Here is a 58222-nt window from a genome sequence, read left to right on the forward strand (position 1 = left end):
AGCACATTCTCTATGTAAATTGACTTTATACCGACTAAAATAATTGTTAAACCTTAAGCTCTCTCCGAACGTTATTTCATCCTGCCTCCAAATCATTTTTTAAGGTATGTTTCTATTTTTGGTACAGTGATTGTCATTTAAAGGGCTACTCACTCATTTTAAGGTAAATACAGCACGGTATTTAATTGGTAACCATGCTGAGTTATTTGATCTTATAGATTTACAATGTTTTCTAAATTATACAGTCCTTGCTTTCATTATAAAAGATGGATCCTATTTAAAATATCCATCAGTCTCCATTATGCAGTTTTGCCTACATCCTTCTACAAGCGCTGCAATGAAGATTGAGGCTCTGAAGCAGGCTCTCCGTGTGGCCAGACCTAGCAAGCAAGCTTGCAGAACCTATTAAGGACTTGTGGTTGTGGGCTGCTATAGGCAGAGCACCGGCAAGCCTACGGTCTGCAAGTATGAAATCTGCTTCACATCCTGAAACGATTCCCTGCTTGCCCTTTTCCTGGAAAGACTTTGGGGTTAGAGACATTTTCTATGAAGATTCAGAGTTCATGGAGACGCTGGCTAAAGTATACAGCTTTTTTCATGTGGGAGTAGGGATGCCCTTTTCCCCCAGCTGCCCAGCGTCCAGGATCCCCAGCTGCCCAGCACTCCACTGCCTGGCATCCAGAGAGATCCACCTTCAGGCCCAGATATTGTGATGTCACGATTTCACTGTTTATTTCATTGGTACGTTTGACTGTCAAGGTTTCAGCCTCCAGGAAGAAACCCTAAATACAAAGGGAAGACATCATTGCACATAACAACTATAGTAGCACATGCTCAGATGCCCTCTAGGCCGCACACAGAAGCCTGTGAACATAGACATTCCGTGCATAGATGTGCCACGGAATGGTAGGCCTCAGATATATATATATATATATATCTTTTTTTTAAAGAGTAAAGAGAGCCTACTGTCAGCTGTCCAGCAGTCCAAATATTATTAAATTAAATTTCAGAATGGTAGACCTGAGGCCTACCATACCATATCAGGCCTGAGGCCTACCATTGTCATGTACACTGCCAGTATGTCCGCATATCTTCATATTCGTGCACAAACGCCACTATGTGGACATAAAGATGTGTTTATCACTTTTGCACCTCGTGCTTAACCTAGTAGAGTGTAGAGGCTGTATCGGCTGGTTTTATTTATGTAGACAACTTGATATTTTCATGATATCTTAGACATGCTTCTTCGATGTTTGAAAATGTTCTCCCTATATGTATGTTACATACATACAATACCCCCCCCCCCCCCCCCCTATAACCCATAATGTATTTCATGACATACAGTGGGTGAATAGTCAATGTATCTTTCATATTATTTTGATATTAAAGGATTGTTAATGAATGTTAAGCCCCGCCCCTACTTCTGCCTGATGTCTGGCGTTGCGAAAGCTTATGTAATGCCATGAATTGGCACAGGGGATGGCATAGAACTGTGTATAAAACTTAGCAACTGGACCAAGAATTTGGGATGGGGATTGGGCACAGAGAAGTGCAGTCATGAGGGCTTCTTTACACATACACCTGCTTTCATACCAGTACTTTATATTGTTCTCTTCTTTCTCTGCTTTGTCTTCCTCACCTTCCTCTTCTTGTGAGTTGCAGGCAAAGTTTAATCTCAACAGAATCTACAAGGCTGGGGACTTTATTCTGGGCGGTTTGTTTAATATGCACCTACACTGTGTCGACCCTGATCTGTCTTTCACCTCCAAGCCACAGGACCCCACTTGCGACACGTGAGTATCACAAATAAAAAAAGCAATCAAGAAAACAGGGAACATTTTTATGTATATTTCTACAAAAATATTTATTCAAGTTCACGGTGGCATTTTGTCTGTTAGTTTTAACATTCCAGGGTTCAAACGGGCCCAGACCATGGCCTTTGCTATTGCGGAGATAAACAGAAACCCCAGCCTACTACCCAATGTGACTCTTGGATATGGTCTCTATGATTCCTGTCATTCACTTGGAGTTGCATTTCGTGCAGCATTGTCAATGGTCAGTGGGAGAGAGGATCAGTTTCACCTGGGTGAGAGCTGTGTTGGGTCTCCTCCAGTGCTCGGTATTGTGGGTGATGATTCCTCAACCAATTCTATTGCCATATCTAGTATACTAGGCTTATACAGAGTGCCCATGGTAAGTGTCCTCTACTTGAACCAATATATGCTTAATTTTGGTTATTCTTTCAATTACAAATCTAAAAAGCAACTCGAAAGACATATAGAACATATTGCAGACAGAGCATGTGAGCAGAGTATAGATTTTGAAAGGAGCGTGAAGGAGACACCTGCTTTTCATAATGTAATGTAAAAATCCATGTCACCTATGAGCACAGTTAATTACATAACACATGTTTTGTGCCTTTTGCAGGTTAGTTACCATGCCATGTGCTCCTGTTTGAGTGACTGGAATCACTTCCCATCGTTCTTTAGAACAATCCCAAATTCTGCATCCCAGGTGAACTTCTGCAGACAAAGATTTGCTGGTATCAAGTAGTATGTCCTACACACTTGACATAAACATCGCTCTAGTGTAATCGATATTGCATATCACCTGTCATTTTCTTGTGTGAATTACTGCTGGAGCTGACAGTGTATCTTTTACCTGCATTCTTCATCCAATCAGATACGAGCTATGCTCCAGATTATGAGACGATTTGGGTGGACCTGGGTAGGACTGCTGTTTAATGATGATGCCTATGGCCACGATGCTGCCCGAATCTTCCAATCTGACCTGGTCCAGTCTGGTTTGGGGTGTCTGGCGTATGTGGAGGTTGTGCCCTGGGACGGTGACCCAGCTGAACTCCAGAGGATTGTCACTGTGATGAAGGCATCCACAGCTCGTGTTGTCTTTGAAATTGTATATGGGATCCATATGGTTAAACTCATGGAGGAGGTTAGGGTTATATGATACATGTTAATTTAAGGATTCATAATTATGAGGAATCAGAAATGAGTTATAGTGAAGTGAATTAAGATATCCATTTACATGGTCAGCAGCTGTCTATTTTTGTTATACTTTTATAAAAAAGAAAATAATAATAATATTGAGGTGATTTCTTCAAGTGACATTGATCTCAATACTTCGCACAATAAGCAAACAAATAATCATGGTTTGATTGTCACTCATAAGTTATATTGTCACGATGATATATTGCATTTGTCTTATTGATATGTTATAGGCTAGCAGTGCTCATTTGTCTTTAAAATGTGTATATTATGTAAGGGATAATATCAGCTTCGCCTCGGTGGTTAATCTCCCTGTCGGTGAATTATCTCCCGACAATGGCCACCTAGCTAGATATTATCCTGCTTATTACTTGGCTACCTAACATAATTAAATTAATAAATTGATCCAAAACGCAACAAAAAAAGTATTCCATAAGCTCCCGCTGGCTGTGTCTGACCAGCTGCAGGGCTGAAGGAAGTGAGTTGATAAAATAGAATCCATATTCGGTTACTGCTTTGTCTATTTCTCGTTCAAATGTTTTCAAAAACATTTTTGAGAGCAATGTTTAGCTGTAAATTACATTGTAATAAATTAATATATTTTGTTCACCAAAAATAAACAGGTGGCAAAGCAGAATGTTACAGGTCTGCAATGGATATCCGATGTGGGTTGGATGACAGCTAAAACACTCCAGACTCCTCACTTCATGCCTTATCTGAGAGTCCTTGGTCTTGCCGTCCATCGTGGAGAGATACCAGGTCTCAAGGATTTCTTCTTAAAAATTCATCTTGATAATGACCTTGACAACAGCCATGCAAATACCTTAGTGAGTAATTTGTCTCATGGTGTGGTTCAAATCATCAACTCCCAAAGGGTTAGGGAACACCAAAAGTGACAAAAATGTGCCAGAAACAACAAGCCAGGGACCTTCTCATTGACTTAACAAAAGCAAGCCAGTGACTTCTGTTGACTGGACAAAGTTATGTGGAGAACTTTCACTCAATGTTCTTGCATACTGGCGCACGGTGGCACGGTCGGTAGTGCTGTCGCCTCACAGCTAGAATGTCCTGGGTTCGATTCCCGCTGGGAACGCTGTGGGCTCCTCCGCGTCATCAGTGCCCATACCCTGGATGGAGCTGGCAAAAAGGGCTTTTCTTTGTGGAGTTTGCATGTTCTCCCCGTGTCGCCTATAGACCGATTCACAGAGGGTTTCCTGGGTGCGGCCATTACTGAGGGTGTACCATTGAGTACTGCAGCACTGATTAGCTACACCTGGCCTACGGAGCACCTGCTCCATGGATTACCCCTCAGTAATGGCCGCGCCCAGGGCACCCCTCTGTGAATCGGTCTATAGACCGATTCACAGAGGGTTTCCTGGGTGCGGCCATTACTGAGGTGTACCATTAAGCACAGCAGCACTGATTAGCTACACCTGGCCTACGGAGCACCTGCTCCATGGATTACCCCTCAGTAATGGCCGCGCCCAGGGCACCCCTCTGTGAATCGGTCTATAGGGTACGTACCCTCACAAAAAACATGCAGTAATCCTGGTCTCTATACTGCCTCCCCCTGGCCACCCGGGGCGCCTGCGGCCTGATGGAGGGGAAGGGAACTGGTTGGAATAACGTGTTCCTTCCACGCGCTACGTCCAACTGGAGAAACTCTAGTTGAAAAGAAGCGGCTTGGACTCCTCATGCATAGAAGGAGGCATGAGGTCAGTCCGTTGCTCTCCCCAGGTTGGCAGAGGGAGTGTAGCGCCCCAGATTACATTAGATAATTGACACTGGCTGGAAAAAGAAGTTACAAAATCGTGGGATTTTCTAGAAAACTTCATCAACCAAACAATCAACCAAACAAAAAGTGATGTCTTGTATTTTTCCAGGTGAGGCAGTTTTGGGAGCACACATTTCAGTGTAAATTTGAACCCCTTCCATCAGAGTGGGTGGATGCTGGTGGAGGGGTGTGTACTGGTCAAGAGGACCTAGCAACAGCAGAAACAACCCTTTTGGATGTGTCTGACCTCAGGACAGAGTATAATGTGTACAAGGCTGTGTATGCTCTGGCCCATGCCCTCCATGACATGTTGCAGTGTGTACCAGGAAGAGGGACTTTCAGTGGGCACAGCTGTGCCACTTTGCAGTCAATACAGCCATGGCAGGTAATATCAATCTTTTTTATTATTGTCTTAATAATCTTAACTAATCATTCCAGAGCCTCCTCAAAATGAGAGGCGATGATTGACAGGCAACCCCCCTCAACAGTGACATCTGCTGGCAAATTGTACATTTTTCATTGCAGCTCAAAAGGCTTCAAAACACACAGAGAAAACCCCAGACCACAGAAAATCCACTGAATGTTAAAGGTTCACGCTGCTTGGGTGTTATTGAGGTCATAAAACTTCAAATGTTTAACAGATATATATATATATGTTTCTAGTTGGATTCTAATTTACAATAATAATGCATATTTACATATATAGACCCCCCCCCCCCCACACACACACACACACACACACACACACCTTAATGAAAATGTTTAATAGAATTTTTTTTAAACTCATACCACATTTGACAGGCCCAATCACTGCAAGCCTCTATATCGATGTTGAGCACCCTACCCCACCCCAGGAACAGAAGACTGGGACCCAATAGGGCTCTTCATAATTTTGCTTATTACCATTTCTAGCTTGTGTATTACCTGGAAAAGATCAACTTCACCACATCAATTGGGGATCATGTAACATTTAATGAGAATGGTGATGCTTTACCAATCTATGATGTCATTAACTGGGTGTGGCTCCCTGATGGAAGCGCAAAGGTCAACAATGTAGGTGTGTTCAAGAAGTCAGCCTCAGGAGATGAAGAACTCATCCTCGATGAAGAGAGAATCTTCTGGAGCTTTGAATCCAAAAAGGTCTCCTTTTGTCAAATATCTAATGTTGAGCTCATCATGATGTGAATGTATTTGGTTTAGACAGAAATGAATCATTGTTACTTTCCTCTGTAGCCTCCTCGGTCAGTGTGCAGTGAGAGCTGTTCCCCTGGATCCCGTGTGGCCAGAAGGAAAGGGGAGCCTGTCTGCTGCTTTGACTGCATCACTTGCTCTGAGGGAACGATCACCAATGATACTGGTAGGAGTACATTATGTATAGCTAGGTATAATGGGTAAGGAAAATTCAACACTTGACTTCTTCGTTAACCTTGCCTTCTTTGTTAGACTCTACAGAGTGCATAAGTTGTCAAGAGGACTTCTGGTCCAGTCCCCAGCGTGAACACTGTGTCCCTAAGAGCATAGAGTTCCTCTCCTACCATGAGGCCCTGGGTATCTCCTTGACAATCATCTCATTGCTAGGCACACTTATCTCTGCCATTGTCCTGGGAATCTTCATCTATCATAGAAGCACACCCATGGTACGTGCCAACAATTCAGAACTCAGCTTCCTTCTCTTGTTGTCTCTCAAACTATGTTTTTTGTGTTCGCTTCTGTTTATCGGCCGTCCGAGGCTCTGGACTTGTCAGCTGAGACATGCAGCATTTGGTATCAGCTTTGTGCTGTGTGTCTCATGTATCCTGGTAAAGACATTGGTGGTGTTAGCTGTGTTCAAGGCCTCCACGCCTGGGGGTGCAGACATTATGAAGTGGTTTGGTACTATGCAGCAGAGAGGTACAGTTCTGGCTCTTACTGTTATCCAGGCAATAATCTGCATAACCTGGCTTGTATCTTCCTCTCCAACTACTTATAAAAACAAAAAATACCAACGTAATAAAATTGTCTTTGAGTGTGCAGTGGGATCAACAGTTGGTTTTGCAGTGTTATTAGGCTATATAGGTTTACTGGCACTCCTCAGCTTCTTCCTAGCATTCATGGCAAGGAATCTTCCAGACAACTTCAATGAAGCTAAGTTAATCACTTTCAGCATGTTGATCTTCTGTGCCGTGTGGATAGCCTTCATCCCAGCATATATCAGCTCTCCAGGAAAATATGCAGATGTAGTGGAGGTTTTTGCTATCTTAGCATCTAGTTTTGGGATTTTGGTGGCACTGTTTGGACCAAAGTGTTATATAATCCTTTTGAAACCTGAGAGAAACACTAAGAAGTCCATCATGGGTCGAGATGCCACCAAGACGTAGAAGCAGAAATTATATGACAATACATTTTCTTTGTGTATTTTACTTTGTGTATATGAATAATTTGATTGCTTATAACCTTGTTAACTAAACTAAAAGTACTAATCCAGTCAGAGATGCAACCGTATATTACCATCATTCATCGTTTATCATGAATAAACCTTGGTGAAATTGAATTACCCTTTTACCATTTTACACAGTGGTGCACTGACAACTACCTAGTTGAATGTGGACAAAACAAAACAACCCACACTGGACTTAACACACTCCTCATTAATGGTAAAACAGTATAACAGGTTGACAGTTCCACATATCTTGGACTCACTCTGGACAATAACTGATCAACATGTTACGTTCCGCAACATGTTTCTACACTATGTCCATGCCTAACAGAAACAAACGTTTCAGTATTCCCCGTATTGCTTCCAAGATCATCAGACTTCCTACACCTACACTCTCTGACATGAACAATAAGGCCATCACACAGTTAGCTCTTTCAATATCAAATGACACTGATCATCCCCCTGTATATATTTTCCAACGGCATGCATGTCATTTGGAAAAAGATAAAGAACCTTACCGTGGAAAAAGTTCCACTCTATAGTTTTGTAGTAATATCGACTATATGCCACCTTGGGAGTTTCACCCAAGGAATGATGTGCTGTAGGCCTATACAAATATTGTATCATAACTATGTAACCACACGTTATTAGTTTTTTAGTCACGGTATCAACAAAATTGTTTCCCTCAAACAAATCTTCAGCACCCTTGATCTTTTAATATTCTGGTCAAGTGAAAATTATAATAAACATGCAATTTGATAGAATACATTATTTGGTGCATGTGCAAAAAGTGTTTTTATTTTTATTTTATTTTTTAAGAAATAAAATATCAGGGTCAGTGACACTAGCGGTGACAGCAGTATGTGAGTCACAGCCTATGCCTCTGGCACAGGACCAAAGTTCCCAAGTAACCCACATGTCTTTAGAGGCCTATGATGCAACGGACCTGACAGGTTCCAGAGGGAACTGAGATGGAAAACATGAAAGGGTGGAGGATTAGACAGTTCAAGGTGTTTTTGTTGGCTGGTTAACATGGCTGATGCATGTGTGAGGGGAAAAAGGGTGAAGCCTACGGCATCTTCAGCTCCCAAATGACTTAGCCGAGTGATGTCATCTGGCAGCCAACTAAACAAGGCAACACACACGCACGCACACGCACAGTATATATATATAAATTATTTTGTACAAAGATTATTTTGTATTCTTTATATATTCTGAAAATACTATATTGTCCTTTTTTTAGCAGTCAAATGATCAATTTCGATGGTCAATACAGGAGATTCCTTACTGAGATGATGTCAGATATCAAAACATGCATGCGGGGTCTGCCTGGATCTATAATAACGCATCCGTCAATGGACAGCTAATCTCTGGCACCTTTGGCTTGATCGAAGCGAAACTGTGCCACATACTCCTTGGGTGCCAGAGCAGAACCTCTGTCCCAAAGTTTCACATGGGTCTGTTCGAGCGCCACCAAGACGCAGATCTTTGCAAAAAAATAAAGATTACTGCTACAGATTTTGTTCAAACATCACGCGAATTGGTACAAAGTATCTCTATAGTCATTGCAACAAACCGATTTGGTCCCTTATTGGCCGGTGGACAACACTGACATATGGTGGACTACACTGACATACATACCCAGCCGATCGGGGATGCACACGCGGGTTAGGCACACCAACGGACCGACATGCGGAAACAACGGTCGGACATGCGGAAACAACGGTCGGACATGCGCTGCTCCCGTGCTTGCGGTTAGGGTTAGGATTTCGTCAACTGGACCAATAGTATGCAGTACTTGCGCACTGTAGTTTGCGCAAGTACTAATATTGGGAGATGTGCGAACTGCAAAGAGATCCAGGGTATATTGGGAGAAGAATGCTGAAGATGAAACTGCCAGGTAAGAGAAGAGGGAGGCCAAAGAGGAAGTTTATGGATGCTGTGAGAGAGGACATGCAGTTGGCAGGAAAACATCAGTTAAATACAACTCAAATATGACTCTCATATTGTTGACTAGGTTGATCAGTTCTGAGACAACATTAAAGCTCAACACCCCTCTGTGTGAACAGCTCATGTAGCTTTGCTTCCAGGGCTGGATTAGTATCTTTTTTTTTGATTGATTGAAATCTTTATTAACAGTTTGTAGAATTTACAGTACATTTTAAGCACAAACTCAATACAAAGACTGTCAACTGTGAGTGGACGACCCAATTAAGCATTACACTTGTTTACAACAGGGTCCACATTGTTCAATTCATCAAAACATTTAAAGACATACAAACATTTAGAGACATACAAATAGACATTTCTCTGTAGGTAAAGAACAGAACAGGAATTCATCATATGGGAAGCAAAAAAGGGAAAAGATACTATATACAGTGAGGGAAAATGGGGTGGGGGGGTGGGGGGGATTCAGATTTTACAGAGGCCAGTTTCGAATTGCAGCCATCCGTAGGTGCCCTTTGAGAGCGGTTTTGAAGGAGTCAAGGGATTCACATGTCTTAATGACTGTTGGTAGGGCGTTCCACATTTTGGTGGCATAGGAGCGAAAAGAATTTAGTCCCTTGTTTGTGCCGAATCTGGGTTGTACATGGTTTGTTGCACTCCCTCTGGTGTTGTGGGTGTGGACTTCGTTTACATTAAGGAAGTATTTAGACAGGTACATGGGTATCTTGGTGGTGTATCGAATCTTGTGGACCAGACCCATTGCAAGATGCTGTACTCTGTCGTCGACCCTAAGCCATCCCAGCCTGTCAAAGTGGGCAGGGGTGAGGTGGGTTCGGGGGGTGAGGCCAAGTAGGAGCCTGACCAGTTTGTTTTGAGAGGTCTGGAGCCTTGTTTTAAGGGCCTTTGAGGTGCTGTGGTACCAAGAGGTGGATGCATAGTCAAAGAAACCTTGTACGAGGGCTCCTGTTAAGGTCTTCAAGGTGTTTTTGCTGACCAGTGAGGAGATCCTGTAAAGGAATCTTGTTCTTTGATTGACTTTTTTGATTACGTTGGTGGCCATTTTATCACCGGAAAGATTGGCCTCCAGGATGGAACCTAGGTAGGTAATTTCATCTTTTCGTGTGATAATATTGTCACCCACTCTAACCAAGAAGCCATCTGCCTTGCTGAGTTTACTATTTGATCCGAAGAGGATGGATTCAGTTTTTCCCAGGTGTAAGGATAGTTTGTTATCAGCGAGCCAGGTGCAGATTCTACCGAGTTCAGAGCTGAGGGTCTTTTCAACCTGCAGTTTGTTCCTGTCCGAGACCAGCAGTGCTGAGTCATCTGCGAACAGGAACAAGTTGCAGTCACAAGCTGAAGTCATGTCGTTAACATAAATTAGGAACAGTAAAGGCCCTAGTATGCTTCCTTGTGGGACGCCACAGCTCACTGGGAGGGGAGGGGACAGTGTTCCGTTCACCTCCACCATCTGTTCTCTCCCCTCCAGGTAGGATTGCATCCAGCTCACTGATGTGCTATCAAAACCAATAGCTTTAAGCTTGTTAACCAGTATGGAGTGGTTCACGGTGTCAAAAGCCTTTTGGAGGTCCAGCATGACCATGCCGCAGTATTTTCCAGCATCCACCTCGTGTTTGATGTGGTCGCTCAAATAGAGGAGGCATGTGTCAGTGGAGTGGGATGTTCTGAAACCAGATTGGAACTCGTACAGCAATTTATTAGTGGCAAGATACTTTTCAACCTGTTCATAGACTATTTTTTCCATCACTTTCGAGATGGAGCTTAGAATAGAAATAGGGCGGTAGTTGCCGGGTTCTAATTTACTCCCTTTTTTGTACAAGGGGGTTACTTTGGCCAGTTTAAAATCTTGGGGGACCTGTCCCTGTTTGATGGAGAGATATATGGGTGATGACTGGAGCTATGGAAAAGGCTGAGTCTCTGAGAAATTTGGAGGGAATATTGTCATGGCCAGTGGCCTTGTGGGGTTGGAGGGCACTCAGTTTTTTAAGTACCTCCTCGGTTGTTACCATTGCCATTTTAAAATCATCTTTACAAACACCAAGGTTTTTGTAGAAGGCTGTGATGTGCTCTACACCAAAACGCCCAGAGTGGGAGGGCAGTTTGCTAACCAGCTTTGTTGCAATGTTTGTAAAGAAGATGTTCAAGTGGTTGGCTACATCGAGTTTGTCAGTGATGAGGGTGTTATTCGATTTGATGTTTATGTTAGTAAACCTGGTTTTTAGTTTCCGACCACAGCCTAGTTGGTTGTTTAGTAACTTCCATAGCTCCCGAGGATTGTTTTTGATTTCCTCGGCTTTATCATTGATAAAGTTACATTTGGCTGATTTGGTCATGGCAATTACACCGTTTCTTAGCTTGTTACACTGGGCTTTTAGGTTGCACAGTTTGGTTTGGAGATCACTGTCGAAGCGCTTGCACTTGGCTAGTTTGGACTTGCATTTAAGAAGTTCAGAGCATTTGTTGTCTCTGGCTTTCATTGCAGTCAGTATGTCCGAATTCATCCATGGCTCCGAGCGGGTTTTGACCCTGACGGTTCTCAAAGGAGCCATGATGTTTAGTACTGATGTAAATTTGGTTTTAAAGCCAAGCCATGCTTCTTCGACTAGTGAGCTCCTGAGCACATCGGACCAATCCAGACTCTCCAGTTCAAGGTTAAAGGCCTCACTAGAGTAGGTTTTGAGAGTAGGTTTTGAGGTCCCTAGATATGACTGTTTTGTGACAGTCTTTCAGCCCCTTCACCACCTGACATGCCCAAAGAAAGTACTCCTGGACCCGCTCAGCTGTCCATCCTGTGGGCACGCAGCGGTTGAGGTCCCTCAGGTTGTAAAGTTTGTCAGCAAGTTTGACCAGTTTTGCCTGGTGACTGCAGTGGCGCGCATGTTCCACCTGCAGACGTTTTCTCTCCTGCTTGGGGAGGGATTTGTCATCTGTTACCTCCTGTACAATGCCTGCCACTGTTTTTCCAAACGCTGCATCCAGCTCTGCTATGCTGGTGTCTGTGTCCTCCACGGTATCATGAAGTAAAGCGGCCTGCAGAACCTCAATGTCTGTGACACCGCCTTCATGGCTCAGGATTCTTGCTACTCCGATTGGATGGTTTATGTACGGGGTTCCTTCTGGGTCTTTACGTCGTTGCTTGCGGTGCTTTTCTGCCGCAAAATTAATGGTTTCCAGTAATATAACTGACTCTGTGTTCATTTGTGAGGAATGAAAACACGATTATGACACGATTACGACTGCTCTACCAGATGAGTGTTGGAGGCAAGACGGACTGTTGCCAAGAGTTTTCCCCTTTAATGTTCCAATCACCCGCTTGTGACTGGACAACCTGTGAGAAAGATTCAAGCGGTTTGTGAAGTGAAATGTTCTTTATCTCTATCTCGATCCCTTTAATGCCCATATATGGATATCTGTCTGTCTATCTTTGTGTATGTCATGTGTCCCTGTGGAGATCTGTGATGTCATCAATATGAGATAATATTACTGTCATAGACTGGCACTTGTGTTGCCTTGGGCCTTGACAACTTGGGCCACAAAAAATCCAGACGGTTGGTTGGGTCTGATACAGCATAGTCAACGCCAAACATTTGTCATAAACCTTACTTCTTCAGAAAAACAATTCCTTGGAAATCCTGCAGTGGTAATGCGTGTGGTGGCATCTTCCTGTGCCGTTGCTGAAAAGGCTGGCTCCATTGTGAGGAAGGTCCTCCACAGTGGAGAGCTTGGTATTGTGCAAAGACACTGGCCGACAGACTGGGCCAGCAGACCATCTGTGCCTCACTGTGTATATTCTTCGTCAACAACACCATCATTGGGGAGGAGAACCTTCCAGATAAGGAGGTATCGGAAGACCTTATTGAAAATGGCCATGCAGTCGGTTTCTTCGACTGCATGCACCTCTTGGTCCCACAGCACCTCAAAGGCCCTTAAAACAAGGCTCCAGAATTCCCAAAACAAACTGGTCAGACTCAGAGTACTACTTGGCCTCACTCCCCGAACTCACCTCACCCCTGCCCATTTTGATAGGCTGGAATGGCTTAGGGTTGATGACAGAGTACAGCCTCTTGAAATGGATCTGGTCTACAAGATTCGCTACACCACCAAGATTCTCATGTACCTGTCTAAATACGTCCTTAATACGTTGACAAAGTTCACAGTTCACAACACCAGAGGGAGTTCAACAAACCACGTGCAACCCAGATTCGGCTCAAACAAGGGATTAAATTAATTTCACCCTATGCCACTAAAATGTGGAACGCCCTACCAACAGCCATTAAGACATGTGAATCCCTTAACTCCTTCATAATCTCCCCTATACTGTACTATACTTTCTTTATCTGATGATATCCTGTTTTTCTTTTTTATAGAAGTGTATATTTGTATGTCTAGCACATTGTTCATTATGGGCAGAGAGGTGAAAGAAATGTAGAGAACATTTTATTGAAGTGTGATATATACAGAGGAAAAAGCACATCAGGACGGGAAGGGGATATTGGGAATTCTTGGAGTTGGAGCAGAGGGCAATGGTGGCGAGGATGGAGCAGAGGGCAATGGTGGTGAGGATGGAGCAGAGGGCAATGGTGGTGAGGATGGAGCAGAGGGCAATGGTGGTGAGGATGGCACAGTTTAAGACTTTAAGGCCCTCATTTATCAACCGTGCGTACGCCAAAATATGGGCGCACGCCGAAATTACCGACATTTTCGGCATTTAACATTTCCGGCAAAGCTTGAAATTGAACGTGACAACGATCAAAAGTCACGTCTGCTCGGCAGCTGTCGTACGCTTTGTCCTCACCTGTTTTTCTGTCTTAGAACAGCGGAGCAGCATTGTTTGACCAGCTGAGAGGCTGTCACAGGCATCTAAGCATATGTTTTCACTCCTAAAATGTTAATATAAAACGGTATGTGTATGTAAAAAACAAAAGAGAGATTTCCAACTTTACAAGTAATTAAAATCGCGCAATTAAAAACAATATAACATGTTTACAATGTATTAGTTTGTGCTTAATCAAACAGTGCTTTACTGGCCTTGTTATGCGAGCGCACTTGTGAGATGATTTTGGAGCGCATGCGGTGATGCGGCATATGTGATTATGATATTATTATTTTTTTTAAAGGCATAAATGGACTGCACGCCTTTATTTCCAAGTGACAATGACAAGCATACAGCTTGCCTATTTGTAGTAAGTACTAGCAGGCTATAGGCGTAAGGGGCTTAATCATTCACCATTTAAATAAGTGCTTAGACAGGTTTTGACAGTTTTGACAGTTCAGATAAAAGCGTGATCATTTTCGGGGGTCGCGGCGTGCGTCGCCAACACATACCAGCACACATGCAAGCAAGCCTTCATCCATATGTTTATGATTCGTTCATCAATGATCAAATCACTACATAAACGTTGATTATGACTGCCTTGATGACATGATAGCCTATCTCTCATGCAGGCATCACTGACACTCACCCACAGGACTTTAATATCACAGCAGTGCGCAGTATCACGCCTTCGCCCGTTCGCCGTGCACTGCGCACGAATGGGTAAAATTAATATAGGCCAGCCCAAACGTATTCCATTCATGGCGATGTGATGTCGATGTGTCATGTAGGTGCGTGCGTGGACATGACAGCAAGGCAAGCGAGGTGAGAGGGAAACAGACAGGGTAGGCCTACAACTTTATTTAATTCATGCAGGTGTTCGTTGTTTATTTATTTAACAACACACCAGTTAGTTGGGCTTGCAAGTTGCGTGTGCGTCTGTGTGTGTGTGTGTGTGTGTGTGTGTGTGTGTGTGTGTGTGTGTGTGTGTGTGTGTGTGTGTGTGTGTGTGTGTATGAGAGAGGGGGGTGAGGCGGGCAGAAAGGCACGGTAACCATGGTTTCCAGATCGTATAGCAGTGGTTCAGGTCGCAAAAACGAGGACGAGGCTTGATTTCTTAGGGCGTGCCAGATCAAATTCAGCCGTGACATTTATTAACGTGAGAACAAAATTAAGGAAGGATCAGCTGTTTGCGATCACTTTATAAATGCCGTGGCGACGTGGGTGTACTACGAAACCTGCACTCGAATCTGTGGCAGATTTTACACTCGATTGATAAATGAGGGCCTAAGTTTTTATACGACACAAATTTGAGTAGCAGAATGAAAGAAAGGCTCATCGCTGGGAAAGATTACATGATGGTATACACACTATTGTACAATAGGTGCAGTGGTGGAAAAGTAGGCTACTCAATTGTTTTACTTAAGTAAAAGTACCAATACTGCAATTTAGAAGTACTTCGTTACAAGTAAAAGTATGGAATTGAAAATGTATTTGAGTAAAAGTACAAAAGTATCAGCATCAAAATTTACTTTATTAAAACAAGTAAAAGTTTTCATATTGCAGAATGTCCCATTTCACAAGTTCAAAATGTGTACAAAATCTATTGAAACGCATTGTGAGCTTGTAGATCGGCTATTTTCAAATGGCCGAAATGTATAGGGTTAATGTATGTTTTCTAATCAAAATTAAAATAGCCAAAGTAACTATAGTAACTAGAAAAGTGTGGTTGCCGCACTTGCTTACATAGGCCCCTCCCACTAATATTGCCAGTCAATTACAATGTCATGTCACCCCTCAGCACGCCAAGCACTTACTTCCCAAGTCAGGTATAATAATACTTGCTGTGGTACAATGGTTAATATAGCTGCAAGCAGTGATAAGACGGGACCAAGCAATAAGACAAATCACACCTGTGTGAAGTCATTGCTATGGGGTGATCAGCCAATCACAAGCCAATGGTTGTGTTCACACAAACCCGGAAAGCTGGGCATAGGAGGAGCTAGGGCCCCTCAAAAATGACAACTTTCTATTGATTTTTCTATTCTTATTAGGATGAAAATCTGGACTGGATCCATTTATCCGGATCCTGATCTTCAAATAGTAAAAAACAGTACTGGGTTTGCTGATGTTCTATATTGACAGTTTTCATTCCGATCACCACCTGGCCCTCTGGATCCCAGACATCTGGTTGTGGTCGGCTAGGTGACGGAAGACGATGCGGCTGAGTCGCCACCTGCACTTGACCCCCCGGGGTCGGGAGGTCAACACGCATCGGTTCCGTATTCGGACGGGGCAGCTGTCTCTGGGTAGCGCACCGATTTCTTTGTTTGCCACTTCTTGAAGCTCTTTGGGCAGGATGGTGTTCTTCCTCAATGCATTGATTCGCAGCCTCTCATCTGCATATTCAAATGCCATCTGTCGTCTCTTGACATCCCTTAGCATTCTCCAGTCGACATAGTAACCCCTAGCCTGCTCCTTCACAGCCCAGCAGCTCTGCAGCACCTGTTTTGGTGCACAAAATTTGGAATTAACGGCATTTAGCACCAAACATGCTATCCAGCTGTAGGTCACCATTTTGGATTCATGTTTCTGTAATGTCCTGAAAATACTTGGATCATCCGCAAATTAATTGTATGTATCAGAGTGCTCAGAGTGCTCAGTTTCTCAGAGCCATAAACTATTTATGAATGCATCCCAACTCAGACCCACCTTTCCGATGTGCCTCCATATGTGGGCAAGTGACTGACATCTTCAATAATTATGGTCATCAACATGACATCAGAGAAACGCTAAGAAGCCAAAACGTTATTAGATCCGGTCTTGGTTTATAGCTAGAAGTAATTCTGACCTGGAGTTTTGGATTTTTTTAAATGTTTTTTTCTTTTTTTATACACACTTTTTAGTGTATATGCTTGTGGCCGGGAAATGAGCTCTGCTGGTCATGTGACCTGGCTGTATAGCAGCACTGGTGCTGTTATCAGACCAGGCAATCAAATGGGAGGGGTGGTGTTGTAAACGAACACACACACACACACACACACACACACACACACACACACACACACACACACACACACACACACACACACACACACACACACACACACACACACACACACACACACACACACACACACACACGTACACACACACACACACACACACACACACACACACATACACACACACACACACACACACACACACACACACACACACACACACACACACACACACACACACACACACACACACACACACACACACACACACACGTATACACACACACACACACACACACACACACACACACACACACACACACACACACACACACAGCTCATTCTTTTGTCATCACTTCCAATTTCATTTCACAACACATCATTCATGGTTCCACCAGAGGGAACCAAAGTCATTGATTTGTGCAAGCCAGCAGACAATAGCAAAATGAAACAAAACACAGTTTCACTAATTAACACACACATAAAGAAAGGATCTGGTATATTGTGTATTTATTATTATTGTCTCCACCAGGCCGAAGGCATGGGGGGAGAGTATGTTTTGCACTCCGTCCGTCCGTCCGTGTGTCCGTCCGTGTGTGTGTCCGTGAGCAGCTAATCTCCGGCACCGTTAACCCGGTCGATGCCAAATTTTGCACACACACTCCCTGGATGCCAACGATGAACCTCTGCCCCAAAATTTCCAGAACGGCCTGTTATAGCGCCACCAGGAGGCCGCTTTGTGCAAAACAAGTTTTTGCACAGTACACCGATGCCAGATTTTGCACACACACTCCCTGGATGCCAACGATGAACCTCTGCCCCAAAATTTCCAGAACGGCCTGTTATAGCGCCACCTTTGTGCAAAACAAGTTTTTGCACAGTACACCTACAGATTTTGTCCAAACATCGCGCAAATTGGTACACAGTCTCTCTAGAGCCATTCAACGAAACGGGTCTTTCAGATTTCTCAGACTCCATCCTGATTGGTTAAGATTGGCTTCCAAAGTTCACAGGAGTGCTCAGTTTCAAACAAAATGCTGCAAATCATGAACACATCGCGTGATTTCCGTGAAATTGTGCACGCACATTCCCACTAGGCCGAGGAAGAAATGCCACATGAACAATTTCAACTCAGCCTCAAGGTGGCGCTATAACTGGCCGAAAAGTGTTTTTACCTCTAATTTACTTTTGTTGCCCTTTTATCCAACCACCAGATGAAGGCAAGCTGCAATGTCCTACATTCCTATCCTGGTGGAGACCTGTGCCCAGAAGGGCACTTTTTCTAGTTAATTATAATATCATAACAATGTATCCTACTTGGTTACTGTCCACCACTGGTAAGGCATGTGTTCAAATGGAGCAAACTAAATGCAGCTTATGCTAGCAAAATGCAATGTGTGCCATTCCAGTGACACAAAACGAGTGTGCTATGGCTGCAGAGGAGATGAGAGGAAGGGAAGCCACACTGTGTGTCATATAGGCTCAATGTCAGTTTCACACATTCAGTAGATCCCGTGATCTTTTGTGGTTAAATATAATTTATTGGGGTCTAGTAGGACTATATAGCGTGTCGTTTTTCGTGATTTTGGATTATTTGGAAAAAATAAAATCATGAAAAAACGACATACTGTTTTGCATTCTCTATGGCAATAGCACAAACTTTGGCATGCTACTACATACTTAAACCTACCAACCCCATTCTAGTCTACTTAGGTTCATCTTACGGTGGACGTTTGCCTGAAAAGGAATCTTTGAAAGGTGTCATAGTTTTAGAAATATAGTGCTTTCAAATTTGAGACTTTTAACATGGGGCTCAATGGCAGATTTTGGCGTCAAAAAATCACTTTCACCTAGAAACTTTTTATTATTCAGCTTACTGTGGAGACACATGCTGGAACTTTTTACTTTGAAATGTTTTGTAGTTTCTGAGTTATTTAACTTAAACGCCCAATGCATTCTCTATGGCAATAGCACAAACTTTGGCATGCTACTAGTCCTACATACTTAAACCCACCAACCCCATAGCCTACTTAGGTTCATCTTACTGTGGACATGTTTGCCTGAAAAGGAATCTTTGAAAGGTGTCATAGTTCTTTCTGCCTGCCTGTCTGTCTGTCTATTTATTTATTACTAAAGCAAAATGAGAATAAATGGACTTCCTATACTTTTCTCAAACCAAATGTGTGCACCTCAACTGCCCTCCATACCTGAAACAGTCACTGGTAGGCTACTATATACATCTCCATACCCACTTAGAAATACTCACCATCCCTACTTTGCTATTCCCAGAAGAATATTCTCTGTATCCGGACGCAGGTCATTCCATTACAAAGCCCCATTTGACTGGAACAACCTTCCCCTTTCTCTCAGATCTGTGACCTCTCCCGGCCGCTTCAGGACTTCTCTGTATTCACACCTCAAAACAACCTGTTCAACCTGTTCATGCTACTAACACTGCCCGTACTCCCTGTTCCAAATCACTGTACTGTACTAGTCTCAATATGCCTGTCCAAAAAGAGTTGGGGGATGGGGGAGTGGGTGGGAGAGGATGAGCAAGCTAACTGTATCTGTACATGTCTGTATTGTCTATTGTGCACTGTCTATCTGTGTAACTGCACTGTACTGCATGTAAATGTTTTTCCCTGTATACGGGACCCCCTCTAAAATGACATGCTGCATCTCAAGGGGCTATCCTTTCAATAAATTCTGACCAAATTCTGACAACAGATTATAATATAGGCTATGTTTACATCTCTCTTCGTCTTCTTTTATGGTTCTTTAATCAATAAAATGTTTATAATTTATTCATAATAATTTAATTGAAGATATTAAACGTTTTTGAGTGCATGCAGGCTCCCTACTTCCAACTGTTCCAAGTTCCACCAGCTCTGTGTGTGTGTGTGTGTGTGTGTGTGTGTGTGTGTGTGTGTGTGTGCGCGAGTGTGCGTGTGTGTGTGTGTGTGTGCGTGCGTGCGTGCATGCGTGCGTGCGTGCGCGCATGCGTGCGGCTTGTAAATCCACACAGCTGTGACCCATTCACTCTGATGGCCCTGGGCCAATGACCGACGGACTTTCCAATTACTAGTTCAACATGGATGCAGGCGGGGCTTTAGATTTAAAATGGAGCCACATGCCGTGTTACAGCAGAGTGTTTTGGTGCTGCTAAAGGTAAGGTTTTGTTTGAGATTGAGAACCACAAGGTTTTCAGCCAACATTAACGCTGTTATTGTGTAAACATTTGTGCTTTTATACACTGACACCACATAAGACAGTCACATAGCATGCCAAAGTTTGTGCTATTGCCATATAGAATGCATTGGGCGTTTTCAGTTAAATAACTCAGAAACTATAAAACATTTCAAAGTAAAAAGTTCCAGCATGTGTCTCCACAGTAAGCTGAATAATAAAAAAATAAAAATCGCCAGGCAATTACAGGAGAAATGCAGAGAGCACAAACAAGACCTGTACATGGCTTTCATCGACCTATCGAAGGCTTTCGATACAGTAGACAGAAAGCTACTCTGGGCCATACTTAGCCGGTTTGGGGTCCCATCCAAATTCCTCTCCATCCTCCAGCAGTTTCATGATGGCATGCAAGCCAGGGTTCGAATAGGTGGACAACAGTCTGACCCCCTTCGATGTCAAGTGAAGCAAGGATGCGTCCTAGCCCCGGTGATCTTCAATATTTTCCTCACAGCAGTTACACTCATTTCCCACAAACGCCTGAGGAACACGGATGGAGTCAAATCTGCGAACTCCAGTATGCAGATGACTGCACGTTGATTGCGCACTCCCCCGAGTCCCTTCAGCATGCCTTCAATGTGGTAGCTGCCACCTACAGAGATGTTGGTCTTCAGATCAACATCAGGAAAACACAAATAGTCCACCAACCAAGCCCCACACACACTCCCACACCGGTCTTTCACATAGACAACACCCCTCTGGAAACGGTACCACACTTCAAGTACCTTGGCAGTATCCTCTCAGACAGTTGCAACGTTGACGCAGACATTCAATCGCGCATCAATTTAGCCTCCGCCGCGTTTGGTCGCCTAAGATCACGGGTCTTCACCAGTGTTGGGCGCGTTACTTTAAAAAAGTAATTAGTTATAGTTACTAGTTACTTCTCCAAAAAAGTAACTGAGTTAGTAACTGAATTACTCTATTGTAAAAGTAACTAGTTACTAGGAAAAGTAACTATTTGCGTAAAACAGTTGTAATATGTCTAAGAATTTGGATTGTTTTTGGGAGCAGGTTTCACAAGGTGCATAGAGTAGAACAGCATAGACAGGTACTTACAAGTTACAACTTACACATAAGACATAATAACCTTTTGCCATGAGGGAGAAATAAACTTCAACTTCAATATATGTATTGCACTTCAATATAATATTTATTGAACCTCAACAGTAAACCAGGTGTAATTAATTACACCAGTGGCTCTCAAACTTTTTGGACCTCAAAAGTCCAACAACTTCAGACAAGACAACTGGTAGACAATACTGTCTAATTAAAGACACAAATTGGCTCAGAACTTAGACAACTGGTCAGTGGTCAGTCACTCACACACACACACACACACACACACACACACACACACACACACACACACACACACACACACACACACACACACACACACACACACACACACACACACACGAGAGGCCCTCCCCTGCATCTCTCTCTCTCTCTCTCTCTCTCCTGCAAGCACGCATGCAGTCAGGCTGTCAACATTAGCTTTAGCATTAGCATGGTCTGTGTAGCATCAAGCTTTCACAACTGACTGCTATGTTTGTTTTATTCTAACCGTGTGAAGCCCAAAACACACCGGCTCCGTCCGCCTGGAAAATAGAACTGGTTCTATCGGCGCGCCAGGCGACGCGGCACGACGGAGCCGGTGTGTGTTGGGCTTCACACGGTTAGAATAAAACCGCCCACCACACACCGGCTGCGTCCCCCGCGCGTCGCCGGACACAGCCGCCTCCATTATTTTCAATGAACTTATCGCACACCGGCTGCGTCCGACGCACGCTGGCGCGCGGTCACGCCTCGCCTGCCGCGCCGATGCACCGCTGTTCTATTTTCCAGGCGTTGCCGCGCGGCCTCCACCCGGCTATCCGTGAGCGTGGCAATGGAATATAGTCAACAAAACTCCCCAGCCGATGGTAGCGCGCCGCGTCCTGTTGGTGTTGCCGTGCGGCTATGGCGCGCGGCAATACTGTGCCGCGGCGGTACGAGCGGCGGTCGCAGACGGTGTGTGTCGGGCTTCACAGACACACACACACTGTCAGCCGGCCCGTGGTAACAGAAAGAAAAAATAACGACGTTAGGTAGCGCCGTTTGTTTAAACGCCGTTATACCCAACACTGGCTATAACCCATCGTTTTTTATATATTTTTTATTTTTTTCAAATCCTCAAAAATGATGAAAAACAGTGTGCTATAGTATGCTGTACGATATGGGGTATAGCCCATGGTCCAAAATGATGAAAAACGAGGATATTTATTTTTCTTCAAATATTCAAAAAACATGGGCTATAACCCATCGTTTTTTTTATTTTTTCATTTTTTTCAAATCCTCAAAAATGATGAAAAACGACGTGCTATAGTATGACGTACGATATGGGCTATAGCCCATGGTCCAAAATAAAGAAAAACGAGGATAAAAAAAATAATCTAAAATTCAAAACCCATCGTTTTTTTTTCATTTTTTTCATTTTTTTCAAATCCTCAAAAATGATGAAAAACGGCGTGCTATAGTATGCCGTACGATATGGGCTATAGCCCATGGTCCAAAATGATGAAAAACGAGGATAATCTTTTTTTCAAAAATTCAAAAAACGATGGGCTATATAACCCATCGTTTTTTTCATTTTTTCATTTTTTTCAAATCCTCAAAAATGATGAAAAACGGCGTGCTATAGTATGCCGTACGATATGGGCTATAGCCCATGGTCCAAAATGATGAAAAACGAGGATAAAAAAATAAAATCACAAATTCAAAAAACATGGGCTATAACCCATCGTTTTTTTCATTTTTTTCAAATCCTCAAAAATGATGAAAAACGGCGTGCTATAGTATGGGCTATAGCCCATGGTCCAAAATGATGAAAAACGAGGATAATTCTTTTTTCAAAAATTCAAAAAACGATGGGCTATAACCCATCGTTTTTTTATTTTTTTCAAATCCTCAAAAATGATGAAAAACAGTGTGCTATAGTATGCTGTACGATATGGGCTATAGCCCATGGTCCAAAATGATGAAAAAAGAGGATATTTCTTTTTCTTCAAAAATTCAAAAAACATGGGCTATAACCCATCGTTTTTTTCATTTTTTTCAAATCCTCAAAAATGATGAAAAACGACGTGCTATAGTATGACGTACGATATGGGCTATAGCCCATGGTCCAAAATAAAGAAAAACGAGGATAAAAAAAAAATCTAAAATTTAAAACCCATCGTCTTTTTTCATTTTTTTCAAATCCTCAAAAATGATGAAAAACGGCGTGCTATAGTATGCCGTACGATATGGGCTATAGCCCATGGTCCAAAATGATGAAAAACGAGGATAAAAAAATAAAATCAAAAATTAAAAAAACATGGGCTATAACCCATCGTTTTTTTTATTTTTTTCAAATCCTCAAAAATGATGAAAAACGGCGTGCTATAGTATGGGCTATAGCCCATGGTCCAAAATGATGAAAAACGAGGATAATTCTTTTTTCAAAAAATCAAAAAACGATGGGCTATAACCCATCGTTTTTTTTATTTTTTTCATTTTTTTCAAATCCTCAAAAACGATGAAAAACGGCGTGCTATAGTATGCCGTACGATATGGGCTATAGCCCATGGTCCAAAATGATGAAAAACGAGGATAAAAAAAAAAATCTAAAATTCAAAAAACATGGGCTATAACCCATCATTAAAAAAAAAAAAATCAAATCCTCAAAAATGATGAAAAACGGCATGCTATAGTATGCCGTACGATATGGGCTAGCCCATGGTCCAAAATGATGAAAAACGAGGATTTTATTTTTTTCAAAAATTCAAAAAAATGGGCTATAACCATAGAGTTATATACTCTAAGGCTATAACCCATCGTTTTTTTCATTTTTTCCAAATCCTCAAAAATGATGAAAAACGGCGTATTATAGTATGCCGTATGATATGGGCTATAGCCCATGGTCCAAAATGATGAAAAACGAGGATAAAAAAAAATATCAAAAATTCAAAAAACATGGGATATAACCAGGGGGGCAGTCAGCCAGATATTTCGTGAAGCCTCATTTGAAATCGGTAGTTCATATAATGGCCTGTTGTGGCGCTGGACTGGACCCAAAAAGCCCCATAGCTCCATAGAGGCCCATGTATTTTGGCCCAACTTCACCTAGACTGTATTACCTTAATAAACATGGTCATGAATACTTTCTTCTTCCAGTCACTAGTTTAAAGTCTCATTTCTAATGTCATAATATTCTTTTTGGAAAATTATGGTCCCATTAATTAAAAAAATGACCATAAAGAAAAAAAAACATCGCGTATGTTCTGAGGGGCGTGGCTACCGTTACAGTCTATGATCGGGATTCCCCTCCCACTCGAGTCAAAATAAAAACCAACGGAGAAAAAGGGGGGAAGTCCCGCCTCGTTGTCTGGGCAGCCAATGGCCAGCTGGTCCAAAACGGAGCCAGCCAATGGCCAGCTGGTACCAAACGGATCTAGAAAGATGGCGACTTACAGTGCAGGAATAACAGGCTTCATTTTACGTCCATGTTAGACCCGGCGAACGCTTTGTCCATATTTTTTACAGTCTATGGATATAACCCATGTTTTTTTTCTTTTTTTCATTTTTTTCAAATCCTCAAAAATGATGAAAAACGGCGTGCTATAGTATGCGGTACGATATGGGCTATAGCCCATGGTCCAAAATGATGAAAAACGAGGATAAAAAAAATCAAAAATTCAAAAAACATGGGCTATAACCTATCGTTTTTTTCATTTTTTTCAAATCCTCAAAAATGATGAAAAACGGCGTGCTATAGTATGCCGTACGATATGGGCTATAGCCCATGGTCCAAAATGATGAAAAACGAGGATAATTCTTTTTTCAAAAATTCAAAAAACATGGGCTATAACCCATCGTTTTTTTTCATTTTTTTTAAATCCTCAAAAATGATGAAAAACGACGTGCTATAGTATGGCGTACGATATGGGCTATAGCCCATGGTCCAAAATGATGAAAAACGAGGATAATTTTTTTTTCAAAAATTCAAAAAACATGGGCTATAACCCATGGTTTTTTTCATTTTTTAATTTTTTTCAAATCCTCAAAAATGATGAAAAACGGCGTGCTATAGTATGCGGTACGATATGGGCTATAGCCCATGGTCCAAAATGATGAAAAACGACGATAAAAAAAAAAAATCCAAAATTCAAAAAACATTTTCAACATTTTCAAATCCTCAAAAATGATCAAAACGACGTGCTATAGTATGCCGTACGATATGGGCTATAGCCCATGGTCCAAAATGATGAAAAACGAGGATAAAAAAATAATTCAAAAATTCAAAAAACATGGGCTATAACCCATGGTTTTTTTCATTTTTGTCATTTTTTTCAAATCTTCAAAAATTATGAAAAACGGCGTGCTATAGTATGCGGTACGATATTGGCTATAGCCCATGGTCCAAAATGATGAAAAACGAGGATAAAAAAAAAATTCAAAAATTCAAAAAACATGGACTATACCCATCGTTTTTTTATTTTATTTTATTTTTTCAAATCCTCAAAAATGATGAAAAACGGCGTGCTATAGTATGCCGTACGATATGGGCTATAGCCCATGGTCCAAAATGATGAAAAACAAGGATAATATTTTTTTCAAAAATTCAAAAAACATGGGCTATAACCCATCGTTTTTTTCAAATCCTCAAAAATGATGAAAAACGGCGTGCTATAGTATGCCGTACGATATGGGCTATAGCCCATGGTCCAAAATGATGAAAAACGAGGATAATTCTTTTTTTCAAAAATTCAAAAAACATGGGCTATAACCCATCGTTTTTTTTCATTTTTTTCAAATCCTCACAAATGATGAAAAACGACATGCTATAGTATGCCGTACGATATGGGCTATAGCCCATGGTCCAAAATGATGAAAAACGAGGATAAAAAAATTATTCAAAAATTCAAAAAACATGGGCTATAACCCATGGTTTTTTTAATTTTTTTCAAATCCTCAAAAATTATGAAAAACGGCGTGCTATAGTATGCGGTACGATATGGGCTATAGCCCATGGTCCAAAATGATGAAAAACGAGGATAAAAAAAAAAAATCAAAAATTCAAAAAACATTTTCAACATTTTCAAATCCTCAAAAATGATGAAAAACGACCTGCTATAGTATGCCGTACGATATGGGCTATAGCCCATGGTCCAAAATGATGAAAAACGAGGATAAAAAAAAAATCAAAAATTCAAAAAACATGGACTATACCCATCGTTTTTTTAATTTTTAATTTTTTTTCAAATCCTCAAAAATGATGAAAAACGGCGTGCTATAGTATGCCGTACGATATGGGCTATAGCCCATGGTCCAAAATGATGAAAAACGAGGATAATTATTTTTTCAAAAATTCAAAAAACATGGGCTATAACCCATCGTTTTTTTTCATTTTTTTCAAATCCTCAAAAATGATGAAAAACGACATGCTATAGTATGCCGTACGATATGGGCTATAGCCCATGGTCCAAAATGATGAAAAACGAGGATAAAAAAAAATAATCAAAAATTCAAAAAACATTTTCAACATTTTCAAATCCTCAAAAATGATGAAAAACGACGTGCTATAGTATGCCGTACGATATGGGCTATAGCCCATGGTCCAAAATGATGAAAAACGAGGATAAAAAAATAATTCAAAAATTCAAAAAACATGTGCTATAACCCATGGTTTTTTTCATTTTTTCATTTTTTTCAAATCCTCAAAAATGATGAAAAACGGCGTGCTATAGTATGCGGTACGATATGGGCTATAGCCCATGGTCCAAAATGATGAAAAACGAGGATAAAAAAAAAATTCAAAAATTCAAAAAACATGGGCTATAACCCATCGTTTTTTTCATTTTTTTCAAATCCTCAAAAATTATGAAAAACGGCGTGCTATAGTATGCCGTACGATATGGGCTATAGCCCATGGTCCAAAATGATGAAAAACGAGGATAAAAAAAATTCAAAAATTCAAAAAACATGGACTATACCCATCGTTTTTTTAATTTTTAATTTTTTTTCAAATCCTCAAAAATGATGAAAAACGGCGTGCTATAGTATGCCGTACGATATGGGCTATAGCCCATGGTCCAAAATGATGAAAAACGAGGATAATATTTTTTTCAAAAATTCAAAAAACATGGGCTATAACCCATCGTTTTTTTCATTTTTTTCAAATCCTCAAAAATGATGAAAAACGGCGTGCTATAGTATGCCGTACGATATGGGCTATAGCCCATGGTCCAAAATGATGAAAAACGAGGATAATTTTTTTTTCAAAAATTCAAAAAACATGGCCTATAACCCATGGTTTTTTTCATTTTTTCATTTTTTTCAAATCCTCAAAAATGATGAAAAACGGCGTGCTATAGTATGCGGTACGATATGGGCTATAGCCCATGGTCCAAAATGATGAAAAACGAGGATAAAAAAAAAAAATCAAAAATTCAAAAAACATTTTCAACATTTTCAAATCCTCAAAAATGATGAAAAACGACGTGCTATAGTATGCCGTACGATATGGGCTATAGCCCATGGTCCAAAATGATGAAAAACGAGGATAAAAAAATAATTCAAAAATTCAAAAAACATGGGCTATAACCCATGGTTTTTTTCATTTTTTCATTTTTTTCAAATCCTCAAAAATGATGAAAAACGGCGTGCTATAGTATGCCGTACGATATGGGCTATAGCCCATGGTCCAAAATGATGAAAAACGAGGATAAAAAAAAATTCAAAAATTCAAAAAACATGGACTATACCCATCGTTTTTTTAATTTTAATTTTTTTTTCAAATCCTCAAAAATGATGAAAAACGGCGTGCTATAGTATGCCGTACGATATGGGCTATAGCCCATGGTCCAAAATGATGAAAAACGAGGATAACATTTTTTTCAAAAATTCAAAAAACATGGGCTATAACCCATCGTTTTTTTCATTTTTTTTCAAATCCTCAAAAATGATGAAAAACGGCGTGCTATAGTATAACCGTACGATATGGGCTATAGCCCATGGTCCAAAATGATGAAAAACGAGGATAATTTTTTTTTCAAAAATTCAAAAAACATGGGCTATAACCCATGGTTTTTTTCATTTTTTCATTTTTTTCAAATCCTCAAAAATGATGAAAAACGGCGTGCTATAGTATGCGGTACGATATGGGCTATAGCCCATGGTCCAAAATGATGAAAAACGAGGATAAAAAAAAAAAATCAAAAATTCAAAAAACATTTCCAACATTTTCAAATCCTCAAAAATGATGAAAAACGACGTGCTATAGTATGCCGTACGATATGGGCTATAGCCCATGGTCCAAAATGATGAAAAACGAGGATATTTCTTTTTTTCAAAAATTCAAAAAACATGGGCTATAACCCATGGTTTTTTTCATTTTTTCATTTTTTTCAAATCCTCAAAAATGATGAAAAACGGCGTGCTATAGTATGCGGTACGATATGGGCTATAGCCCATGGTCCAAAATGATGAAAAACGAGGATAATTTTTTTTTCAAAAATTCAAAAAACATGGCCTATAACCCATCGTTTTTTTCATTTTTTTCAAATCCTCAAAAATGGTGAAAAACGGCGTGCTATAGTATGCCGTACGATATGGGCTATAGCCCATGGTCCAAAATGATGAAAAACGAGGATAATTTTTTTTTCAAAAATTCAAAAAACATGGCCTATAACCCATGGTTTTTTTCATTTTTTCATTTTTTTCAAATCCTCAAAAATGATGAAAAACGGCGTGCTATAGTATGCGGTATGATATGGGCTATAGCCCATGGTCCAAAATGATGAAAAACGAGGATAAAAAAAAAAAATCAAAAATTCAAAAAACATTTTCAACATTTTCAAATCCTCAAAAATGATGAAAAACGACGTGCTATAGTATGCCGTACGATATGGGCTATAGCCCATGGTCCAAAATGATGAAAAACGAGGATAAAAAAATAATTCAAAAATTCAAAAAACATGGGCTATAACCCATGGTTTTTTTCATTTTTTCATTTTTTTCAAATCCTCAAAAATGATGAAAAACGGCGTGCTATAGTATGCCGTACGATATGGGCTATAGCCCATGGTCCAAAATGATGAAAAACGAGGATAAAAAAAAATTCAAAAATTCAAAAAACATGGACTATACCCATCGTTTTTTTAATTTTTTTTTTTTTTTCAAATCCTCAAAAATGATGAAAAACGGCGTGCTATAGTATGCCGTACGATATGGGCTATAGCCCATGGTCCAAAATGATGAAAAACGAGGATAACATTTTTTTCAAAAATTCAAAAAACATGGGCTATAACCCATCGTTTTTTTCATTTTTTTTCAAATCCTCAAAAATGATGAAAAACGGCGTGCTATAGTATGCCGTACGATATGGGCTATAGCCCATGGTCCAAAATGATGAAAAACGAGGATAACATTTTTTTCAAAAATTCAAAAAACATGGGCTATAACCCATCGTTTTTTTCATTTTTTTTCAAATCCTCAAAAATGATGAAAAACGGCGTGCTATAGTATGCCGTACGATATGGGCTATAGCCCATGGTCCAAAATGATGAAAAACGAGGATAATTTTTTTTTCAAAAATTCAAAAAACATGGGCTATAACCCATGGTTTTTTTCATTTTTTCATTTTTTTCAAATCCTCAAAAATGATGAAAAACGGCGTGCTATAGTATGCGGTACGATATGGGCTATAGCCCATGGTCCAAAATGATGAAAAACGAGGATAAAAAAAAATAATCAAAAATTCAAAAAACATTTCCAACATTTTCAAATCCTCAAAAATGATGAAAAACGACGTGCTATAGTATGCCGTACGATATGGGCTATAGCCCATGGTCCAAAATGATGAAAAACGAGGATATTTTTTCTTTTCAAAAATTCAAAAAACATGGGCTATAACCCATGGTTTTTTTCATTTTTTCATTTTTTTCAAATCCTCAAAAATGATGAAAAACGACGTGCTATAGTATGCCGTACGATATGGGCTATAGCCCATGGTCCAAAATGATGAAAAACGAGGATAAAAAAATAATTCAAAAATTCAAAAAACATGGGCTATAACCCATGGTTTTTTTCATTTTTTCATTTTTTTCAAATCCTCAAAAATGATGAAAAACGGCGTGCTATAGTATGCCGTACGATATGGGCTATAGCCCATGGTCCAAAATGATGAAAAACGAGGATAAAAAAAAATTCAAAAATTCAAAAAACATGGACTATACCCATCGTTTTTTTAATTTTAATTTTTTTTTCAAATCCTCAAAAATGATGAAAAACGGCGTGCTATAGTATGCCGTACGATATGGGCTATAGCCCATGGTCCAAAATGATGAAAAACGAGGATAACATTTTTTTCAAAAATTAAAAAAACATGGGCTATAACCCATCGTTTTTTTCATTTTTTTTCAAATCCTCAAAAATGATGAAAAACGGCGTGCTATAGTATGCCGTACGATATGGGCTATAGCCCATGGTCCAAAATGATGAAAAACGAGGATAACATTTTTTTCAAAAATTCAAAAAACATGGGCTATAACCCATCGTTTTTTTCATTTTTTTTTCAAATCCTCAAAAATGATGAAAAACGGCGTGCTATAGTATGCCGTACGATATGGGCTATAGCCCATGGTCCAAAATGATGAAAAACGAGGATAATTTTTTTTTCAAAAATTCAAAAAACATGGGCTATAACCCATGGTTTTTTTCATTTTTTCATTTTTTTCAAATCCTCAAAAATGATGAAAAACGGCGTGCTATAGTATGCGGTACGATATGGGCTATAGCCCATGGTCCAAAATGATGAAAAACGAGGATAAAAAAAAAAATTCAAAAATTCAAAAAACATTTCCAACATTTTCAAATCCTCAAAAATGATGAAAAACGATGTGCTATAGTATGCCGTACGATATGGGCTATAGCCCATGGTCCAAAATGATGAAAAACGAGGATACTTTTTTTTTTCAAAAATTCAAAAAACATGGGCTATAACCCATGGTTTTTTTCATTTTTTCATTTTTTTCAAATCCTCAAAAATGATGAAAAACTGCGTGCTATAGTATGCGGTACGATATGGGCTATAGCCCATGGTCCAAAATGATGAAAAACGATGATTAAAAAGAAAATTCAAAAATTCAAAAAACATGGGCTATAACCCATCGTTTTTTTCAAATCCTCAAAAATGATGAAAAACGGCGTGCTATAGTATGCCGTACGATATGGGCTATAGCCCATGGTCCAAAATGATGAAAAACGAGGATAATTTTTTTTATCAAAAATTCAAAAAACATGGGCTATAACCCATGTTTTTTTTCATTTTTTCAAATCCTCAAAAATGATGAAAAACGGCGTGCTATAGTATGCGGTACGATATGGGCTATAGCCCATGGTCCAAAATGATGAAAAACGAGGATTAAAAAGAAAATCAAAAAACATGGGCTATAACCCATCGTTTTTTTCAAATCCTCAAAAATGATGAAAAACGGCGTATTATAGTATGCCGTACGATATGGGCTATAGCCCATGGTCCAAAATGATGAAAAACTAGGATAAAAAAAAAATTCAAAAATTCAAAAAACATGGGCTATAACCCATCGTTTTTTTCATTTTTTTCAAATCCTCTAAAATTATGAAAAACGGCGTGCTATAGTATGCCGTACGATAAGGGTTATAGCCCATGGTCCAAAATGATGAAAAACGAGGATAAAAAAAAAATCAAAAATTCAAAAAACATGGACTATACCCATCGTTTTTTTATTTTTTTATTTTTTTTCAAATCCTCAAAAATGATGAAAAACGGCGTGCTATAGTATGCCGTACGATATGGGCTATAGCCCATGGTCCAAAATGATGAAAAACGAGGATAATATATTTTTCAAAAATTAAAAAAACATGGGCTATAACCCATCGTTTTTTTCAAATCCTCAAAAATGATGAAAAACGGCGTGCTATAGTATGCCGTACGATATGGGCTATAGCCCATGGTCCAAAATGATGAAAAACGAGGATAATTCTTTTTTCAAAAATTCAAAAAACATGGGCTATAACCCATCGTTTTTTTTAATTTTTTTCAAATCCTCAAAAATGATGAAAAACGACATGCTATAGTATGCCGTACGATATGGGCTATAGCCCATGGTCCAAAATGATGAAAAACGAGGATAAAAAAATATATCTAAAATTCAAAAAACATGGGCTATAACCCATGGTTTTTTTCATTTTTTCATTTTTTTCAAATCCTCAAAAATGATGAAAAACGGCGTGCTATAGTATGCCGTACGATATGGGCTATAGCCCATGGTCCAAAATGATGAAAAACGAGGATAATTCTTTTTTCAAAAATTCAAAAAACATGGGCTATAACCCATCGTTTTTTTTCATTTTTTTCAAATCCTCAAAAATGATGAAAAACGACATGCTATAGTATGCCGTACGATATGGGCTATAGCCCATGGTCCAAAATGATGAAAAACGAGGATAAAAAAATATATCTAAAATTCAAAAAACATGGGCTATAACCCATGGTTTTTTTCATTTTTTCATTTTTTTCAAATCCTCAAAAATGATGAAAAACGGCGTGCTATAGTATGCGGTACGATATGGGCTATAGCCCATGGTCCAAAATGATGAAAAACGAGGATAAAAACAAAAAAATCTAAAATTCAAAAAACATTTTCAACATTTTCAAATCCTCAAAAATGATGAAAAACGACCTGCTATAGTATGCCGTACGATATGGGCTATAGCCCATGGTCCAAAATGATGAAAAACGAGGATAATTCTTTTTTCAAAAATTCAAAAAACATGGGCTATAACCCATCGTTTTTTTTCATTTTTTTCAAATCCTCAAAAATGATGAAAAACGACATGCTATAGTATGCCGTACGATATGGGCTATAGCCCAGGTCCAAAATGATGAAAAACGAGGATAAAAAAAAATAATCAAAAATTCAAAAAACATTTTCAACATTTTCAAATCCTCAAAAATGATGAAAAACGACGTGCTATAGTATGCCGTACGATATGGGCTATAGCCCATGGTACAAAATGATGAAAAACGAGGATAAAAAAATAATTCAAAAATTCAAAAAACATGGGCTATAACCCATGGTTTTTTTCATTTTTTCATTTTTTTCAAATCCTCAAAAATGATGAAAAACGGCGTGCTATAGTATGCGGTACGATATGGGCTATAGCCCATGGTCCAAAATGATGAAAAACGAGGATATTTTTTTTTTTCAAAAATTCAAAAAACATGGGCTATAACCCATCGTTTTTTTCATTTTTTTCAAATCCTCAAAAATTATGAAAAACGGCGTGCTACAGTATGCCGTACGATATGGGCTATAGCCCATGGTCCAAAATGATGAAAAACGAGGATAAAAAAATATATCTAAAATTCAAAAAACATGGGCTATAACCCATGGTTTTTTTCATTTTTTCATTTTTTTCAAATCCTCAAAAATGATGAAAAACGGCGTGCTATAGTATGCCGTACGATATGGGCTATAGCCCATGGTCCAAAATGATGAAAAACGAGGATAATTCTTTTTTCAAAAATTCAAAAAACATGGGCTATAACCCATCGTTTTTTTTCATTTTTTTCAAATCCTCAAAAATGATGAAAAACGACATGCTATAGTATGCCGTACGATATGGGCTATAGCCCATGGTCCAAAATGATGAAAAACGAGGATAAAAAAATATATCTAAAATTCAAAAAACATGGGCTATAACCCATGGTTTTTTTCATTTTTTCATTTTTTTCAAATCCTCAAAAATGATGAAAAACGGCGTGCTATAGTATGCGGTACGATATGGGCTATAGCCCATGGTCCAAAATGATGAAAAACGAGGATAAAAACAAAAAAATCTAAAATTCAAAAAACATTTTCAACATTTTCAAATCCTCAAAAATGATGAAAAACGACCTGCTATAGTATGCCGTACGATATGGGCTATAGCCCATGGTCCAAAATGATGAAAAACGAGGATAATTCTTTTTTCAAAAATTCAAAAAACATGGGCTATAACCCATCGTTTTTTTTCATTTTTTTCAAATCCTCAAAAATGATGAAAAACGACATGCTATAGTATGCCGTACGATATGGGCTATAGCCCAGGTCCAAAATGATGAAAAACGAGGATAAAAAAAAATAATCAAAAATTCAAAAAACATTTTCAACATTTTCAAATCCTCAAAAATGATGAAAAACGACGTGCTATAGTATGCCGTACGATATGGGCTATAGCCCATGGTCCAAAATGATGAAAAACGAGGATATTTTTTTTTTTCAAAAATTCAAAAAACATGGGCTATAACCCATCGTTTTTTTCATTTTTTTCAAATCCTAAAAAATTATGAAAAACGGCGTGCTACAGTATGCCGTACGATATGGGCTATAGCCCATGGTCCAAAATGATGAAAAACGAGGATAAAAAAATATATCTAAAATTCAAAAAACATGGGCTATAACCCATGGTTTTTTTCATTTTTTCATTTTTTTCAAATCCTCAAAAATGATGAAAAACGGCGTGCTATAGTATGCCGTACGATATGGGCTATAGCCCATGGTCCAAAATGATGAAAAACGAGGATAATTCTTTTTTCAAAAATTCAAAAAACATGGGCTATAACCCATCGTTTTTTTTCATTTTTTTCAAATCCTCAAAAATGATGAAAAACGACATGCTATAGTATGCCGTACGATATGGGCTATAGCCCATGGTCCAAAATGATGAAAAACGAGGATAAAAAAATATATCTAAAATTCAAAAAACATGGGCTATAACCCATGGTTTTTTTTCATTTTTTCATTTTTTTCAAATCCTCAAAAATGATGAAAAACGGCGTGCTATAGTATGCGGTACGATATGGGCTATAGCCCATGGTCCAAAATGATGAAAAACGAGGATAAAAACAAAAAAATCTAAAATTCAAAAAACATTTTCAACATTTTCAAATCCTCAAAAATGATGAAAAACGACCTGCTATAGTATGCCGTACGATATGGGCTATAGCCCATGGTCCAAAATGATGAAAAACGAGGATAATTCTTTTTTCAAAAATTCAAAAAACATGGGCTATAACCCATCGTTTTTTTTCATTTTTTTCAAATCCTCAAAAATGATGAAAAACGACATGCTATAGTATGCCGTACGATATGGGCTATAGCCCAGGTCCAAAATGATGAAAAACGAGGATAAAAAAAAATAATCAAAAATTCAAAAAACATTTTCAACATTTTCAAATCCTCAAAAATGATGAAAAACGACGTGCTATAGTATGCCGTACGATATGGGCTATAGCCCATGGTACAAAATGATGAAAAACGAGGATAAAAAAATAATTCAAAAATTCAAAAAACATGGGCTATAACCCATGGTTTTTTTCATTTTTTCATTTTTTTCAAATCCTCAAAAATGATGAAAAACGGCGTGCTATAGTATGCGGTACGATATGGGCTATAGCCCATGGTCCAAAATGATGAAAAACGAGGATAATTTTTTTTTTCAAAAATTCAAAAAACATGGGCTATAACCCATCGTTTTTTTCATTTTTTTCAAATCCTCAAAAATTATGAAAAACGGCGTGCTACAGTATGCCGTACGATATGGGCTATAGCCCATGGTCCAAAATGATGAAAAACGAGGATAAAAAAAAATTCAAAAATTCAAAAAACATGGACTATACCCATCGTTTTTTTAATTTTTAATTTTTTTTCAAATCCTCAAAAATGATGAAAAACGGCGTGCTATAGTATGCCGTACGATATGGGCTATAGCCCATGGTCCAAAATGATGAAAAACGAGGATAATATTTTTTTCAAAAATTCAAAAAACATGGGCTATAACCCATCGTTTTTTTCATTTTTTTCAAATCCTCAAAAATGATGAAAAACGGCGTGCTATTGTATGCCGTACGATATGGGCTATAGCCCATGGTCCAAAATGATGAAAAACGAGGATTAAAAAAAATTCAAAAATTCAAAAAAACATGGGCTATAACCCATCGTTTTTTTCAAATCCTCAAAAATGATGAAAAACGGCGTGCTATAGTATGCCGTACGATATGGGCTATAGCCCATGGTCCAAAATGATGAAAAACGAGGATTAAAAAAAAATCTAAAATTCAAAAAACATGGGCTATAACCCATCGTTTTTTTCATTTTTTCATTTTTTTCAAATCCTCAAAAATGATGAAAAACGGCGTGCTATAGTATGCCGTACGATATGGGCTATAGCCCATGGTCCAAAATGATGAAAAACGAGGATAATTTTTTTTATCAAAAATTCAAAAAACATGGGCTATAACCCATGGTTTTTTTCATTTTTTCAAATCCTCAAAAATGATGAAAAACGGCGTGCTATAGTATGCGGTACGATATGGGCTATAGCCCATGGTCCAAAATGATGAAAAACGAGGATTAAAAAGAAAATCAAAAAACATGGGCTATAACCCATCGTTTTTTTCAAATCCTCAAAAATGATGAAAAACGGCGTATTATAGTATGCCGTACGATATGGGCTATAGCCCATGGTCCAAAATGATGAAAAACGAGGATAAAAAAAAAATCAAAAATTCAAAAAACATGGGCTCGTTTTTTTCATTTTTTTCAAATCCTCTAAAATTATGAAAAACGGCGTGCTATAGTATGCCGTACGATATGGGTTATAGCCCATGGTCCAAAATGATGAAAAACGAGGATAAAAAAAAAATCAAAAATTCAAAAAACATGGACTATACCCATCGTTTTTTTATTTTTTTATTTTTTTTCAAATCCTCAAAAATGATGAAAAACGGCGTGCTATAGTATGCCGTACGATATGGGCTATAGCCCATGGTCCAAAATGATGAAAAACGAGGATAATATTTTTTTCAAAAATTCAAAAAACATGGGCTATAACCCATCGTTTTTTTCAAATCCTCAAAAATGATGAAAAACGGCGTGCTATAGTATGCCGTACGATATGGGCTATAGCCCATGGTCCAAAATGATGAAAAACGAGGATAATTCTTTTTTCAAAAATTCAAAAAACATGGGCTATAACCCATCGTTTTTTTTCATTTTTTTCAAATCCTCAAAAATGATGAAAAACGACATGCTATAGTATGCCGTACGATATGGGCTATAGCCCATGGTCCAAAATGATGAAAAACGAGGATAAAAAAATATATCTAAAATTCAAAAAACATGGGCTATAACCCATGGTTTTTTTCATTTTTTCATTTTTTTCAAATCCTCAAAAATGATGAAAAACGGCGTGCTATAGTATGCGGTACGATATGGGCTATAGCCCATGGTCCAAAATGATGAAAAACGAGGATAAAAAGAAAAAAATCTAAAATTCAAAAAACATTTTCAACATTTTCAAATCCTCAAAAATGATGAAAAACGACCTGCTATAGTATGCCGTACGATATGGGCTATAGCCCATGGTCCAAAATGATGAAAAACGAGGATAATTCTTTTTTCAAAAATTAAAAAAACATGGGATATAACCCATCGTTTTTTTTCATTTTTTTCAAATCCTCAAAAATGATGAAAAACGACATGCTATAGTATGCCGTACGATATGGGCTATAGCCCAGGTCCAAAATGATGAAAAACGAGGATAAAAAAAAATAATCAAAAATTCAAAAAACATTTTCAACATTTTCAAATCCTCAAAAATGATGAAAAACGGTGTGCTATAGTATGCGGTACGATATGGGCTATAGCCCATGGTCCAAAATGATGAAAAACGAGGATAAAAAAAAAATTCAAAAATTCAAAAAACATGGGCTATAACCCATCGTTTTTTTCATTTCTTTCAAATCCTCAAAAATTATGAAAAACGGCGTGCTACAGTATGCCGTACGATATGGGCTATAGCCCATGGTCCAAAATGATGAAAAACGAGGATAAAAAAAAATTCAAAAATTCAAAAAACATGGACTATACCCATCGTTTTTTTAATTTTTAATTTTTTTTCAAATCCTCAAAAATGATGAAAAACGGCGTGCTATAGTATGCCGTACGATATGGGCTATAGCCCATGGTCCAAAATGATGAAAAACGAGGATAATATATTTTTCAAAAATTAAAAAAACATGGGCTATAACCCATCGTTTTTTTCATTTTTTTCAAATCCTCAAAAATGATGAAAAACGGCGTGCTATAGTATGCCGTACGATATGGGCTATAGCCCATGGTCCAAAATGATGAAAAACGAGGATAATTTTTTTTCAAAAATTCAAAAAACATGGCCTATAACCCATGGTTTTTTTCATTTTTTCATTTTTTTCAAATCCTCAAAAATGATGAAAAACGGCGTGCTATAGTATGCGGTACGATATGGGCTATAGCCCATGGTCCAAAATGATGAAAAACGAGGATAAAAAAAAAAAAACAAAAATTCAAAAAACATTTTCAACATTTTCAAATCCTCAAAAATGATGAAAAACGACGTGCTATAGTATGCCGTACGATATGGGCTATAGCCCATGGTCCAAAATGATGAAAAACGAGGATAAAAAAATAATTCAAAAATTCAAAAAACATGGGCTATAACCCATGTTTTTTTTCATTTTTTCATTTTTTTCAAATCCTCAAAAATGATGAAAAACGGCGTGCTATAGTATGCGGTACGATATGGGCTATAGCCCATGGTCCAAAATGATGAAAAACGAGGATAAAAAAAAATTCAAAAATTCAAAAAACATGGACTATAACCCATCGTTTTTTTAATTTTTTTCAAATCCTCAAAAATTATGAAAAACTGCGTGCTATAGTATGCCGTACGATATGGGCTATAGCCCATGGTCCAAAATGATAAAAAACGAGGATAAAAAAAAAATCTAAAATTCAAAAAACATGGACTATACCCATCGTTTTTTTAATTTTTAATTTTTTTTCAAATCCTCAAAAATGATGAAAAACGGCATGCTATAGTATGCCGTACGATATGGGCTATAGCCCATGGTCCAAAATGATAAAAAACGAGGATAACATTTTTTTCAAAAATTCAAAAAACATGGGCTATAACCCATCGTTTTTTTTCATTTTTTTCAAATCCTCAAAAATGATGAAAAACGGCGTGCTATAGTATGCCGTACGATATGGGCTATAGCCCATGGTCCAAAATGATGAAAAACGAGGATAATTTTTTTTTCAAAAATTCAAAAAACATGGGCTATAACCCATGGTTTTTTTTTCATTTTTTCATTTTTTTCAAATCCTCAAAAATGATGAAAAACGGCGTGCTATAGTATGCGGTACGATATGGGCTATAGCCCATGGTCCAAAATGATGAAAAACGAGGATAAAAAAAAATTCAAAAATTCAAAAAACATGGACTATAACCCATCGTTTTTTTAATTTTTTTCAAATCCTCAAAAATTATGAAAAACTGCGTGCTATAGTATGCCGTACGATATGGGCTATAGCCCATGGTCCAAAATGATAAAAAACGAGGATAAAAAAAAAATCTAAAATTCAAAAAACATGGACTATACCCATCGTTTTTTTAATTTTTAAATTTTTTTCAAATCCTCAAAAATGATGAAAAACGGCGTGCTATAGTATGCCGTACGATATGGGCTATAGCCCATGGTCCAAAATGATGAAAAACGAGGATAACATTTTTTTCAAAAATTCAAAAAACATGGGCTATAACCCATCGTTTTTTTTCATTTTTTTCAAATCCTCAAAAATGATGAAAAACGGCGTGCTATAGTATGCCGTACGATATGGGCTATAGCCCATGGTCCAAAATGATGAAAAACGAGGATAATTTTTTTTTCAAAAATTCAAAAAACATGGGCTATAACCCATGGTTTTTTTTTCATTTTTTCATTTTTTTCAAATCCTCAAAAATGATGAAAAACGGCGTGCTATAGTATGCGGTACGATATGGGCTATAGCCCATGGTCCAAAATGATGAAAAACGAGGATAAAAAAAAATAATCAAAAATTCAAAAAACATTTCCAACATTTTCAAATCCTCAAAAATGATGAAAAACGACGTGCTATAGTATGCCGTACGATATGGGCTATAGCCCATGGTCCAAAATGATGAAAAACGAGGATATTTTTTTTTTTCAAAAATTCAAAAAACATGGGCTATAACCCATGGTTTTTTTCATTTTTTCATTTTTTTCAAATCCTCAAAAATGATGAAAAACGGCGTGCTATAGTATGCCGTACGATATGGGCTATAGCCCATGGTCCAAAATGATGAAAAACGATGATTAAAAAAAATTCAAAAATTCAAAAAACATGGGCTATAACCCATCGTTTTTTTCAAATCCTCAAAAATGATGAAAAACGGCGTGCTATAGTATGCCGTACGATATGGGCTATAGCCCATGGTCCAAAATGATGAAAAACGAGGATAAAAAAAAAATCTAAAATTCAAAAAACATGGGCTATAACCCATCGTTTTTTTCATTTTTTCATTTTTTTCAAATCCTCAAAAATGATGAAAAACGGCGTGCTATAGTATGCGGTACGATATGGGCTATAGCCCATGGTCCAAAATGATGAAAAACGAGGATAAAAAAAAATAATCAAAAATTCAAAAAACATTTCCAACATTTTCAAATCCTCAAAAATGATGAAAAACGACGTGCTATAGTATGCCGTACGATATGGGCTATAGCCCATGGTCCAAAATGATGAAAAACGAGGATATTTTTTTTTTTCAAAAATTCAAAAAACATGGGCTATAACCCATGGTTTTTTTCATTTTTTCATTTTTTTCAAATCCTCAAAAATGATGAAAAACGGCGTGCTATAGTATGCGGTACGATATGGGCTCTAGCCCATGGTCCAAAATGATGAAAAACGAGGATAAAAAGAAAATTCAAAAATTCAAAAAACATGGGCTATAACCCATCGTTTTTTTCATTTTTTTCAAATCCTCAAAAATGATGAAAAACGGCGTGCTATTGTATGCCGTACGATATGGGCTATAGCCCATGGTCCAAAATGATGAAAAACGATGATTAAAAAAAATTCAAAAATTCAAAAAACATGGGCTATAACCCATCGTTTTTTTCAAATCCTCAAAAATGATGAAAAACGGCGTGCTATAGTATGCCGTACGATATGGGCTATAGCCCATGGTCCAAAATGATGAAAAACGAGGATAAAAAAAAATTCAAAAATTCAAAAAACATGGGCTATAACCCATCGTTTTTTTCATTTTTTCATTTTTTTCAAATCCTCAAAAATGATGAAAAACGGCGTGCTATAGTATGCCGTACGATATGGGCTATAGCCCATGGTCCAAAATGATGAAAAACGAGGATAATTTTTTTTATCAAAAATTCAAAAAACATGGGCTATAACCCATGGTTTTTTTCATTTTTTTCAAATCCTCAAAAATGATGAAAAACGGCGTGCTATAGTATGCGGTACGATATGGGCTATAGCCCATGGTCCAAAATGATGAAAAACGAGGATTAAAAAGAAAATCAAAAAACATGGGCTATAACCCATCGTTTTTTTCAAATCCTCAAAAATGATGAAAAACGGCGTATTATAGTATGCCGTACGATATGGGCTATAGCCCATGGTCCAAAATGATGAAAAACGAGGATAATTTCTTTTTTCAAAAATTCAAAAAACATGGGCTATAACCCATGGTTTTTTTCATTTTTTCATTTTTTTCAAATCCTCAAAAATGATGAAAAACTGCGTGCTATAGTATGCGGTACGATATGGGCTATAGCCCATGGTCCAAAATGATGAAAAACGAGGATAAAAAGAAAATTCAAAAATTCAAAAAACATGGGCTATAACCCATCGTTTTTTTCAAATCCTCAAAAATGATGAAAAACGGCGTGCTATAGTATGCCGTACGATATGGGCTATAGCCCATGGTCCAAAATGATGAAAAACGAGGATAAAAAAAAAATCTAAAATTCAAAAAACATGGGCTATAACCCATCGTTTTTTTCATTTTTTTCAAATCCTCAAAAATTATGAAAAACGGCGTGCTACAGTATGCCGTACGATATGGGCTATAGCCCATGGTCCAAAATGATGAAAAACGAGGATAAAAAAAAAATTAAAAATTCAAAAAACATGGACTATACCCATCGTTTTTTTAATTTTTAATTTTTTTTCAAATCCTCAAAAATGATGAAAAACGGCGTGCTATAGTATGCCGTACGATATGGGCTATAGCCCATGGTCCAAAATGATGAAAAACGAGGATAATATTTTTTTCAAAAATTCAAAAAACATGGGCTATAACCCATCGTTTTTTTTATTTTTTTCAAATCCTCAAAAATGATGAAAAACGGCGTGCTATTGTATGCCGTACGATATGGGCTATAGCCCATGGTCCAAAATGATGAAAAACGAGGATTAAAAAAAATTCAAAAATTCAAAAAAACATGGGCTATAACCCATCGTTTTTTTCAAATCCTCAAAAATGATGAAAAACGGCGTGCTATAGTATGCCGTACGATATGGGCTATAGCCCATGGTCCAAAATGATGAAAAACGAGGATAAAAAAAAAATCTAAAATTCAAAAAACATGGGCTATAACCCATCGTTTTTTTCATTTTTTCATTTTTTTCAAATCCTCAAAAATGATGAAAAACGGCGTGCTATAGTATGCCGTACGATATGGGCTATAGCCCATGGTCCAAAATGATGAAAAACGAGGATAATTTTTTTTATCAAAAATTCAAAAAACATGGGCTATAACCCATGGTTTTTTTCATTTTTTCAAATCCTCAAAAATGATGAAAAACGGCGTGCTACAGTATGCCGTACGATATGGGCTATAGCCCATGGTCCAAAATGATGAAAAACAAGGATAATTTTTTTTTTTTAAATTCAAAAAACATGGACTATACCCATCGTTTTTTTAATTTTTAATTTTTTTTCAAATCCTCAAAAATGATGAAAAACGGCGTGCTATAGTATGCCGTACGATATGGGCTATAGCCCATGGTCCAAAATGATGAAAAACGAGGATAATATTTTTTTCAAAAATTCAAAAAACATGGGCTATAACCCATCGTTTTTTTCATTTTTTTCAAATCCTCAAAAATGATGAAAAACGGCGTGCTATAGTATGCCGTACGATATGGGCTATAGCCCATGGTCCAAAATGATGAAAAACGAGGATAATTTTTTTTTCAAAAATTCAAAAAACATGGCCTATAACCCATGGTTTTTTTCATTTTTTCATTTTTTTCAAATCCTCAAAAATGATGAAAAACGGCGTGCTATAGTATGCGGTACGATATGGGCTATAGCCCATGGTCCAAAATGATGAAAAACGAGGATAAAAAAAAAAAATCAAAAATTCAAAAAACATTTTCAACATTTTCAAATCCTCAAAAATGATGAAAAACGACGTGCTATAGTATGCCGTACGATATGGGCTATAGCCCATGGTCCAAAATGATGAAAAACGAGGATAAAAAAATAATTCAAAAATTCAAAAAACATGGGCTATAACCCATGGTTTTTTTCATTTTTTCATTTTTTTCAAATCCTCAAAAATGATGAAAAACGGCGTGCTATAGTATGCGGTACGATATGGGCTATAGCCCATGGTCCAAAATGATGAAAAACGAGGATAAAAAAGAATTCAAAAATTCAAAAAACATGGACTATAACCCATAGTTTTTTTAATTTTTTTCAAATCCTCAAAAATTATGAAAAACTGCGTGCTATAGTATGCCGTACGATATGGGCTATAGCCCATGGTCCAAAATGATAAAAAACGAGGATAAAAAAAAAATCTAAAATTCAAAAAACATGGACTATACCCATCGTTTTTTTAATTTTTAATTTTTTTTCAAATCCTCAAAAATGATGAAAAACGGCGTGCTATAGTATGCCGTACGATATGGGCTATAGCCCATGGTCCAAAATGATAAAAAACGAGGATAACATTTTTTTCAAAAATTCAAAAAACATGGGCTATAACCCATCGTTTTTTTCATTTTTTTCAAATCCTCAAAAATGATGAAAAACGGCGTGCTATAGTATGCCGTACGATATGGGCTATAGCCCATGGTCCAAAATGATGAAAAACGAGGATAAATCTTTTTTCAAAAATTCAAAAACATGGGCTATAACCCATGGTTTTTTTCATTTTTTCATTTTTTTCAAATCCTCAAAAATGATGAAAAACGGCGTGCTATAGTATGCGGTACGATATGGGCTATAGCCCATGGTCCAAAATGATGAAAAACGAGGATAAAAAAAAAAAATCTAAAATTCAAAAAACATGGACTATACCCATCGTTTTTTTAATTTTTAATTTTTTTTCAAATCCTCAAAAATGATGAAAAACGGCGTGCTATAGTATGCCGTACGATATGGGCTATAGCCCATGGTCCAAAATGATAAAAAACGAGGATAACATTTTTTTCAAAAATTCAAAAAACATGGGCTATAACCCATCGTTTTTTTCATTTTTTTCAAATCCTCAAAAATGATGAAAAACGGCGTGCTATAGTATGCCGTACGATATGGGCTATAGCCCATGGTCCAAAATGATGAAAAACGAGGATAAATCTTTTTTCAAAAATTCAAAAAACATGGGCTATAACCCATGGTTTTTTTCATTTTTTCATTTTTTTCAAATCCTCAAAAATGATGAAAAACGGCATGCTATAGTATGCGGTACGATATGGGCTATAGCCCATGGTCCAAAATGATGAAAAACGAGGATAAAAAAAAATAATCAAAAATTCAAAAAACATTTCCAACATTTTCAAATCCTCAAAAATGATGAAAAACGACGTGCTATAGTATGCCGTACGATATGGGCTATAGCCCATGGTCCAAAATGATGAAAAACGAGGATAATTTTTTTTTTCAAAAATTCAAAAAACATGGGCTATAACCCATGGTTTTTTTCATTTTTTCATTTTTTTCAAATCCTCAAAAATGATGAAAAACGGCGTGCTATAGTATGCGGTACGATATGGGCTCTAGCCCATGGTCCAAAATGATGAAAAACGAGGATAAAAAGAAAATTCAAAAATTCAAAAAACATGGGCTATAACCCATCGTTTTTTTCATTTTTTTCAAATCCTCAAAAATGATGAAAAACGGCGTGCTATTGTATGCCGTACGATATGGGCTATAGCCCATGGTCCAAAATGATGAAAAACGATGATTAAAAAAAATTCAAAAATTCAAAAAACATGGGCTATAACCCATCGTTTTTTTCAAATCCTCAAAAATGATGAAAAACGGCGTGCTATAGTATGCCGTACGATATGGGCTATAGCCCATGGTCCAAAATGATGAAAAACGAGGATAAAAAAAAAATCTAAAATTCAAAAAACATGGGCTATAACCCATCGTTTTTTTCATTTTTTCATTTTTTTCAAATCCTCAAAAATGATGAAAAACGGCGTGCTATAGTATGCCGTACGATATGGGCTATAGCCCATGGTCCAAAATGATGAAAAACGAGGATAATTTTTTTTATCAAAAATTCAAAAAACATGGGCTATAACCCATGGTTTTTTTCATTTTTTCAAATCCTCAAAAATGATGAAAAACGGCGTGCTACAGTATGCCGTACGATATGGGCTATAGCCCATGGTCCAAAATGATGAAAAACGAGGATAAAAAAAAATAAAAAAATTCAAAAAACATGGACTATACCCATCGTTTTTTTAATTTTTAATTTTTTTTCAAATCCTCAAAAATGATGAAAAACGGCGTGCTATAGTATGCCATACGATATGGGCTATAGCCCATGGTCCAAAATGATGAAAAACGAGGATAATATTTTTTTCAAAAATTCAAAAAACATGGGCTATAACCCATCGTTTTTTTCATTTTTTCATTTTTTTCAAATCCTCAAAAATGATGAAAAACGGCGTGCTATAGTATGCGGTACGATATGGGCTATAGCCCATGGTCCAAAATGATGAAAAACGAGGATAAAAAAAAAAAATCAAAAATTCAAAAAACATTTTCAACATTTTCAAATCCTCAAAAATGATGAAAAACGACGTGCTATAGTATGCCGTACGATATGGGCTATAGCCCATGGTCCAAAATGATGAAAAACGAGGATAAAAAAATAATTCAAAAATTCAAAAAACATGGGCTATAACCCATGGTTTTTTTCATTTTTTCATTTTTTTGCAAATCCTCAAAAATGATGAAAAACGGCGTGCTATAGTATGCGGTACGATATGGGCTATAGCCCATGGTCCAAAATGATGAAAAACGAGGATAAAAAAAAATTCAAAAATTCAAAAAACATGGACTATAACCCATAGTTTTTTTAATTTTTTTCAAATCCTCAAAAATTATGAAAAACTGCGTGCTATAGTATGCCGTATGATATGGGCTATAGCCCATGGTCCAAAATGATAAAAAACGAGGATAAAAAAAAAATCTAAAATTCAAAAAACATGGACTATACCCATCGTTTTTTTAATTTTTAATTTTTTTTCAAATCCTCAAAAATGATGAAAAACGGCGTGCTATAGTATGCCGTACGATATGGGCTATAGCCCATGGTCCAAAATGATAAAAAACGAGGATAACATTTTTTTCAAAAATTCAAAAAACATGGGCTATAACCCATCGTTTTTTTCATTTTTTTCAAATCCTCAAAAATGATGAAAAACGGCGTGCTATAGTATGCCGTACGATATGGGCTATAGCCCATGGTCCAAAATGATGAAAAACGAGGATAAATCTTTTTTCAAAAATTCAAAAACATGGGCTATAACCCATGGTTTTTTTCATTTTTTCATTTTTTTCAAATCCTCAAAAATGATGAAAAACGGCGTGCTATAGTATGCGGTACGATATGGGCTATAGCCCATGGTCCAAAATGATGAAAAACGAGGATAAAAAAAAAATATCTAAAATTCAAAAAACATGGACTATACCCATCGTTTTTTTAATTTTTAATTTTTTTTCAAATCCTCAAAAATGATGAAAAACGGCGTGCTATAGTATGCCGTACGATATGGGCTATAGCCCATGGTCCAAAATGATAAAAAACGAGGATAACATTTTTTTCAAAAATTCAAAAAACATGGGCTATAACCCATCGTTTTTTTCATTTTTTTCAAATCCTCAAAAATGATGAAAAACGGCGTGCTATAGTATGCCGTACGATATGGGCTATAGCCCATGGTCCAAAATGATGAAAAACGAGGATAAATCTTTTTTCAAAAATTCAAAAAACATGGGCTATAACCCATGGTTTTTTTCATTTTTTCATTTTTTTCAAATCCTCAAAAATGATGAAAAACGGCGTGCTATAGTATGCGGTACGATATGGGCTATAGCCCATGGTCCAAAATGATGAAAAACGAGGATAAAAAAAAATAATCAAAAATTCAAAAAACATTTCCAACATTTTCAAATCCTCAAAAATGATGAAAAACGACGTGCTATAGTATGCCGTACGATATGGGCTATAGCCCATGGTCCAAAATGATGAAAAACGAGGATATTTTTTTTTTTCAAAAATTCAAAAAACATGGGCTATAACCCATGGTTTTTTTCATTTTTTCATTTTTTTCAAATCCTCAAAAATGATGAAAAACGGCGTGCTATAGTATGCGGTACGATATGGGCTCTAGCCCATGGTCCAAAATGATGAAAAACGAGGATAAAAAGAAAATTCAAAAATTCAAAAAACATGGGCTATAACCCATCGTTTTTTTCATTTTTTTCAAATCCTCAAAAATGATGAAAAACGGCGTGCTATTGTATGCCGTACGATATGGGCTATAGCCCATGGTCCAAAATGATGAAAAACGATGATTAAAAAAATTTCAAAAATTCAAAAAACATGGGCTATAACCCATCGTTTTTTTCAAATCCTCAAAAATGATGAAAAACGGCGTGCTATAGTATGCCGTACGATATGGGCTATAGCCCATGGTCCAAAATGATGAAAAACGAGGATAAAAAAAAAATCTAAAATTCAAAAAACATTTCCAACATTTTCAAATCCTCAAAAATGATGAAAAACGACGTGCTATAGTATGCCGTACGATATGGGCTATAGCCCATGGTCCAAAATGATGAAAAACGAGGATATTTTTTTTTTTCAAAAATTCAAAAAACATGGGCTATAACCCATGGTTTTTTTCATTTTTTCATTTTTTTCAAATCCTCAAAAATGATGAAAAACGGCGTGCTATAGTATGCGGTACGATATGGGCTCTAGCCCATGGTCCAAAATGATGAAAAACGAGGATAAAAAGAAAATTCAAAAATTCAAAAAACATGGGCTATAACCCATCGTTTTTTTCATTTTTTTCAAATCCTCAAAAATGATGAAAAACGGCGTGCTATTGTATGCCGTACGATATGGGCTATAGCCCATGGTCCAAAATGATGAAAAACGATGATTAAAAAAATTTCAAAAATTCAAAAAACATGGGCTATAACCCATCGTTTTTTTCAAATCCTCAAAAATGATGAAAAACGGCGTGCTATAGTATGCCGTACGATATGGGCTATAGCCCATGGTCCAAAATGATGAAAAACGAGGATAAAAAAAAAATCTAAAATTCAAAAAACATGGGCTATAACCCATCGTTTTTTTCATTTTTTCATTTTTTTCAAATCCTCAAAAATGATGAAAAACGGCGTGCTATAGTATGCCGTACGATATGGGCTATAGCCCATGGTCCAAAATGATGAAAAACGAGGATAATTTTTTTTATCAAAAATTCAAAAAACATGGGCTATAACCCATGGTTTTTTTCATTTTTTTCAAATCCTCAAAAATGATGAAAAACGGCGTGCTATAGTATGCGGTACGATATGGGCTATAGCCCATGGTCCAAAATGATGAAAAACGAGGATTAAAAAGAAAATCAAAAAACATGGGCTATAACCCATCGTTTTTTTCAAATCCTCAAAAATGATGAAAAACGGCGTATTATAGTATGCCGTACGATATGGGCTATAGCCCATGGTCCAAAATGATGAAAAACGAGGATAATTTCTTTTTTCAAAAATTCAAAAAACATGGGCTATAACCCATGGTTTTTTTCATTTTTTCATTTTTTTCAAATCCTCAAAAATGATGAAAAACTGCGTGCTATAGTATGCGGTACGATATGGGCTATAGCCCATGGTCCAAAATGATGAAAAACGAGGATAAAAAGAAAATTCAAAAATTCAAAAAACATGGGCTATAACCCATCGTTTTTTTCAAATCCTCAAAAATGATGAAAAACGGCGTGCTATAGTATGCCGTACGATATGGGCTATAGCCCATGGTCCAAAATGATAAAAAACGAGGATAACATTTTTTTCAAAAATTCAAAAAACATGGGCTATAACCCATCGTTTTTTTCATTTTTTTCAAATCCTCAAAAATGATGAAAAACGGCGTGCTATAGTATGCCGTACGATATGGGCTATAGCCCATGGTCCAAAATGATGAAAAACGAGGATAAATCTTTTTTCAAAAATTCAAAAACATGGGCTATAACCCATGGTTTTTTTCATTTTTTCATTTTTTTCAAATCCTCAAAAATGATGAAAAACGGCGTGCTATAGTATGCGGTACGATATGGGCTATAGCCCATGGTCCAAAATGATGAAAAACGAGGATAAAAAAAAAATATCTAAAATTCAAAAAACATGGACTATACCCATCGTTTTTTTAATTTTTAATTTTTTTTCAAATCCTCAAAAATGATGAAAAACGGCGTGCTATAGTATGCCGTACGATATGGGCTATAGCCCATGGTCCAAAATGATAAAAAACGAGGATAACATTTTTTTCAAAAATTCAAAAAACATGGGCTATAACCCATCGTTTTTTTCATTTTTTTCAAATCCTCAAAAATGATGAAAAACGGCGTGCTATAGTATGCCGTACGATATGGGCTATAGCCCATGGTCCAAAATGATGAAAAACGAGGATAAATCTTTTTTCAAAAATTCAAAAAACATGGGCTATAACCCATGGTTTTTTTCATTTTTTCATTTTTTTCAAATCCTCAAAAATGATGAAAAACGGCGTGCTATAGTATGCGGTACGATATGGGCTATAGCCCATGGTCCAAAATGATGAAAAACGAGGATAAAAAAAAATAATCAAAAATTCAAAAAACATTTCCAACATTTTCAAATCCTCAAAAATGATGAAAAACGACGTGCTATAGTATGCCGTACGATATGGGCTATAGCCCATGGTCCAAAATGATGAAAAACGAGGATAATTATTTTTTTCAAAAATTCAAAAAACATGGGCTATAACCCATGGTTTTTTTCATTTTTTCATTTTTTTCAAATCCTCAAAAATGATGAAAAACGGCGTGCTATAGTATGCGGTACGATATGGGCTCTAGCCCATGGTCCAAAATGATGAAAAACGAGGATAAAAAGAAAATTCAAAAATTCAAAAAACATGGGCTATAACCCATCGTTTTTTTCATTTTTTTCAAATCCTCAAAAATGATGAAAAACGGCGTGCTATTGTATGCCGTACGATATGGGCTATAGCCCATGGTCCAAAATGATGAAAAACGATGATTAAAAAAAATTAAAAAATTCAAAAAACATGGGCTATAACCCATCGTTTTTTTCAAATCCTCAAAAATGATGAAAAACGGCGTGCTATAGTATGCGGTACGATATGGGCTATAGCCCATGGTCCAAAATGATGAAAAACGAGGATAAAAAAAAATTCAAAAATTCAAAAAACATGGACTATAACCCATAGTTTTTTTAATTTTTTATCAAATCCTCAAAAATTATGAAAAACTGCGTGCTATAGTATGCCGTATGATATGGGCTATAGCCCATGGTCCAAAATGATAAAAAACGAGGATAAAAAAAAAATCTAAAATTCAAAAAACATGGACTATACCCATCGTTTTTTTAATTTTTAATTTTTTTTCAAATCCTCAAAAATGATGAAAAACGGCGTGCTATAGTATGCCGTACGATATGGGCTATAGCCCATGGTCCAAAATGATAAAAAACGAGGATAACATTTTTTTCAAAAATTCAAAAAACATGGGCTATAACCCATCGTTTTTTTCATTTTTTTCAAATCCTCAAAAATGTAGAAAAACGGCGTGCTATAGTATGCCGTACGATATGGGCTATAGCCCATGGTCCAAAATGATGAAAAACGAGGATAAATCTTTTTTCAAAAATTCAAAAACATGGGCTATAACCCATGGTTTTTTTCATTTTTTCATTTTTTTCAAATCCTCAAAAATGATGAAAAACGGCGTGCTATAGTATGCGGTACGATATGGGCTATAGCCCATGGTCCAAAATGATGAAAAACGAGGATAAAAAAAAAATATCTAAAATTCAAAAAACATGGACTATACCCATCGTTTTTTTAATTTTTAATTTTTTTTCAAATCCTCAAAAATGATGAAAAACGGCGTGCTATAGTATGCCGTACGATATGGGCTATAGCCCATGGTCCAAAATGATAAAAAACGAGGATAACATTTTTTTCAAAAATTCAAAAAACATGGGCTATAACCCATCGTTTTTTTCATTTTTTTCAAATCCTCAAAAATGATGAAAAACGGCGTGCTATAGTATGCCGTACGATATGGGCTATAGCCCATGGTCCAAAATGATGAAAAACGAGGATAAATCTTTTTTCAAAAATTCAAAAAACATGGGCTATAACCCATGGTTTTTTTCATTTTTTCATTTTTTTCAAATCCTCAAAAATGATGAAAAACGGCGTGCTATAGTATGCGGTACGATATGGGCTATAGCCCATGGTCCAAAATGATGAAAAACGAGGATAAAAAAAAATAATCAAAAATTCAAAAAACATTTCCAACATTTTCAAATCCTCAAAAATGATGAAAAACGACGTGCTATAGTATGCCGTACGATATGGGCTATAGCCCATGGTCCAAAATGATGAAAAACGAGGATAATTTTTTTTTTCAAAAATTCAAAAAACATGGGCTATAACCCATGGTTTTTTTCATTTTTTCATTTTTTTCAAATCCTCAAAAATGATGAAAAACGGCGTGCTATAGTATGCGGTACGATATGGGCTCTAGCCCATGGTCCAAAATGATGAAAAACGAGGATAAAAAGAAAATTCAAAAATTCAAAAAACATGGGCTATAACCCATCGTTTTTTTCATTTTTTTCAAATCCTCAAAAATGATGAAAAACGGCGTGCTATTGTATGCCGTACGATATGGGCTATAGCCCATGGTCCAAAATGATGAAAAACGATGATTAAAAAAAATTAAAAAATTAAAAAAACATGGGCTATAACCCATCGTTTTTTTCAAATCCTCAAAAATGATGAAAAACGGCGTGCTATAGTATGCCGTACGATATGGGCTATAGCCCATGGTCCAAAATGATGAAAAACGAGGATAAAAAAAAAATCTAAAATTCAAAAAACATGGGCTATAACCCATCGTTTTTTTCATTTTTTTCATTTTTTTCAAATCCTCAAAAATGATGAAAAACGGCGTGCTATAGTATGCCGTACGATATGGGCTATAGCCCATGGTCCAAAATGATGAAAAACGAGGATTAAAAAGAAAATCAAAAAACATGGGCTATAACCCATCGTTTTTTTCAAATCCTCAAAAATGATGAAAAACGGCGTATTATAGTATGCCGTACGATATGGGCTATAGCCCATGGTCCAAAATGATGAAAAACGAGGATAATTTTTTTTTTCAAAAATTCAAAAAACATGGGCTATAACCCATGGTTTTTTTCATTTTTTCCAAATCCTCAAAAATGATGAAAAACGGCGTGCTATAGTATGCGGTACGATATGGGCTATAGCCCATGGTCCAAAATGATGAAAAACGAGGATAAAAAGAAAATTCAAAAATTCAAAAAACATGGGCTATAACCCATCGTTTTTTTCAAATCCTCAAAAATGATGAAAAACGGCGTGCTATAGTATGCCGTACGATATGGGCTATAGCCCATGGTCCAAAATGATGAAAAACGAGGATAAAAAAAAAATCTAAAATTCAAAAAACATGGGCTATAACCCATCGTTTTTTTCATTTTTTCATTTTTTTCAAATCCTCAAAAATGATGAAAAACGGCGTGCTATAGTATGCCGTACGATATGGGCTATAGCCCATGGTCCAAAATGATGAAAAACGAGGATAATTTTTTTTATCAAAAATTCAAAAAACATGGGCTATAACCCATGGTTTTTTTCATTTTTTCAAATCCTCAAAAATGATGAAAAACGGCGTGCTATAGTATGCGGTACGATATGGGCTATAGCCCATGGTCCAAAATGATGAAAAACGAGGATTAAAAAGAAAATCAAAAAACATGGGCTATAACCCATCGTTTTTTTCAAATCCTCAAAAATGATGAAAAACGGCGTATTATAGTATGCCGTACGATATGGGCTATAGCCCATGGTCCAAAATGATGAAAAACGAGGATTAAAAAAAAAATCTAAAATTAAAAAAACATGGGCTATAACCCATCGTTTTTTTCATTTTTTTCAAATCCTCAAAAATTATGAAAAACGGCGTGCTATAGTATGCCGTACGATATGGGCCCATGTATATGTAGTATACAAACGAGTATACAAACGAGTATATAAAACATGGGCTATAACCCATCGTTTTTTTTTTAATCCTCATCATTTTGGACCATGGGCTATAGCCCATGGTCCCACGTACGTCATACTATATAGCACGCTGTTTTTTTTTTTTTTTTTTTTTTTTTTTTTTTTTTTGCGGCTTACGCCTTTTATTGATTTTTTAAGGGACAGATAGTAGGCTGACAGGAAACGGGAGAGAGATGGGGGGATGACATGCGGTAAAGGCCGTGTCGGGTTCGGGAGTCGAACCCGCGGCACACCGCGACTGGATCACCAGTCCGGTGCCCAGACCGTTACGCTACGGCCTGGGCCTAGCACGCTGTTTTTCATCATTTTTGAGGATTTGAAAAAAAATTAAATTTAAAAAAAAACATTTTGAATTTTTGAAAAAATATATATCCTCGTTTTTCATAATATTGTATGTAGGACTAGTAGCATGCCAAAGTTTGTGCTATTGCCATATAGAATGCATTGGGCGTTTTCAGTTAAATAACTCAGAAACTACAAAACATTTCAAAGTAAAACGTTCCAGCATGTGTCTCCACAGTAAGCTGAATAATAAAAAGTGTAAATGGAGTTTCTAGGTGAAAGTGATTTTTTGACGTGCCAAAATCTACCATTGAGCCCCCATGTTAAAAGTCTCAAATTTGAAAGCACTGTATTTCTAAAACTATGACACCTTTCACAGATTCCTTTTCAGGCAAACATGTCCACCGTAAGATGAACCTAAGTAGGCTAGAATGGGGTTGGTAGGTTTAAGTATGTAGGACTAGTAGCATGCCAAAGTTTGTGCAATTGCCATAGAGAATGCATTGGGCGTTTAAGTTAAATAACTCAGAAACTACAAAACATTTCAAAGTAAAAGGTTCCAGCATGTGTCTCCACAGTAAGCTGAATAATAAAAAGTGTAAATGGAGTTTCTAGGTGAAAGTGATTTTTTGACGTGCCAAAATCTACCATTGAGCCCCCATGTTAAAAGTCTCAAATTTGAAAGCACTGTATTTCTAAAACTATGACACCTTTCACAGATTCCTTTTCAGGCAAACATGTCCACCGTAAGATGAACCTAAGTAGGCTAGAATGGGGTTGGTAGGTTTAAGTATGTAGGACTAGTAGCATGCCAAAGTTTGTGCAATTGCCATAGAGAATGCATTGGGCGTTTAAGTTAAATAACTCAGAAACTACAAAACATTTCAAAGTAAAAGGTTCCAGCATGTGTCTCCACAGTAAGCTGAATAATAAAAAGTGTGAATGGAGTTTCTAGGTGAAAGTGATTTTTTGACGTGCCAAAATCTGCCATTCAGCCCCATTATAAAAGTCTCAAATTTGAAAGCACTATATTTCTAAAACTATGACACCTTTCAAAGATTCCTTTTCAGGCAAACATGTCCACCGTAAGATGAACCTAAGTAGGCTAGAATGGGGTTGGTAGGTTTAAGTACAGTATGTAGGACTAGTAGCATGCCAAAGTTTGTGCTATTGCCATAGAGAATGCATTGGGCGTTTAAGTTAAATAACTCAGAAACTACAAAACATTTCAAAGTAAAAGGTTCCAGCATGTGTCTCCACAGTAAGCTGAATAATAAAAAGTGTGAAAAGCACTATAATTTTTTTTTGAAAGCACTATATTTATAAAACTATGACACCTTTCAAAGATTCCTTTTCAGGCAAACATTTCTAGGTGAAAGAGATTTTTTACTCTACTCCTGCCTGGGGCCCCCTCGCCTACCCTCCTCCTGCCTGGGGCCCCGTCACCTACTCTCCTCCTGCCTGGGGCCCCCTCGCCTACTCTCCTCCTGCCTGACCCTCCCTCGCCTACTCTCCTCCTGCCTTGCCTACTCTCCTCCTGTCATCCCACTAAGTATTCTATGGATATTATCTGATTTATCCACCGGGCCACTTAACGGCACACAGTCATACCTACTCTAGGTGATGGTGATTTGAACCAGCACCATCCTATGTTGTGTTTGAACCGGCAGACTTCTACTAGGTATTCTATGGATATTATCTGATATATCCACCAGGGCTCTTGTACACTGCACACACTCCTACCTACTCAGCATCCTACTAGGAGTATGTGGCCGGCATACTTCTAGTACTAGGATATGGATTTGGACAGTGTCGGTGATCTATGGATATCAATTATCCACTGTGTGTTATTTGAACCGTGTTTGAACCGGCACACTTCAACTAGGTATACTACGGATAACATTTGACTTACTGTTGGCCCACTATCATGGGGAATTTCTGTGCTGCTTTAAAGTTGTCCTTCTGAAAGTCAGTGTGCAAAGCAAAGTGTCACAGACCCACATGACTAATGTGGGATTTGAACCCTGGACCTGTGAATCACAAGCACAGCCACTCATCACACTGAGCTAACTGCTGGTTACTACAACACTTTTCTGTGCTACTTGATGTTAGTGTGGAATGCAAAGTGTCACAGTAAAGACTGGGGTGGGATTGGCCCCTTTATTTTTTTGTTTGAACTTGAGTGGGGTTTGAACCCACCATCTCCCGATCATGTGGCAGCATTCTAACACACTGAGCCACTGGCTCCAGACAATTCACACTGCTTTTTAGTTTATTTTATTCTTCTGAAATTGGACTTGAAAGTAAAGACTTGAGTGGGGTTTGAACTCACCATTTCCCAATGATGTGGCAGCGTTCTAACACACTGAGCCACTGGTTCCAGACAATTCACACTGCTTTTTTGTTTGTTTTGTTCTTCTGTAAATCGGTCTTGAAAGTAAATAATTGAGTGGGGCTTGAACACACCATCTCCCGATCATGTGGCCAATGTTCTAACACACTGAGCCACTGGTTCCAGACAATTCACACTGCTTTTTTGTTTGTTTTGTTCTCCTGAAATTGGTCTTGTTCATCTAGTTTTTCACCCAGTGAGATCAGCCTAAGAGTCATAGGATTTTCTGTACCTCATTTCAAATGCCAAAAGCCTGGATTGAACCAGGGACCTTTAGATATTCAGTCTAATGCTCTACCAACTGCGCTAAAGCTGGGGAACAATAGACTGTAAGAGGGGGGGAAGAAGAAAAATGGAGGGGGAAGAAGGGGGGAGAAGAAAAAGAGAAGAAAGAAGAGAAAAGGAGAGAAAAGGAAAGAAAAAGGAAGGGAATGGATGCAATTCTAACTCAGCTTCATGTACAATCCTGCTGCAAGCGATAATGTATCTGAATATTTTCAAAAAGCACTGAAATGTTAAAACTAGCTTCTAGGAAGGGGAAGTACGGATCCAAGCTCGGGGTCCCACCAGTGTCACCGGTTCAAGCCCCGCTTTAACCAAAACTGTATGAATAGACTTATGACAGCAGTGAATGGCAAACATTTAGCATTGGATTCAGAGTGATTTCGAGTAACTGCTACAGTCAACCAAATTATTTTTCACTGCAGGGAGTCAAGTATGCGTTTACTGAACGTCATCATTCATCAGCATGCTCACATATATAGTTATAGCGCTATCTGCTGTCTTTGCATAAACACCATGTTTCCTGCTTTAAGGAACTGACAAGCCCTTCCAGCACATAATGTTTGATAAATTCTACAGTTTTTTTAAGTCCCATTTTGTAAAACCCAAGTTTAAAGCATGCATCACTACTTACTAACCAATACATAACTAAGCCCTGGAACAAAACACAACGATGTATTAACATTCTTTTAAACATTTATTTTTAGGTTTAACACAAGTAAATGTGCATTGTTGAACAAACATGCAAAGTGTGCAAAAATACTGTGCAATATAAAATATATGAACCATGTTAGGTTATTTTTATTAATACAAGTAAACTTTATATGGACAGGGTTTGAGCCACTGCAATTTCCTGACATTTGGACATTTTAACATCACCCTCTAGTCTAGTCCTAGAGTTGAAGACATGGTGGAAGATCATCTAGAGCAGAGGTGTCGAACTGAACTTGGGGCGAGGGCCGCATTGGTCAAAAGGTCACTTGATGGGGGCCACAACCAGTTGCGGACGCACGCTCGATATCTCAGTCAGTCACTGCTAGAATATAATATATAATATATAATATATAATATATAATATATAATATATAATATATAATATATAATATATAATATATAATATATAATATATAATATATTATATATTATATAATATATATTCTACTGTAATTAATAAACAATGCAATAAGGATCACCAACAAAACATTTGAAAGTAAAACATTTCAATTTGAAGTAAAGACATTACTTGTCTACCTGTTACATCTGCCTCATACATAATACCTACATCTGCTAATATGCAAAATATCTGCAGTTTCTGTTCAGTCATGTGTGGCTTTTGTTCTTATGTTTCAGGTGTTGATCACCTGAGAGCTATTACCATGTCAGCACAATATCTGCAGTTTCTGTTCAGTAATGTGTGGCT

The 58222-nt window shown here is 37.3% G+C and overlaps 3 protein-coding genes across 3 annotated transcripts; 1 reads left to right on the forward strand and 2 right to left on the reverse strand.

Annotated features, from left to right (window-relative positions):
* Nucleotides 1–337: 337 nt before the first annotated feature.
* Nucleotides 338–7136, forward strand: LOC310857138 (extracellular calcium-sensing receptor-like; the record flags this gene model as incomplete). Its single annotated transcript, XM_083762749.1, has 10 exons — nucleotides 338–368; nucleotides 523–581; nucleotides 1663–1793; nucleotides 1899–2055; nucleotides 2428–2514; nucleotides 2683–2952; nucleotides 4889–5164; nucleotides 5692–5919; nucleotides 6013–6136; nucleotides 6223–7136. 10 exons carry the CDS (start codon nucleotides 338–340, stop codon nucleotides 7134–7136), a joined length of 2277 nt encoding a protein of 758 aa, XP_083618875.1.
* Nucleotides 7137–9234: 2098 nt separating this feature from the next.
* On the reverse strand, nucleotides 9235–12361 carry LOC310857725 (guanosine-3',5'-bis(diphosphate) 3'-pyrophosphohydrolase MESH1-like; the record flags this gene model as incomplete). Its single annotated transcript, XM_083763560.1, has 2 exons — nucleotides 9235–9299; nucleotides 11884–12361. The coding sequence occupies 2 exons, from the start codon at nucleotides 12359–12361 to the stop codon at nucleotides 9235–9237; spliced, it is 543 nt and encodes a 180-aa protein (XP_083619686.1).
* Nucleotides 12362–16133: 3772 nt separating this feature from the next.
* LOC310857139 (small ribosomal subunit protein uS14m-like) lies at nucleotides 16134–16553 on the reverse strand (the record flags this gene model as incomplete). Its single annotated transcript, XM_083762750.1, has 1 exon — nucleotides 16134–16553. The coding sequence occupies one exon, from the start codon at nucleotides 16551–16553 to the stop codon at nucleotides 16134–16136; it is 420 nt and encodes a 139-aa protein (XP_083618876.1).
* Between the last annotated feature and the right edge of the window lie 41669 nt (nucleotides 16554–58222).

Source organism: Protomyctophum parallelum (genome assembly GCF_964188405.1).
Source record: "Protomyctophum parallelum genome assembly, chromosome: 4".
In the NCBI taxonomy this organism is placed as follows: Eukaryota; Metazoa; Chordata; class Actinopteri; order Myctophiformes; family Myctophidae; genus Protomyctophum; species Protomyctophum parallelum.